Below are 72,089 nucleotides of genomic sequence, written 5' to 3' on the forward strand. Positions count from 1 at the left end.
ATCTGAGAAGGCAAGTGTGCATTGCAATGTGAATTGGCCTGAATTCACCTTAATGAGATGTATGCTTTGAATAAAGAAATTCCTAGTTTTGTAGTTACAGAGTATCAACAGAGCAGAGAAACGAAGAGCTATGACATTGTGCTAATGTAAAGTTAGCCTTGATTGGTGAGTTATTTGCTTTGAGTGTCCTCTTCACTTGTTATTTATTTGTCTGCAGAATACTTGACAAGTTCTTGTCATAATCCTTTATAATCTAACTTCAGAGCCTCACATTTTATTATCTTGGAATCTCCAGCATCTGCAGTTCCCGTTATCTCTCTTCAGAGTTCTTTTTTGTTTCCCTAATTATTTTCCATATCTTTCCTAACATCTTTGTATTCCTAACTCTTCTTAATATTTTTCCTGAATGCATCATCTTTTAGTGATTTTTTTTCCTTTAACTATCTACTATATCCCTTTTATTCCAAGTCGATTTTTGTTCCTTTCTTACTCACCCACATTTCATCATTGTTTAGTGTGTATTTTTATTTTGGCAGAATATGTTTCCTTGAAACTATATTGATCGCCATTCAAACTACTATGTGATGCTGTTTTATCTGTTGTTAACTATTTACTTCCAGTTTATTCTCTTTAGCTCCATTCCTGTTCCCTCAGAATGAAGATTTATTTCGTGCTCTTGCTTTGCTCTTTGTCTTTTTTAGAGTTATTTCAGTCATTAATTTAAAGCTTACTACATTGTGATCACAATTGTCTGCATGGTCTCCATACTTCTACTATCTATTCTGGTATTATTACTGCATCCCACAAGTGATTGTTCAAAATAGAATAGCAACTAACTGGAACATGGAGTCCGACAGGAAAACAATCTTAATAGCAAGAGAACATTTTGGTATAAATAACATTAATATGGAATTTTGTGAGATAGCATCAGAAATAATTACCCCGTTTGTAAATCTCACCTTGTTTGACAATGTCCTTAAAGGAAATAAACATTGATTACTTACTTAAGAGCCTCAGTTGGCAGATGTACAGGTAGACCACCTAGTGGCTTTACTACCAGGAACATAATGGGAGTGGAAATAGGAAAGTATTGGGATTCCCAGCTGTCACCAACCTGAACATGGAGAATGGAACTAAATGCTTCCCATTGATTCTGCTGGAGTTCGCACCATATCAAATAGACTGGACTGAAGTTACTGGGTATATCCATACACCCTTTTTTGAAGGGCATAACACTTACACAACTCCAGTTCATTGGCACACCACTATATCTATGGAGGATTGGAAGATTATGGCCTGTACTGTGCAATTTCCACCCTGACTCCCTTCTGAATGCTTGGTTGCATCTCATGTGATCCTGATGAAACAGTAACCACCCAACAAGTCCTCTTTATCAATTTTAAGCCTATCCAGTGTCCCGACTTCGTCCTCCTGCACTGTGAGTTGAACAGCATATTCTTCCTTGGTTGAACAGGACCACTAAATAATGAGTGCCTTGACAGCATTTCCTGGGACCATTTGGAAATAAAATTAAGTATTCCTATTTTCATGGTCATATTTTGAAGAAAGAAAGTTCTCATCTCAACAATATCAAGTATTTCTAGAACATATCTGGGTGGGTGACCAACTGATGCTTCTAAGTTATGGCACATATCTGGAGCGGGTGAGACTTGAACCTAGACCTTCTGGCCTTGGAGAGGGGATGGGGGTGGGGGGTGACACTACCAGTGCATCATGCGGGGTCTATTATGTTTGCATTTATATCGTTATTAAAAATATAATTTTGTTACTCAACAGAGCAAAATGAAATAGATCAATTGGTGCTTCATGCAATAATTTTAATAAATATATTATGCAGAACATTGCATGATAAGTCATTGAGCAGCGTAAACATATTAATAATTGCACTGAATACTTTTTAGTATAGAAAATATACAAGTATGGTGGTTGCTTGATCTAATACCATTTTATCAGCAAACGTCCTCTTTTTCACTCTTAGAGCTGTGGCTATTGAACATTTACCAACAGTCTTTCCCGTTGGCTGCTCTTTATCATGAAGGCCATCAGTTCTATGAGTGAGGGGGCTACAGACAAAGATGCTGTTCAAATGAGAAAAATCACAGCTCAACAAGAGATTGAAGACTGGAAGATTACTTCCCATTTGGCAAATGAGGTAAAGATCAGTGGCAGGAACTTTAAATGTGGTTTTCATTCCTCATCACTGAAATAAACTTATGCACCATAATCGTTGTTGCACAGAGAGGAGCTAAATTAGCCCAGGCATTCAGGTTAGAACTGCAGACTCCTTCAAGAGAAACACCCTGCGCTGATGGAGGTTCTTATCACGATCACTTGACAGGGCAACTATACATACAACTGTCAAGTATTCAAGATTTATTCCTCTCTTAATAACCAGCACATGTTAGAAAATGACCTCAAATTACTAGTTTCAAGTAAATACAATCCGATTGGAATTTTATTCATTCCATAAAGACCCAATAAATACAAAACTGAAGAAAGATCAGAATGCAAGATTTGCTAAGCACTAAAAGGTAACACTTTACCCATTGCTGGTGGATTGTCATTCTGATTGCGATCCAAATCAGTCCTTAAAATATTGCATTTCATACATAATCAAAACATTGCTGAGCTTAGCTTGGCTTCAGGCTAGTTAAAAATGGATCATTACAAGCAGATTTCACTTCAGTTATTCAGTTTGTTAAACCTTTATTGATATCGGTCCAGGAGCCCTGATCCTTTCCATTGAAACTATTGATGGTTGATGCACAATTTATGGAGGGCATTGTAATGTGATTCCCATCATTGTGATGCAAATGGAGAGCAGGAGACTGTAGCTGTTGACTGAAGCAGAACCAGACACTGGAAAATGAAATGAAATGAAGAAAGTCAACAATATTCCTCTACAGGGATAGTAGGAACTACAGATGCTGGAGAATCTGAGGTAATAAGGAGTAGAGCTGGATGAAGACAGCAGGCTAAGCAGCATCAGAGGAACAGGAAGGCTGATGCTTTGGGCCTAGGCCCTCTTCAAGGGTCTAGGCCCAAAACATCGGCCTTCCCGCTTCTCTGATGCTGCTTGGCCTGCTCTGTTCATCCAGATCCACACCTTGTTATCCCAATATTCCTCGACAGTTCCCTTTAACCTTTTGAGCCAGAGTTGGTTTTAATTTTTATTTACAGTTTCTCCCACAGAATAACTTCATTTAAAAGAGCACTTTTCAATTTTTTTTAAGCAGTACAGCACAGAAACAGACCTTTCAGTCCAATTCATCCATGCCGACCAGATATTCTACATTAATCTACTCCCATGTGCCAGCATTTGGCCCACATCCCTCTCAACCCTTCCTGTTCATATATCCACTCAGATGCCTTTTAAATGTTTGATTTGATTTGATTTTGATTTATTGTAGTCACATGTACCTAAGTACAGTGAAAAGCATTGTTTTGTGAGCAGTACAGGCAGAGCATAACAAACTGTACCTACAGTTCATAGGGTGCTTAGAGCAAGGCCTGCACAGGAGATGTGCAAAATAAGATCAACATTAGCAAGATCCAATGGACTTAGAATTTAGTTTTAAAAGTGCGGAACGATTATCAGAAATGTGAGAATAAGATCTGCTGTCCAGGGCTTGCAAAGAGTTGCCCGGTGTCAGCATCATCTTCATTATCATGTATTATCTTTGCATCCGCCTCCACCACTTCCTCTCTTCTTCCAGTTGCACACTTTAAGCTCTGTTTGTCACTGGCTGCGTATCGTATTATAAGTGCGATTGGAAGTAACTGTGAACCTGTTGTCATGCCTCACTGGGGCAGCTAGGTATACAGCCCAGCTATTCCCGGAGTCATCACAAAAGTTAAAACATTTTAAAAAGTACATAGAATTCCCCAATTTACCTCTCTTTTGGACCCAGATTGACAGAAAGCATGGGCTTGTTTTTTGCACTTCACAATAATTACTATTTATTACAAATGTATAGATTCTAACTCCGGATAAACAATTATAAACCATCGACATGTAGTTGAACTGGTTAAAATTCTAACCATTTATAGAACTCTTTCTTTATACACCGGTGTGAACAGACACTATAAACAACATCAGTGTTCCGAATGGAGGGAAAGACCAGAAACTATTCTTTGGTCCCAGTCCGTAGAGTTTGGCCAAGACGACCCTTTAGCTGATCATAGAAACACAGAAAATGGGAGCAGGAGTAGGCCATTCATTCCTTCGAGACTGCTCCACCATTCAAAACAGTCGTGGCAGATTGTCCAACTTATTATCCTGTTCCCACTTTCATACCATACCTTTTGATCCTTTTAACCCAAAGAACTATACCTAACGCCTTGAAAACATTCAATGTTTTGGCTCGACCGCTTTCTGTGGCAGAGAATTCCACTGGCTTATCTCACTCGGGTGAAGACATTTTCTCCTATTCTCAGTCTGAAGTGGCCAACAGCATATCCTTAGACTGCAACCCCTGACTCTGGACTGCCTGATTGCCAGGAACACCCTTCCTGTGTTTACCCTGTACTGTCCTGTTAGAATTTTACGTTTTTAAGAGGTCTCTCTCATTCTTCTTGACTCCAGTAAATATAGTCCTGACAGATCTGTCTCTGTTCAGACATCAGTCCTGCCAACCCAGTCAGTCAACTCACTCACTTCAAAGCACACTGAAGCATCTCTGCATCTTCCTCATGGTTCACCCTCCCACCCAGCTTTGTGTTGTGTGCAAATCTGTAGATATTGCATTGAGTTTGCTCACCTAAATTATTTGTGTAATGAATAGCTGGAGCCCACGAATTACTGCCTGCCACTCACAAAAAGACCCATGCAAGTCAGCTCTTTGTTTACTATCTCTATCTTTGCCAGCACACTACAACCCAATCCCATGCACTTTAATTTTACACATGCTAATATTTTATGTGGGACTTTATCTGAAGCATTTTGAAAGTCCAAATGGACAACATCCACTGGTTCCCTCTTATCATAGACTGAATATTATAAGGCCTTGCGGATTTAAATGACTGCTTCTTGGTTTTTCTTCTCCAAATATTTTTGCTTGTTTACAAGAAGCACGGAGTGATTTATAAAGCTCTCTGACTTATTGATTGAATGTCACAGCTTCTGACAACTGGAAAGGGGACATAAACTGGTTATTTTAAAGTTTGAGATGCTTTTTACTGCAGTGCAAATACAGATCTGTCACTTCCAGAGATCTGTTGCACACGGCCTGAAAATTCACAGCCCTAACCTGTTAAGCTGCCTGAGAGTCATTAACAAAGTTGTTGGCTGGCAGAAGTCCTTTGTAATTAATAACTGGTCAACATTTCACAGACTAATTAGCAATTTGTTGCCAAGTGAATTCCATTTATATGCAGCCCTCTAACTCCAGCTCATCTGTAACTAGGCTTTTCCCACTCCTTGATGAAGCAATATGTTAGCAGCACTTACGATGGGTGTCAGGTAACTTGCTTTTAAAAAAGTTTATCAATCCTCCAACAGTCCTTGGCTTTTGAACCTCTCCTTTTCCCAATTCAATCCATAATCAAAAATGCAGATAAATAAAAGATATGGTCTCTACACTGTATAGATTAAATACTTTATTAATTTTGATTCTGTATGTTTGAACAAATGTAGAAACCTCACAGTGATGCAGTTTTGTTTTCCAAAATTGCCTGACAGCACCAACCAATCCTGGCTACAATGTTCATGTCAGGGTGCAGAACTAATGGAAAATGCTACTTACATTCCTGTAAGGCAAAGTTCCCAAGCCCAGCTGGTGATATTCCACCTCTGAGGCCAAGTCCCAGACTCATCACCTCAGCCACTAAGTGTGTGTTAACCCAACGCCGCACTATTTCATGATTTTCATTTTCTTTAAGGGAATTCAGGTTAATTCCAAGCAGATCTCGAATGTTCTCGGCGGTGAGTTTCTGAAAATATGAAAAAGCCACAATACAATGACAACATTGTCCTCACTCTTCCTTCCACATTCTTTCTGAAATGATTCAAGAACAATCAGGTGCATAAGCAATGTGGAAACAGAAGGTCTCACCTATTTCCTGTTAATAATGTGAGTAAGTATTTATCCCAAATGTTTTCAGATCCCTTCATCCATCAAACCAATCTAATAATACGTGTTAACAAAGTTTCTTCTTCAACATTGAGTCTTTCCATTCTGTCAACAGATTTAATTTCACTTCTGATATCACTCCCTCCAATCAACTCAAGCTGTGTAACTCTAACCAAGTGGAGCTATAAATTGTCTTTTGAATTTGAAACATCGGAGGTTTATACATGGAATCCCCACAGTGTGCAACATACCTTTGGGCCTAACAAGTCCACTCCGCTCCTCCAAAGTGCATCTCACCCAGACACATCCCCCTATCCTTTCCCTGTAACCCTCCATTTCCCATGTCGAATCCATCTAATTTACACATCTCTAGACACTACTGGCAATTTAGCATGGCCATTCTAGCATTTAAACCTGGTTGAAGTGAGGTAAACTTCATGGTTCCCTTTCCTTCACAGCTGAGATCATGATGTTCAGATGTGGTCTCTGGTCAAGGCAAGGTCTCATAAATACAGCAGTTGTGCAGAAAGGAGGTGACCTATGGTGATTAACATGGGCTGGAGTGTATGAATTCCTGTTTCTGGGCGCTGTATCTAATATCGGGTTTCTGTGTGAGGTGTTTAAGAGCTGGATGTTGGTGCATGCCTCCACTGATACTCACTTCTACTTCCACTGGATTGAGGCGGCTGAATGTCTCAAAGTCCATGTTGATGTCGCCAGCAGCTAAATGCTGTAAATCAGACACTTGTGCACCACCTTTTAGAGATCAGAAAGAACTATCAGCTCACTATTTCTCAACAACAATTCTTCATAAAAATAGAGTGAAATGGAAGATTTAATTCATTCGTTTTACTAATAAACTTGCTTGGTTAAAGATGGTAATGAACTGAAAATTAATTGATGTGCATATTTTTTTTCAAATAATCATCAAAGCAGATTGTAATATAGCTTACCAATATATGGCTTGAGTTTGTTAAAATAGGCTTTAGGATCACCAGCAAGATCCTGGAACGCAACTTTAGCGATCCCAAAAAGAATGTCTTTCTTCGCCTGGGTACATGTGGAAATATTCAGTGGTTTGGCTTTCCTGCAACAGAGTGGTAATGATTTTTTGTTAACATGAACACTTTTAGGACTTTGTTGGTCTGAGTTCTCAGTTGGTCTGAGAATTGTCATTACACTTTGTTTCATGTTATCAGCAATTGTCCATTTACAAAGTGATCCTGGGAATCAGAGGTTTTCTGGGTCACCATTAAGGCTGTTTAACTGGGAGTTTGAATATTTTCCAGGCTCTACTGAAGATAGTGGCGTCAAGTTGTGTACTTTTTCTTTTCAGTACTGTCTTTCAAATACATCTGTGCCGTAGGAACTCAAGGATCAGCTGTTTAATTTACATTGTTTTGATCAGAGCGCACTCTCTGATTTGCTGCTTGTCAGCTCGTGATAATTTCAAACTGTTTCCTTGTTTTCTCCTTCAAGTGCCTGCACTTGGATTTCATGCTGAAGCATTTTGCCAATTTACTGTGGGCAACATTGATTTTTACAGACACCAGTGGGTAAAGCACCCCATATTTATCTGTTACATCAGCTTGAGAGAATCTGACACTCACTTCAGTTCACTGGGAAGGATGGTCCTGAGGTTCTCTTCACGCAGAGTACATAATACTGGACCACCAATGACATCCAATGCAGTGGCATTTAGTGGCCCAGATCTCTGCAGGTAATTTGCAATAATTGCTTTGGTCTAAAAAGAAAAGAACCAGTGAAAGTTGGGTTTATTAACTTTTGCTCCATGCATGGTACAAATTCACAATAGTTTCTAACTACTTATTCATTTTCTCCACTGCTATGTATAAAATCAGGGCAGCTAACTTTTGACACAGGAAAAAATATAACATTTCCTTGTTGGAAACCTGGGACAATAAAGGCTCGATAACCGAATGCATGTTCCTTCAGATGTCAATTGAGTTGCTGTACATGTAGAGAAATCTTTGCTGTCATGGTTACCACAATGGCTTTTGTCAGAATCCATTCCAAAGATCTAATAAAAATCTTCCCTGACTGCCCCTTATTTAGCAAACCAGTGTGTATATTATTTTTTATTCATTCACTAGATGTGAACATCATTGGCCATGCCAACATTTATTGCCCATCCCTAAGTGCCCAGAGGACAGTTAAGAACACTGTGCAAGAGCTGTGTGTCTGGAGTCTAGATGGCAGTTTTCTGCATTAAAAGGATGATAGTGATTCTGACAGGGTTTTCCTGAAAATCAACAGCAGCTTCATGGTCATCATTAGACTCCAAATTCCAGGCTTTGTTACTGAATTCAAATTCCATCATCTGCAACGGTAGGATTTGAACCCAGGTCCCCAGAACATGACCTGGGTCTTGGGATTAAGAGTCTAATGATAATACCAGTAGCCCATCACCTCCTTTTAATCAACCATAATGGCCCAGAGTCTTTCCAGCAACATAAGACTCTGTAAGCCAGGAGCTACCCCTCACACTGTGAAGGGATTCTCCATTGCCTGCTTATCACAGACAGGGACCTGGAGTTGCAGCTGAATGGTGTGGTGGTGAACAGTGCAGTCCCTTTTCCAAACAATCCTCACAGCAGGCCCAGCCACCAGGTCCAACCAGTCCAGAATCAAACTGCAGCCTGGGTCAGTGCTGTGTCAATTTGGAATGGAAAACAAAGGAACAGAGTGTTATTTAAATGGAGAAAAACTGCAGAAAACTGCAACACTAAGGGACTTTGAGGTACTAAAGTATGAAACACAGAAACCTAGCACACAAGGGCAGCGGATAATCAGGAAGGATTATGGAATGTTGGGCCTTATTTCAAGAGGGTTGGAGTATAAGAATAGGGTATCTTATTGCAACTGTACAAGGTGCTGGTGAGATCATATATGGAGCACAGAGAGCAGTTTTGGCCCCCTTTATTTAAGGAAAGATATCATTTCACTGGAGATAGTCCAGGGAAGATTCACTAGGATGATGGTATGGAGGGATTATCTTAAACAAGTTGGGACTCTATTCACTGGAGTTTAGAAGAATGAGAGTTGATCTCACTGAAACATACTGGATTCTTACGGGGCTTGACAGAGTAAATGCTGAGAGGGTTTTCCCTCCTGGGAGAGTCTCGGATCAGAGGGAACAGTCTAAGAACAAAGGGGCACCAATTTAAGATTGAGAGGAGGAAGAGGAATGTCTTCTCTGATGATTAAGAATTCCTTACCGCAGAGTACTGTGGGGACAGAGACCTTGTGTATGTTTAAGGCTGCGATAGATTCTTGATCAGCCGGGAAATGAAGGGTCACAGGAAAATTGGATATGAAGAATGTTGGATCAGCCACAATCTTATTGAATAGCAGAGCAGGCATGAGGGGCCAAATGACACTCTCCTGATTCACTGGGATAAGTGCCACCCTACAAAACATACAAACACACAACCAGAACAAGAGTAAGCCATTCATCCCCTCAATCCTGCTCTAACAATTTAATAAAATCACTGATCCAATTGGAACCTCAAATCCACATTCCCGGCTAACCACGTTCACCACCTTGCTTACCAAGAATCTATCCATCACTCATCCTCCTCTTCTCTACCTGCAGTAGATGACCACTTAGTTTTAGTCAGTGACCCTTAATTTTAGATTCTCCCACAAGAGGAAACATCATTTCCACACTCAATCTGTCAAGCCCCCTCAGGATCTAATGTTTTTACCAAATTGTGCCTTGCAGTCCTAATTTCTAGCAGATACAAGTCTACTGTTGAAAATTATCTCAAAAGACAGCCTGCCCAGTCCACATTTACAGCCTTCCTTATATAGGAGACCAATACTGTACACTGTATCCAGATGTGGTCTTACTAGTGTCCTGTAGAATAGAAACAATAACCTACTTACTCCCCTTGCAATAAACAAAAATATTTTATTAGCTTTCCTAATTACTTCCTGTACCGGCATACAAGCAGTTTGTGATTCATGCATTATCACAACCACATCCATCTGGAATCCCTCATCATTTAGATAATACGATTCTTTCCTTTTTTCCTGCCAAAGTGCATGATTTCACACCATCTCCTCTCACACTAACTTCAACACTGCCCACACATCTCACCAAGGCTCAATGATGACAACATTGTAGCATTGTCTCCACTTCACAGTTCTCATTCACCTCACCCTCCCAAGGCTTTTCCTGCTCTCTGCAGTTTCTATCCGCTAACTCATTCATTGCAGTCACCTTACCACCTCTTCTGCTCTCACATCAAAGCTAACTCCTCTTGCATTCACTTCCAATGTACTCAATCTCTCCCTTTGTCTCACTGCAGGATAGATCTTCCCACCACCCTGTCGGATGTCTCAACGCCACCCTGAATGATCCACTTGTAATTCCTTGATCTGGTTACACTTAACCTTCAGGACTGATTGTGGTCTGATTCTGGGACTGCCAGGACACAGATCTCTCGCCTCCAACAGAACTTGTGTCAATGAATGGATGAGGAAGATGGTAGCTATGGAACCAAGCAGTTACATAGTGGCCACAACAAGCACCTGTTGAGATGTATCCACCAGGCACCCAGTCTGATCAGGAATTTGTGTGTCTAGCTTCTTGGTGGGAGGAGAGGTGCTTTGGAAGTGAAGTATAAATAAGGTGAGTTAGGGTTTTAATAATATACAAGCACTTTGAAATAAAGGTCATTGCTACTCAATGGCAAAATTCTGAAGTCACTATTTAAGCCTAGACAGGAATATCAGGAAACAAATTCCTCAACATCAAGAATCAGCTATTTTTCATTCCAAATGCATTTGCCTTCATTTTTTGCTACTGTTCACACTACACCAGGCAGGGGTCAATCCTACTCAGTACATTTCCTTTCTCTCAGAAAATATTGAATGGAGAATGTTTTATCAAGTCTTCAGAAGCAAAGGTTTCCATTTTATCCCTATCTCTTGTTACAGTCCAAACAAAATTTGAATTCAGGGTTTAAAACATGCTCTTTAAGAAGCCATACAATCAGAAGCTTCGTGCTAATCCATACCGTATTCAGATTTGGGCTATTACTTAGAATAAGAGCAAGGGTATCCACATTCATTATGTTCCATGTGATAATTTCCTCAGGGCTATACACAGTAATAATGAAACCCAGCTGTCGGATCCGTTCTTCTGGCAGTCCGTTTACGTATATCTGTTCCAAAATATCAAAAAAAGTATATTCAATCAGTTTAAAGCACGCAAGTTGTCAAAACTACCAGATGAATTTTACCAGATATTGACTCAGTGTCAAATTTGGCGAGCTTCACAGAAGGAATTTCCCTGTGAGCCCTAGCAAGGCTTCTCACCCAATTCTCCAAAACTCACCAAGTGTCTATGAACCAGGCCTCTACCCTATCTTCCTTCTCACATAAGGCAGAAGTACTCTCCATTGTCAGGATCTTGCAAAACCCCTGGCCCATCTGGCCGTGCTCCCACTGCCAGACAGAAGTTGCTCTGGCTTGGTACGACTGAGGATTACTCTCCTTAGGCTTTGAGACTTTGCCATTTGATTGAAGTACATGCAGTGTGTTTGTTGCATGAGTTGCTGGCAGATGGTGCATTCTGACCTTGCTTTAGAATGGTGCCAATCAGCAATGTGACAGATCGCTACTGGCAACTGTGTCAAGCTGCCTGGCTTTGTGTTTGCACTTGAAAAAAGGGAAGCAAGGCAAGGCAGGGACTCTGTGAGCATCCAAATAGGTGGAAAGCGATGGACACTAAGAGAGTGAGCAAAGAGTTTTGGGAAGCAGCCTGATTGAATCATTGAAGTAGGCACCTGTTCTTGTGCACAATGCCCTGTCAACAGCATTGCAATAAAAGGGCTGTGTGCTCTAGAGTACAGCACTGACACAGAGATCGTATTATATATGGATCAGCGATGTGTCATATGGCTACAGTCTGGCTCATACATGTCCAACATCAATGTTTGTGGCTTGGGGGCATGGGGAGCATGTGCTCACTGCCCCACAGAGCATGCTCCTAGATGTTAGCCTGGTGTCCAAGATGGAGGGCTGTGGGAACAAGCAGCAAGTCATTGCTCCAACTTTCATGTCAGGAATTGCTACTGTCCAGTTTCAATCCACTGGGGTGGAGAATGGGAAATTGAGTATCAATGAAGTGAAATGAGTTCTCATGGAAGAGCAGCAGCCAGCAAATTAATACATTGGCCTCTCACCATTCATTCTCATGTTCGTTCAGAACATGGTTGGAGATGTGGAGAATCTAGTGTTTGGCAATTTTGTTATATTTTACCAACTGACTCACCAATGCTCACATCATTCTAGAGTTGGGAACAGACAAACCTATAGTTTCAACATTACCTAATGCTATGTAACGGCTGGGTCATGAACAAAGGTCAGAATTTTGCAAGACTTTAGATATTTTAACATGTAATTTCAAAAATATTAAGTGGCTCTCTGTTGGGGAGGGGATGTGGGGAAGTGTTTCACAAGGGAGGGTTCCATTCTTATGTTAATTCCTGGCCAACATCTCTGATTCTGCCGACCTGAACACCTTCTTTCAAATCCTTTACCCAACCCTACATCCCTGGCTTTGTCATGTCATTGGCATGCAGCAGAGCCAACCCATTTTTGCCAACTCATGGTCCCCATTAGCAGCTCTTCATTCTGCCTGGTTTACCGTTACTATCCCTTCGGTCTGCCTAACTGTTACCCTCCCTCTCTCTCTCTCTCTCTCTCTGTCTCTCCCTAGGCTCCATTTCTGCCTATCCACTCAATCATTCCCCTCCTCCCCCTATCTTGAGCATATATACCACCTTTTCAGAGCTACCATCAGTTCTGAGGAAGGGTCACTGAACTCAAAATCTTAACTCTACTTTCTGTCACCACAGATGCTGCCAAATCTGTTGGGTTTCTCCAACATTTTCTGTTTTTCGTTTCAGATTTCTGGCATCTGCATTTCTTTGTTTTCCTTGAAATACCCTGGTTGTGGTTAACCAAGTGGTCGCATGAATGATCCACAACCAGGACCTAAATGTATCCTGCCTGGAACTATCCTGCAGCAAAGTAGGGTATCTCAGCCCGGAGCTGTCAATAACGACTGTGAGATTTCTTTCTTTTGGCATCACTACAATAGAACGCAATGTAGATTTTCCCAGTTTGCACACAGGCAAGTGTGGTCTAGCAATTGGCCACTCTTTCAGTGACAATTTTAATGTTGACAATTCCTTGTCTTCTCCATTCACTCTTTCCAAACCTTCTGTTGGTTCTTTCTGGAATATCTCAAGGTCATCAAATCTCATGGGTTAAAGTCAATCCAATCCCCAACACTGCAATATGAAGTGCACCAGGATTTTCAGACAGCTTGGAATCAATCGGTCATTAGGCTTTACAAAATGACTGTCAAAATGAGCAGCAATGGATGGTTCCCTGGTGGTGGGTTGCTTAGAGTACTGTGAAAGCATTTAGCAGGGGCAAAAAACACATTATTAAATGATACATTCTTACCTCTCCCAGTTTCCCTTTTATGGCAAGAAGCTGCTCTCTGCTCAAAGCTATTTTTCCCAGTTGAGTGAGGTTTGCTATCAACACACTATTGTTCAAACAAGCATCTAATTGGCTGGGTGAATAAGATGCCAGGCGCAATGAATTACTGATCATTTCTCCTTTGATGAAGCCCATGGTACAATCTGTAAAAATAAATTTATTTACTGTGTTAGAACCATACAGATGTCAATTTGCAGCACAGTGGCTCAGTGGTTAGCATTGCTACCTCATACACCGGGGACCCAGGTTTGATTCCAGCCTTGGGCAACTGTCTGTGTGGAGTTTGCATATTCCCCCTGTGTCTGCGTGCATTTCCTCCCATAGTTCAAAGATGCGCATATTAGGTGGATTGGCCAGCTTAAACTGTCCATAGTGTCTAGGGTGGGAAATGCAGGGATAGGTTATGGGGTGGGTCTGGATGGGATGATCTTCGGAGGGTCGGTGTGGATTTGATGAGCAAAATGGCCTGATTCTTTGAAAATGTCGAACAGAACTGATGAAACATTCACAGTCGATTCTCAAGTTTTCCATGCACTAACTGCGAGTTATATTATTTGGAAGGTTTTTCACCAAGAAGCACATTGAGTTTTCTCACCATATTTTATTAAACATGCCTCATTAACTATCGATTCCACTCCTACAGTAATCCTCAGATCTGATTCTGTTCTGTTTAACCATGCACTGCTCCCAGAAGAGCTCACCACGACTGGCCAGAATTCACCAGTGCCCTCACCATCTTTAAAAGTCCACTGTCATTTGGGAGCTGCCCCATGCTGTTCCTGTCATTTAGCTCAGAAATGGTGGATGGATGGGGTGAATGAGTGGGGACGTCCTCTTTTGGACAGTTTCTTGGGGACTGGTTGTTGCTGGCACAGGATGCCCTCCATTCCCAGGACTAGCAGCAGAGTCAATGACGCCAAACCTTGCCAACCTAATCTCAGCCATCCAGCAGCATAGTAAGGGGAAGGGCAATGACCTCTGCACTCTGCCAGCGTAAGTGTGACCACCTTCTCTCCAATGCCTCACACTCACTCCATCTCTGCTACAGTAGCCACCTCCCGCTAACTTTCATGCGCTGCTATTGCCTACAGCACTGCTTACTCACTCAGTTGAGACATCTGCAACACTGTTGCGCCCTTTATTGTTCCAGAAGGAAACACAAGGAGGGATGTCTTGCTGCACTAGTGCCAAGCAGTGAGACCACTCTTGGAGTATTACGTACAGTTTTGATCTCCTTATCTGAGGAAGGATGTCCTGGCTGTGGAGGGAGTTCAACAAAGGTTTACCAGACTGATTCCTGGGATGGTAGGACTGGAAAATGAAGAAGAATTGGATTGTTTAGGATTATAGCCACTGGAGATTAGAAGAATGAGGGGGTTTCTCAGAAACATATAAAATTCCAAAAGGACTAGACAGGGTACTTTTTGGAAGGATGTTCCTGGTGATCAGGGAGTGCAGAACCATGGCTCACAGTTTAAGCGTGCGGAGGAGGCCTTTTAGGACAAGGACGAGGAGAAATGTCTTCACCCAGACAGTAGTGAGACTGTGGAATTCCCTGCCACAGAAAGCAGTTGAAGTCAAAACGTTGAATATTTTCAAGGAAGAGGTAGATACAGTTATTAGGATTAGAGAGATTATGAGATGAAAGCAGGAACAGGGTCCTGAATCAAATGATCCACCATGATCATAATGAATGACACAGCAGGCTTGAAGGGCCGAATGGCTTGTACTACTCCTTATTTTCGGTGTTTCTGAGAAAGCAGCTGGACTGAGTCAAGACAGTTCTGGGCTGTCCAAATTTCAGCCCCTGACCCCTGATGAGCAGAAACAACTGACTGACCATGTTCAAATCCTGGACTACTATCAGAGGCTGCTCTTGGCTTACTGCACTGTGAGGCCTTGGCTTTGCTGGGAGCCCCTGGCTGAAAGCTTTCCCCCTCCTATGCTTGACTGAAGTTTATTGACAACCATAGTATGCTGCATTTGTGTAAAGCAGCAAAGAAAGACAGAGTAATATGAGCCTGTTATCTCTGGCTGAGGGGGCAAAGCACATAAATGGAAGGCAGGCATTCTGCGAGCACCAGGCAGGCTCAGAGAGAGTGAGCACTGACAGCGAGCTAAGAGCCTGGAGATACAGTCTGGGCCCAGTCCGCAAGCTTTGTGCCTATCCCTAAGCACAGTGTCATTCCTGCAGCATTACAATGAGAGTTGCTGGTGAAGACCAAGGTGCAGGATTTGAAGAGCACAAGTGCCCTGCAAGTGTCAGCATAAGCTGGCACATGTCAGATGCCAACATCTATGAATGTGGGGTGATGTGTGGCTAGTGCCCATGCAGGTCCCTCTGAGATATTGGTGCCTATGTCCAGCATGCTGATTCTTTACCACCAGTTTCCCTCAACATCCCACATGTCAAAGTTGCTGGAAAAACTCAGCAAGTCTGGCAGCATCTGCGGAGGAGAAAACAGAGTTAACATTTCGGGCCCAGTGACCCTTCCTCAGAACCAGACCCAAAACGTTAACTCTGTTTTCACCTCCACAGATGCTGCCTAACCTGCTGAGCTTTTCCAGCAACTTCTCTTTTTGTTCCTGATTTACAGCATCTGCAGTTCTTTTGGTTTTTATCCTACAGGTCAAGATTTCTCGGTGTCTACCTACTTGGTGTGCTTGGAGGAGATGGGAAGCTGAATACTAATAAGAGAAGTTGGGCCTTTAGTAAGGCATTTATCGAGATATAATCCTCCTTGATTGGTAATTCACAGCTGACTAGTGTGAAACGTCACCCTTGTTCAGCAAAGACAGCAAAGATACAGTGAGATGGTCCCAATACCTAGCCTGATTTCTCATCCAATACTTCCACATAGGCCGTATAACTCAGAGCCCTGGGATCCTGCTGACGTAGCATATCTGAACTTTGAAGAGACTGTAGAAAATGTACAAAATGTTGTTGCATTCACCTGATAATCCGCACTTTCTTCAGAACAAGAAGACTGAGGGAAAACGAAAATGGGAAAGGGTAGTTCAGCTCCTCACTCTATCTGATGTCCAGTTATAATTATTCTGTGATAAGCTGGTTAGCAAAAATGTCACTTTAAGTCTGGAACACATTAATTTTTCACTCAGTTTTACTCCTGCACTATCAGGGAACCAGATAGTTATAGTGCCCCTTTAAGAGCTGGCTCTTCAGTTAATTCTCACTAATTGTTTTTCAGAATTCTATAAACCTTTCCTAAGGCAACTGAAGCAGCTATTCCTAACATCTGGGCCATTTTTGAGGCAGCAATGGTAGCTGTGGAGCTGCGGGTCCAATTTTTGATTTCATTTATTATTGTTATATGTACCACGATACAGCGAAATGTATTGTTTTGCATGCTATCCAGACAAATCATAACTTGCAGAAGTACATCAGCGTAATAAAGCAGAATGCAGGATATAGTCTTGTAGAAGGTGCAGAGCCAACTCTAACATATGAGAGATCTCTTCACAAGTCTAATAGCAGCGAGAAAGAATCTTATGGTACGGGTTTTCAAACTTTTGTATTTTCTGCCCAATGGACAGAGTATAACCGGGGTGGAAAGGGTCTTTGATAATGTTGACTGCTTTCCCAGGAAGCGTCAATTCTGAGTCAGGCTGTCAGCCTGTACAGTTCTGGCAGCTTTTCGGCATGGTTTAATCCAATGAGCTGAGGCTGGACTACAGACACCAACAGACCCTGTAAAACGATAGCTGTTTTGGCTTTTCTGTCCCCGTGTCCCCACTGTTTGAATCTCCAACCCATGAGGAACAAAGCGCTTCCTCCCGAACTCCATCCCGCCTCCGCAATTGCCATTTGATCATTGCGCCACGTGTGGAACATTGAAATGCAGCCACAGCTGAAATATGTTTGAGAAGCATTGATGCAGCAAGAGGGAAGGCCTCTGGTGGCCAGTGATAGTGTCCCTACTTCTGAGCCCAGAGACTTAGGTTCAAGTCCCACCTACTCCAGAGGTGTGTCATGACATCTCTGAGCAGATTGTTTAGGAAAGATATACTCTTAGGGAAAGGAATGCTGTTTGCTACAGCAATATCCCCATTTCTACATTGTGTTACTGAATATTTGCTTGGGTTTATTCTATACTTCAGCTGTAATCAGAAATTAAATTTGAGCAGTTGTTACTGTTGTATGTGGAATAGACAGGACAATGCAGCCAGTGATCCATCACAATACAGATGGAATTCATTTAGTGTTGTTCTCCAACAGGAACTTAATTTATGCATTTCATGTGATTCTATTATGTTTTTATATCAATAATAATGTCACAAACAATAGGGGCACTGAGACTGCCGCACCATCAGTGGATCCTACTCCACTGTCAAGTGTCATGTAAACTTTTTTAAACCTTGCTAAGGAAGAAAGCATTGGCAAACACTTCCTCAGAGCCCTTAGTTACTCAGTATCTTCAATAGCACAGGGAGCGGGGGTGAAGGCTGTCACTATAGTAGGATTATAGAATCATGGCAGAGAGCAGCACCACAGAACTATGAAGCAGTAACCTTGCAATAAAGAGCTAAAGCCTCATGATCTGGCCAAGGGCAGTTAGCAGGATATGTTCGGTTGCCTCAGTCAGATGTATGCATGCTATTGTCTGATACTCACCGGTGGCCCGTCTCATTCTCCTTTTAGATACCATCTGGCTGGAGCTTTGTGACATGTTCTCTCCAACACCCTGCAGATTGCAAAGTAATTACTTAACTTTCAATTTGTTTATGTATTACAGCTTCAATGAACAATGAAGTAACTCACTGTAAACATTGATATCAAGTATATTGCACGCTACTAGGTCAGAAATCACATGACACACTGGTTTATTTGAAAGCACAAGCTTTTGTAGTCCTGCTCCTTCTTCAGGGATTAGTGAGAGAGGTGGCATCAGACACTTTGAAATTTGGTGTGTGATACTACCTCTCTCACCAACACCTGAAGAAGGAGTGGGACTCCAGAAGCTTGTGCTTTCAAATAAACCTGTTGGACTATAACCTGGTGCAGTGTGATTTATGGCCCTGTCCACTTCAGTCAAACACTGGCACCTCCACATCATTACGTGCCACTAATCAGCATGTGGCATAGACTGCCTTCATTGCTATTCAATGGAGTCTGTTGCTTTTACATGCACTGCAGGAAAATAGTTGCATTGAGCCCAATATCAGTTACAGGGATCGTAACATGCAATCTACTTGCCCCTGGTCCCACTGAAGCAAGCAGAACCTGCATTTGGTGCAGCCTTCTTATTGACAGTACATGACACCATCCCTGTGCATTCCTAGCTGAAATAACTCACTACATCCTTCACTTAGCACTATTACTGGTTATATTCGAATTGGATTTTTCGACAGTATTCACTCTAGAAAATGACAATGTTGTTGAGGAGAGTACTGAGATACAGGCTACTAGACTAGGTGGGATTGAGGTTCACAAGGAAGAGGTATTAGAAATCCTACAGAGGGTGAAGATAGATAAGTCCCCTGGGCCGGATGGGATTTATCCTAGGGTCCTCTGGGAAGCCAGGGAGGAGATTGCCAAGCCTTTGACATTGACCTTTAACTCGTCATTGTCTACAGGAATAGTGCCAGAAGACTGGAGGATAGCAAACGTGGTTCCCCTGTTCAAGAAGGGGAGTAGAGACAACCCTGGTAATTATAGACCAGTGAGCCTTACTTCAGTTGTTGGTAAAGTGTTGGAAAAGGTTATAAGAGATAGGATTTATAATTATCTAGAAAAGAATAATTTGATTAGGGATAGTCAGCACGGTTTTGTGAAGGGAAGGTCGTGCCTCGCAAACCTTATTGAGTTCTTTGAGAAGGTGACCAAACAGGTAGATGAGAGTAAACCGGTTGATGTGGTGTATATGGATTTCAGCAAGGCATTCGATAAGGTTCCCTGCAGTAAGCTATTGTATAAAATGCAGATGAATGGGATTGTGGGAGATATAGCAGTTTGGATTGGAAATTGGCTTGCTGAAAGAAGACAGAGGGTGGTAGTTGATGGGAAATGTTCATCCTGGAGACCAGTTACTAGTGGTGTACCACAAGGGTCGGTGTTGGGTCCACTGCTGTTTGTTATTTTTATAAATGACCTGGATGAGGGCGTAGAAGGATGGGTTAGTAAATTTGCAGATGACACCAAGGTCGGTGGAGTTGTGGATAGTGACGCAGGATGTTGTAGGTTACAGAGAGACATAGATAAGCTGCAGAGCTGGGCTGAGAGGTGGCAAATGGAGTTTAATGCAGACAAGTGTGAGGTGTTGCACTTTGGTAGGAGTAACCAGAATGCAGAGTACTGGGCTAATGGTAAGATTCTTAGTAGTGTAGATGAGCAGAGAGATCTCAGTGTCCATGTACACAGATCCTTGAAAGTTGCCACCCAGGTTGACAGGGCTGTTAAGAAGGCATACAGTGTTTTAGCTTTTATTAATAGAGGGGTCGAGTTCCGGAACCATGAGGTTATGCTGCAGCTGTACAAAACTCTGGTGCGGCCGCACTTGGAGTATTGTGTACAGTTCTGGTCACCGCATTATAAGAAGGATGTGGAAGCTTTGGAAAGGGTGCAGAGGAGATTTACAAGGATGTCTCCTGGTATGGAAGGAAGGTCTTATGAGGAAAGGCTGAGGGACTTGAGGCTGTTTTCGTTAGAGAGAAGAAGGTTGAGAGGTGACTTAATTGAGACATATAAAATAATCAGAGGGTCAGATAGGGTGGATAGGGAGAGACTTTTTCCTAGGATGGTGACAGCGAGCACGATGGGGGCATAGCATTAAATTGAGGGGTGAAAGATATAGGACAGATGTCAGAGGTAGTTTCTTTACACAGAGTAGTAAGGGAATGGAACGCTTTGCCTGCAAAGGTAGTAGATTCGCCAACTTTAAGTACATTTAAATCGTCATTGGACAAGCATATGGACGTACATGGAATAGTGTAGGTTAGATGGGCTTCAGATTGGTATGACAGGTCGGGACAACATCAAGGGCCGAAGGGCCTGTACTGTGCTGTAATGTTCTATGTTAATATATTCTATGTTAATATGGATGACACTGACTAGCCTCTGCTAAGTACACACTTCAAAGGCTCATGAGTATCATTTGAAATGTTAACGCTTTCACTGTCACTAGCTCATGTTTATGGTGATAACAGCCCATGAAGAGCACAGGCCTTCCCTTGTCTCTCCGTCTCTCTTCTTTCTCTGTCTGCCTTCTTTCTAACTCTACCTTGCTCTTTTTCTCATTTTCCATACTTTCTCTTTCTTTTCCCATTCTGTCTCCCTTCCTCCACACTATAGCAAAGATTGGGTCTTGATATGAGATGAGCAGGTAAATGAGACCTGTCTCGGTCTGTTAGGTGCTCGGTCTGCAACACAATGTGCTGTTTCAACAAACCCGTTTTTAGTTTGGTTTAAACCAGATCCCAGAACTGACTGGGTGAGAGAAGGTGTGAATTCTCTGCAGTTTTAGGTCAGAATGACCATGCTTCTGTAAAAGAGAGTGACATTAATTCTGTACACAACAGAGATAGTGACAAGATAGTGGCAACTTTGAAAGAATAATTTTCTTGCTTTTGTCTACACCACCAGAAAACCAAATCTAGAATACCTGGAGACATAACTTGCTGACCCTTGCCAAACCTTTTCGGTAAATTATCTCAAGAGTTCCCTAGGATTACTGGATGTTTCAGCAGAGACAGGAATAGCCAGTGGATATGTGGACCTGTCGCAGCTGGGGAGAGACAACAATTCAAAGGGGTAGAAAATGGGATACGCCACAGATCAGGGTGGGAAACAAGATTCAAATGAATCTCATGAAGTTCAATAAGATTACAAGCTCTGTAAAAGAATTCATTGATGCACAGGGCAGGTGATGTCCTTTGAAGATATGTCACTGGTTTCCACCGCTTGCACCGCAGCCAGGTTTTTGGGGGTCAGACTCTGTGAACTAACCTCAGAGAGCACCTGATCCCCATCCCCTTCTTCAGGTCAAATATAGCCAACGCCTTCAGCATCACGTCCGCAAATGCGGGGGGAGCCCTATCTGTGGGTGTCCTGTGGCTCCACTTGCTATGTTATAGCTCCAGGCCCAGCCTTTCAGAGAGGGAATTAGCAGTTTCTGTTGACTGAGGGCAGCTCCTTTTGAAGACGGGAGAGCTGGCCCGGCCAGCTGTGCATCCACACATGTAAGCCGAGACCCTTTGCTGAGAACACTGTCAGGGAGCAGCAGCATGGTCTTCAAAGTCCCCATTTAACATTGCCACATATTACATTGCTTTATTTTAACATCAGTTACATTTAGAGTCATAGAGATATACAGCACGGAAACAGAACCTTCGGGCCCGTGCATCCATGCCGATCAGATATCCTTTATAAGTGTAGTCCCATTTGCATCATTTGGCCCATATCCCTCCAAACCCTTCCTTTTCATATACCCATCCAGATACTTTTTAAATGCTGCAATCATGGTGGAGGCTGGGCTTGGAGCTATAACGTGGCAAATGGACACCCAAAGAGAGGACTCCTACATTGAAGGTATTGGCTATATTTGACCTGAAGAAAGGGACAGGGATCAAGTGCTCTGCGAGGTTAGTTCACAAAGTCTGACCCCAAATCCCTGGCTGTGGTGCAAGTGGTCGATACCAGTGACATATCTTCAAAGGACATCAGCTGACCCACGTATCAATGACTCCTCTCACACTTTGTCATGCACCACCCTTCCAGCACTCAGCAGCAGGAAAAGACTCCAGTTCAGCCCTTAGGCAGTCCAGGCCTCTCTTCCTCGCCTTACAATGTTGCCAGCCTTACAATCACCTCTGACCACCCATCTACAAACCTCCAGGGGAGGCACAAGACAATACAACACACCCATCAAAGTTCCACCCTCCTCTTGCTTGTCAAGATGACCTACAATGAAAACAACATAAAACCACTTAGGGAAGAGATACAATTGCATTCTTGAGCTGTCCTGAAGTCATATTGCTCCACAGCATAAAGCCGGCTATGACTCAGATGCATTTTTAGATTTTGAAGACATCAAGGAACATAGGAGTATAGCATTGAGTTAGAGGATTAGCCATGATCGTGCTGAATGTTCCAGCAGGCTCAAAAGGCTGAATGGCCTATTCCTCTTCTGGTTTCTATTGCACCCAACTTGACCGCAAATGCTGACAATGGCATTATATTCCTGCTTTACGCACCTTTTCAAATCCCTCATCACGCTCATCCTGCAATCTGCCATGAAGTGGAAATCACTGCTGATCGGAACTTGAGCTTTCTTCCCTCCATCCCAGCTCACACGTCCACCCGTCCCACACCTCCCCACCAACGTCAAGACATAGCAGCAGAAGTAGGCTATTCAGCCCATCGAGTCTGCTGTGCCATCCAATGAGATCATAGCTGATCTGATAATCCTCAATGTCACTTTCCTGCTTTTTGCCCAAAACGCACTGGATTTCCTATCGATTAAAAATCTGTCTGTCACAGCCCTGAAAATACTTTAAGAGCCAGCCTCCACAGCTCTCTGTGGTAGAGAATTGCACAGATTCATTACTCTCTGAGGAAAGAAATTTATCCTCAGCTGCCTTAAATAAGCAACTCCTTATTCTGAGATTTTGCACTCTGGTCCTAGACTCTCTACACAAGGGGAAACACCCTTTCTACACCTACCTTATCAAGTCCTCTAAAAATCTTGTATGTGTCAATAAGGTCTCCTCGCAGTCTTCTAAACTGCAATGAGTACAGGCTCAATCTACGCCACCTTTCCCATTAGGACTGTCTCTGCACCGAGAATCATCCTAATGAACCCTCTCTGGACTATCTCCAACACCAGTATATCATTTCTTAGATAGAGGAATCAAATCAGTTCCCAGTATTCCAGCTGTGGTCGGCTGAGAGCATTGTACAGTTTTAGCAAGACCTCTCTGTTTTTATATCTCATTCCCTTCGAAATAAAGACCAACATTCCATTTACCTTCCCTTTTAGCAAGTGAACTTTTGTGATTCCTGAGCAAAGACTCCTAAATCCTTCTGCTCTGTAGCTTTCTGAAGTCTTTCTCCATATAAATAATTTTCAGCTCCTCTCTTCTTCCTTCCAAAGTGCATAACTTTACATGTTCCCCATGCTATATTTTACCTACCAAGATTTTGTCACTCACTTAATCTGTCTGTATCCCCTTGCAGACTCTGTGTCATCCTCACCACTTGCCTTCCCACCTATTTTTGCATCACCCTTGGCTATAGTACATTCATTTTCCCTATCCAATTCATGAATATATATTGTAATTAATTGAGGCCCATGCACTGATCTCTACAGCACACCACTATGGACCTACTGCCATGGGTGACCCTACCGGGAGCAAGCTGCCAATAACATCACTCGAGGGATCATCAGAACACGCAATCCTCTCCATCACAGACAGGCAGCAATCCTTGGAGGGAACATTGCCCTGTGGGCCAGCTGTCCTCTGCTGGAGTGACAGTACTTGTGCCCCTGCCATTGCCACTCCATCAGTGTTTAAACTTTTAGCAAAGATTTGCAGCTCAGGTTGTGGGTGAAGTTGTTGGCTTGCTTGCCAAGCTGGCTTGTTTTTGTTCAGATGTTTCATCACCATGCTCGGTGACATCATCAGTGGACTCTCTGATGAAGCGATGTTATTTCTACTCTGCTCGGAATTTATACTGTCTGGTCCGTTATGGTGAGTAGCATCATTTCTCGTTTTGTTCTATATGGGTTTAGCAATGGGATCCAATTCCATATGTTTGTTGATCGCATTATGGGTTGAGACCATGACTCTAGGAATTCCCATGTGTGTCTAGGTTTGGCTTGGCTACTATATTTATGTTGTCCCAGTTAAACTGATGGCCTTCCTTGTCTGAATGTACTGATATTAAGGAAGGGTTATAGTGTCATTTTGCTGCTAGCTGGTGTTCACATATTCTGACAGTTTCCTTCTTGTCCGTTTGATGTAATGTTTGTGGCAGTTGTTGCATGGTATTTTATAAACTATACCCAAGCCAAACATAGATCTGCACAGGAATACCTAGAGGCATGATTCTCAACGCATAAGGCAATCAACAAACGTATAGAATTGGACCCCACATATAAACCCATATAGAACAAAACTGGAAATGACAGTACTCACCATAACAGACCGGACAGTGTAAATTCCAAGAGGATTAGAGCAACATCGCTTCATTGGAGGGCTCACTGATGATGTTGTACAGCGTGGTGAAGAAATGTCTGAACGAAAACAACCCAGCTTGGCCAACAAGTCATCAACCTCACTCCATCAGTGCCTTTGCTGTTCGGCCATCGATCAGCCAGCACCAGCTCCTACCATTCCTGTCAAGGTGGAGCATTCCGTGACTAAATTACCTTCCTTCAGACCAAGAGCAGCTTCAGCTCAAACTGAAAAGTCATCTGCAGCTTCCCCCAGTAAAGTCTTTGCCAGTTGTGCTGCACTCACTGGTTAGCACTTTATGGAAAACACTGTCTACATGCCAAACAGGGAATGCACATACATTTGGAAATATTTTGTGCAAATGTGCAACAGAACATTTTTCCCCCAACTTACCAGTTGAGCACGCAAAACAGTCAAAAACAAACCTGTAAATGAAATATCAAAACCATATGTTAAAGGAAATCCCCACAAGTTATTTGTTCATCACAATACATAGTTCAAATTCAAGTGCAGCATCTGATTGTTGTGACAAGTCAAAGTTGAAAAAGAATGCAAATAAAACACTGCGGGGGCTTGAAATTTGAAACAAACAGAATGCTAGAGAAACTCAGCAGATTTGGCAACATCTGTGGAGAGAGAAACAGAGTTAACATTTTGAGTCCGAAACAGTCACACCAGGTTCAAAACATTGTTTCCATTTGTCTCTCTCCACAGATGCTGCCAGAGTTGCTGAATTTCTCTAGCATTCTCTACGCTTCAAATAGGAAAAAAAAAGACTGATTCCAGTTGCCTAACACAATACTGAACATCTGCAATTTTATGGAGAAGGTGCAGAATGCACTCTGACCAAGGGAAAGTGATTAAAGTTACATCGACCTGTAATTACACAGTCAGTACTGTTGCAATACTCAGAGTGAATCACTTGAAGATTACGCAAAACTGCAAAATGCTTCAACAGCTTCGAGTGCAATCAAATCAAAAGACACCATTAATTATTTTAAGTAAAAATCGAAAGAACCGTGAGGGTGTAAATCAGAAACAAAAACAGAAATTGCTGGAAAGGCTCAGCAGATCTAAGGTCACTGGACCTGATACATTAACCCTGCTTCCAGATCTGCTGAGCTTTTCCAGCACCTACTGTCTTTGTGCCATTGATTATTTCAGCCTTCATTCCTACCAAATTTTCCATGGAAATTTTTTCTAATCAAAGTGAAAGAATCTTTGAACAGAGAACTCTCAAATCTCTGAAGTGTAGAATTCCACAATTTCAATTGCTTTGATGATAGATTTAATTTGTTTTCTTAATTTTTGTTTGTGGTATTGAGTTATAACTGTAGGATTTCTTTAGTCTGTTGAAAAACCAAGTTTAATACCTGTTGGCTCTAACTGAGTCTGGCCACTGAGAAGACCCTTTTCTATCAGATTTTGAACACAGTTGTTGGTCTGTCAGGCAGTTTTCTTTATGGCATGTAGGGGACTGCGTGTCAAAGCAGAGAAACAAGCCCAATCTAAAATGCATCAATTTATTTCACACCTACTACCTCCTGTAAGTTACAGACAATTTCTGAAGGTTAAACAGCCAAAGAATTGACTTACCAATGACGACAAATGTCATCAACTTCACTGGAAAAGTCCAGTTAAGAACTGGTGTATTCCAACTCATTGCTGGTCAAATCTGACACTTTCCAAAACCAGAAACAACTTCAGACTTTTCTGTAAAAAGGATTAAGAATCTTAACTATCATACAGATGAGTGAAATGCAAAGTCTTAGAATTTCATCACTCATAAAATAATGGCTGGGAGGCCAAGTGAAACCCAACTGCATGCATCATGTTATGTTTGTGTTTCTGTTTCCTGTTATTGTGACTACCTGAAGCAATGTGTATCATCTACTGGATGCACTGCAGCAACTCACCCAGGGTCCTTCAACAACACCATCCTAAAGCAGGTCATCCACCACCTAGAAAGACAAGAGCAGCAGATGCATGTGGGAGCACTGTAACCTGTACGCTCCCCTTCAGGCTTTTTGCCATTCTAGCCTGAAAATATATCATTGGGTCCAAATTCTGAAGGTAATAATACTGAAAATGTTCTTAAACCTCCAAAGACTACAGCAGTTCAAGAGTGCCGCACACCACCACCAATAACTCGAAAGCAGTTAGGGATGGGCCATAAAATGATGCTCTAGCTAGTGATATGCAAAATAGAACACAGAGGCTACACAGTGATGGGAAGAAGTGCTGTCAATCAATTGTTCCTCACACCACTTTCAGCTTTTTGAAAATCATTGAAAAATTCTGGGTTTCTTTACAGAATAATCTTAGATTAAGATCCTTTTCTTAGTTAATAATTGTATTACAATCAATTGGCTGTAACTTCCTGTGTCACCACTGGATTTTTTGGATTCACAAGGTCAGGTTAATTTGATACTGAGCCAGTTCTGTCACTGTATACCAAGTTCCCTTTCAATATGAGATGTTCATGACAATTTAGCTGAAAATAATAACTGGAGCTGAAGAAAGAAAATGACCCAGATAGACCAGCCTATTGTCCACACAAAGAGAATAAAACCCTTGTGAATCTGAGATTAAATCATCATGCACTTACACAACAGAACTGTCACTCACAATGAGAAAGGGCAAGCTAGCATTTTAGGCCGGATTTCAAATCTGGTAAGTGGGAGAGGTTTGAATAAATAACAAGAAAATTGCTTTCCATCTAATCTCAAAGATTTTACATCCTAAAAGGAGTTGTTTCTCTTTATTTCTGGGATTATCATTTAATTAAGGTAGAGAAAATATATCAAAGACAGTTATTAAAAGTGAACACTGAAACCATTACACAGTCCAAGTTGTTTAAAAGAAAAAGATTTTCGACAGTGCGATACTGATAAACAGGTTGAAGCTACACTAAGCTCCTTAGCAGAGATTTGTTTAACACTTACACATTAAGTATCCCACCATGCGCAGTTCCTTCCGTTATAATAAATTGAGATAAAATTCAGACAGTTTTATAAAATGCATACAAACGTCCCCCATCACGCTTTTGATTCTGTGCTCAGTTTATGCCCAAAGATTATACCCTTATGAAGGTAAAAGTTGACATAGCCTTACCAGACCATAGGACTGCTTTCTCATTAAAGAGAGATAACTTGTGGTGGTTTAGCCTGAGGATCACAACATCTCAGGCAAGTAGAGAGGTTAAGGAGAGTCCTTTGTTGTACCTCAGACCCTGCAGAAATTGAACCCACACTGTTGTCATTATTCTGCATCAAAGGCCATATATCAAACAATAGACCGTGCCGCCAGGCACTATAGGATAATTGAAGCCCTGATTTAAACAGGTAACCCATACCATAATATTTTCCATTAGTCATGTTGAACATGTTTTACTGAGTGCATAAAAAATTGTAAAGGTTCCTTCGGAGGATTAGTTTCCTACAAATTACAATCTTTTGGAGAAGTGCAGCCTGACAAGTGAAGATTATGTCTACAATGTTGGAGAAGGTGGTAGATATATATTAATACACTGAGATGTTTCTCAGCTGTCTGAAAGTTCAGCTCCACAGAATATATCAAAAGCAAGCTTAAAAGTGGAATTATGCTGTAGCTGACAGCAGTACTGTGTGAAAATATTCCCATTAATCCCAAAAGAAAATTCCACACTTGCCATTTTAATATAAGATTGTCAATTTTAAGTAAATAGAAGGAAAACTAAATCTTGACAACTAACCTCTTGTCTTGAGGGCAGCCGGCTGAGCTCTGCAGAGAGTGAGAGTGAAGAGAAGGCTGAAGACTTGTTGCTGTAGCTAACTTGTTACAAATTCTCTTTATACTGAATTTCAGGTGTGGTTTATACTTCTTCGTGGATGTAATCTACACTTCAGAGCACTCAGAGATAACAGTGCAACACACCTTCACGTCTGAAGGGCTGGTCCACACTCCCAGGATATTCGTTATTTTTGGCATTCAGATAATTACAGGCCTAACAATTTTCCTTCAAAGTAATTAAATGTCACATTTTATTGTTTGTAGTCTGTATTTTATTACTTTCCCTCACTTCCAGTTTCCATGATAACAAACATGATCAGCACCAAGGACACAGCTGATGGCTGTTCTTACAAAACTTCTGAACACACTCTTCAGTTTTTCTCATATCCATTATCTCACTGATTACATCAAATACTGAGGCATAGAAACTGGCCATTCAGCACTCCACCCACCACCAATGCTCAGTAGCTGCAGTGTGTACTTTCTAGAAGATGCACTGCAAAAACTCAACAAAAATCTCAGACAACACCTTCCAAACCCATGATCACTTCCATCTAGAAGGCCAAGGGCAACAGGTATATGGTAACACCATCACGTCCAAGTTCCCCTCCAAGCCACTGATCATCTTGACTTGGAAATATATCACCATTCCTTCACTGTCACTGGGTCAAAATCCTGGAATTCCCTCCCTAATAGCATTCTCGGTGAACCCACAGCTGGAGGACTGCAGCAGTTCAAGAAGGCAGCTCAGCACCACCTTCTCAAGGGCATCTAGGGATGGGCAAGGAATGCTGGATGCCCAAACCCACAAATGAAAGAAAAGCCCAAATGGTCTACATCAGCGATTATGCTCCATACTCCGTGGACACAATCTTAGAAAGGCCTGAAGGACATGGAGAGAATTTAGTGAGACCTATCACGACTTCAGGAACAATTCGCTGCTTCTGTTAACTTAATTCCAAACATGGAAGACAGAATCTCACCAGGCAGTAGCAAGTTGCCTCTCAACAGGGGCTATTGCTTGTTAACAACCTTATTACCTGCACATTAATGTGCAGCTTTCTATGCTGCCGACAGCAAACTAGACACTGGGAATTCTCGACATGAGCATCAGGGAGGGTTCCTGGTGCCTTCAGCTCGCCACTTCTTCAGTGGGTCTCCATGTTGCACAGCATCAAGCAGCATCGCAGGGTGCAGTCAACAGTCACCAGCTGTACACACACCCACCTCAACTACAAATCCGGTAATTGTCAATCATGATCCTCATGGCACCTCTCCAATCCACTTGCAGGACAATTAGGAAGTTGCATTTCAGGGTGCACCAGCAACTCACATTGATTGGCTGCTGCAAGGATGGTCCACCAGCTCTTGGATTTTCATAGAATCGTCAAATCCCTACAGTGCGGAAGCAGGCCATTCAACCCATGAGTCCAGACCATCCCTCTGAAGAGCATCCCACCCAGATCCACTCCCCCACCTCCTCTCGCTGTAATTCTGCGCTTCCCATAGCTAACCCACCCTGGCCTGCACACCCCTGGACACTACGGGCAGCTTAGCATGGCCAATCCACCTAACCTGCATATCTTTGGACTGCGGGAGTGAACCAGAGCACCCCGAGGAAACATTCCCCCAGGGAGAAGTGCAGACTCTATAAAGATGATTATCTGAGGGTGGAATTGAACCTGGGTCCCTGGCACTGTGAAGTGGCAGTGCTAACCACTGACCCACACTGCCACCGGGATTTTGCCAGGTTGTAGCTCAGGCCTGTTGGCTTGCTGTTTGCTGCACCTACCCACACTCTCACAGCAACTCTGCCTAGCCATTCCTTGCAGTCATGCAGTCAAGTTCTCTACATTGGGGAAACCAAGCGGAGGCTTGGGGACCGCTTTGCAGAACACCTCCGCTCAGTTCGCAACAAACAACTGCACCTCCCAGTCGCAAACCATTTCCACTCCCCCTCCCATTCTCTTGATGACATGTCCATCATGGGCCTCCTGCACTGCCACAATGATGCCACCCGAAGGTTGCAGGAACAGCAACTCATATTCCGCCTGGGAACCCTGCAGCCATATGGTGTCAATGTGGACTTCACCAGTTTCAAAATCTCCCCTTCCCCCACTGCATCCCTAAACCAGCCCAGTTCATCCCCTCCCCCCACTGCACCACACAACCAGCCCAGCTCTTCCCCCCCACCCACTGCATCCCAAAACCAGTCCAACCTGTCTCTGCCTCCCTAACCGGTTCTTCCTCTCACCCATCCCTTCCTCCCACCCCAAGCCGCACCCCCAGCTACCTACTAACCTCATCTCACCTCCTTGACCTGTCCGTCTTCCCTGGACTGACCTATCCCCTCCCTACCTCCCCACCTACACCCTCTCCACCTATCTTCTTTGCTCTCCATCTTCGGTCCGCCTCCCCCTCTCTCCCTATTTATTCCAGTTCCCTCCCCCCATCCCCCTCTCTGATGAAGGGTCTAGGCCCGAAACGTCAGCTTTTGTGCTCCTGAGATGCTGCTTGGCCTGCTGTGTGCATCCAGCCTCACATTTTATTATCTAAGAAGCTGGCTTTGCTGGTCAGCAATCTCCACCATATGGCAGTGTGCTCTTTCAATCCCATACCAGCATCAAGCACCAGTTGCTTCCCCAGCAAGCACAGTGCACATGCGGCAAAACCAGTCAATCATGCCTCAAAGTTTTTAGAGGAGTAGTGCTCATTGAAGCCAATAGAAGCAGCCATTCATGAGGGGTCGTGGCCCAGTGCATCAAGAGCAGCATCCCTGAACCAGTCCAAGGGATCAGCTATGTTTCAACAGCTGGGCAGGGAGGTCTTAGTTAAGAGGTCTGTGCATTTGCAATCCAGGGCATGGGGCACCGTCAGTCTAGTGGCTCCATAGTTCCTGTCGTTGGGTACGGGTTTAGGGGCTTATGCAGTCAGGGAGATGGAGAGACAACTGTCAGGATTCTGGGCCAATCTCGCCCAGGGTTTTCTGTAGTTTTAATCAAACAGTTTGGAGATGTTAGGACACACACCACCCCACCCCAGAGCAGATGGAAATTGAACCCAGGCTGCCTGGTGCAGAGGTAGGGATGCTACTAGTCTACCACAACAGCCCAAGCCCAGGACTGTCCTGCTCTGAAGAAGAATTATACTGGACTCAAAACTCAGCTTCTCTCTCCACAGGTGCTGCCACTCCTGCTGAATTTCTACAGCATGCTCTGTTTCTGCAGTGATTTGCTTCAATACGATAAAAATGGATGGAGTAGAGAAATGCAGGAGAGGAATCATCCATAGTCAGGAGCTCCTTGGCTATTGGTGGGGGGGGGGGCGGCATGCTTGGCAGTACATGACCACACTTAGATTGGATACACCAGGGTCTGGGTGGGGGTAAGGTGGGTAGGTGAGGACTCACAGAGATGGTTTGGGTGGACACCTGTGGCGATGCAGAAGGGGCTACCAGGAGGCTGAGGGTCTCATCAGCATGTAGAAGCAGAGGCTAAAACCAAGCCCCCTCCCATAATGAACTCTCAGTCATCTTCCATCATTCCAAAAATTAAAACTACACAACAGCAAGGAAACCAGCTGCGACCCCACCTGGAGCAGGTGGGCTATGTGACTCGACCTGTGAAGGAGGGTATCTGCAATTCCAACCAATTTGAGGACCTTGTAGAGGCAAGAACATTTTATACAGTCCCTTGCATCGTATAGTGCACAAATCTTTAGGCTTCCAAATCTCCGGCAACCTTATCACTCTCTGGGTGCTGTACACCTCACTGTCCCAGACATTACTGACTGAAATAATTCCACAGAGACCAGTGTTCTGTCACCAAAGCACCCGTTATTTACACATGGAGAGCCCTAGATACTGATCCAACTCCATCAGAACCAGCTGTCACAGTGAACAGGCTGTCCAACACTCCTGTTCGTATCTGTCAGCCTGGGATCCCTGATTGGACCAGATTAACAGCCCCTATCAGGGAAATCATAATTTATGAGGTCTTTCTGGTTGACCTTGTAACAATCACCACAGCCGTCTCTCTCTGGGACCAAGGTCATCGGCCGGTTCTGTTTTTTGTAGCTCCTTGGACATATTAGCATCCGATTAGGTTCCTCAAACTCTGCTTCTGATGCAGGCAGCCTGGATCACACATTAGCTCAACTCTTGCACCAGGAGCATCTCGGAATAAAGTCATTCTCCCATTCAGGCAGCAGAGGCATGGTGGTGACACCTGCCATGGCCATCTCAGATCCCAAGGTCTCTTCAACATTTAACGGAGTGGGACAACCTATGGGTTCCATCAAAGTTACCAACTGTTCTGAGCAGCTGGACACATTTTGCTCCGGCACTATTTGCAAGTTTGCAGCTTTCATATGGTCCACATGCGTATTCAGGACAATCTCTCCTGCGCGAACTTTATATGCCACGGGACCTGACCTCACACCAACCATGCCTCTAACCCATGTAGGGCCATTCCTGTGGTTCCTACACCAAACCTTTTCTGCTGAAGTAATTTACCCAGCCTTTCCCACAGGGGCTCTGCGGGTGGTAATTTTTGCCCCTGTTCGCACACTGAGCACTGCCCCAACAACATGGCTATGTCTGCATCTAGTCCTGGCCATGAGGCATAACTTCTTGCCAACATCTTCATTTTGGAAACCCCTGGATGACCCTGTTGGAGTTCAGCCAGTATCTGGTAGCAACATTTGCTCAGGACAATCATTCTTGTTTCCCATAATAAAATGCCATCCTCTACTGTGATCTGGTCTCTCCAGGTCCAAAAAAAAGTCCCATTTCTGGTCGTGACAGGCCTTTAGTTTCCCCCATCACCAGCAGCTGTTTCAGTTTTGTCAGGACCGGATCTTTCTGCATCCAAAGTCTGATATTGTCAGCTGTGACTGGAAGTGTCCAGAAAATTTAAAACCATGACAGACTCATTCAGTGGCAGTACTACTGGTGGTGTACCTGTCAGAGGGAGGCAGCTCAATCCATCCAACCTGGCCACTTGGCTTCCTGGATGATATTCGAGTTCACTGCTGAAGTTGGCCTTAAGCTATGGGCAGCACTGCCTTGCCTTCTTTAAGGACACCTAGCAGGGGTTTGTGGTACATTATTATTACAAAATTAAGCCTGTAAAGATGAGGGTGGAACTTCCTGACTCCAAATATGGCCACCAAACCTTCCTTCTCTATCTGGGCATATTTATGCTCTGCACTAGCCAAAGTCCTGAATACATACTATATTGGGCACTCCGCTCCATTGGGCCACCATATGAGCTAATACTCATAGTGCCTTACGGGGAGGTATCAAATGTTAATACCAGATCTCATTTGGGATCATAGTGGGACATCACTTTACAGGATGATACCTGTTTCTTCATTTCCCTGAGAGCTATGCTTGGCTAAGCAACCATTTCCAAGGGTGACCCTTTTTTATGAGTTGATGCAAGAGTGCCAGGATGGAGGCCAGGTTAAATATGAACTTACCACAATAATTCACCAGCCCAAGGAAAGACCTCAGCTCTGGCACAGAGATGGGAGCCAGGCACCTTTTCTTGGCCTTACTTTATCTTCCAACAGGTATAACTTGGACTTATCGACTATATAAACCACGTAGACCTGAAACACAATTATTCCTTTCTGACGCGCATGCCCGTCTGGGACAAACATCTAAGGACTATGTCAAAAATAATCATTCACTGAGCATCCACAGTGCTCCAGGATGGAGAATTCCAGTCGTCTGAGTGAAGCAAGTTGTCCTGATCTCCCCTGAAATGTCTGATCCCATATCTAGAGGCTACGACCTGTGTTCTAGACTCTCCAATCATAGGAAACAGGCATTGAAACTCTGTCAAGTTCTCTAAGAAGTGCATATATTTCAATTATATCACCTTTCATTCCTCTGAACTTTTAAGAATCTAGGCCCATTCTACTCATTCTGCCCTCATTGCTTCCTGAGATATGAGACAATGAAGGTGACCCTTCATTGCATCTCATTTAGGCCAAGCTTAGATAAGTTCACCGCACACCAGCTCTATATAGTTCTATCACCAATTCCTTTCACTTATTTTCCACATCATTTTGCCTTATTAATTCATTACACACCTTTGCACTTTGCAATTCATATTCAAAAGGGCCCCCCAAGCCATCTGAATGCAACCATTTCTGAAAACATCTGCATCTATTAACACTGCACATGTTAGAAATCTGAAACAAGCACAGAAAGTGCTGGAGAAACTTAATTAGCGCCTTGAGACTCTTCTTTGGAATCTTGGTCAATGTTACTTTGCAGTCTCTTAGCATTCTCCTCACCTGCCCACCCGACTTTGTGTCAGCTGCATTGTGGGATAAATTACACTCAGTGCCCTCATCTAAGCCATTGGTGTAGATTGGTAGTATGGATTCTTGCAATATCCCAAACCAGTCTCACAGCATGCCATCCTGCCAATGCCCTGTTATCCTAACTTTCTTGTCTGTTTGTTAACCTATCCTCTGCGCCGGTTAATACATTACCCCATCCGATTAATGCTAATCCAGTGCATTGACTTTGTGTGCAGCACTTTATTGAATATCTGCTGAAAGTCGGTGTCCAATAGCTGTCAGTGCCAGACTAGCAGTGGTGAGGGCATTCATGCTGACATTAGCAGAGAGGATGGCCAGGCTTGTGCCTCATTGGCATTCCCCGAGCTCCGTCGGAATGCCCTGCACCTCATATACTCTACTTGCTGCATTTTCCGTGACAAAGCCATTGTACTATCTGTTTGAAGTCCAACTGGGCTTCAGCTAGTAGGTACTTTTGCATAGTTACACCATTACTCCCACATACTAAATAACCTCTCAAGGCTTCATTAAGGGTTAAACCAAAATCACATGCTTCTGTCAATCATTTTAACTGTCAAAGATCCCAATCAGATTTCTCTGGATGTTGAACTGCCGAGTAAAGCCAATAGTGTCTCAGCATTAAAAGACACTTGGGGTCATAATATTCCTTAACTAAATCTGTCAACTCTTGCAAGGTTTTCAAATCTGGAGCGTCAGGGAAAGTTAGGCTCCTAATAACTAAAAAAGCTGTGGGCCCACAAGCTGTCAGTAGAATTACTTGTTACCTTTCATCTGCTACAATGTAATTTATCAAGAAGAAATATTGCATTCTTTCCACAAACTGGGCCCAGTCTTCGAAAGGCAGGATCAAACGGGGCAAGCATCCCAAATAATGGCATGATGCTAGAATTGTTTACCTCAATTCAAAGATGACTATTGTCAGTGAATTTCTTCAGGAATGTGCTTTTCTCTCATTACCAGTGAAATAACTCCACAGTAACCAAGTCACCCTTGATTTACACATGGAGAGTCCTTGATATTGATCCAGCTCTGTCAGAGCCTGCTCTCAGAGTGAATTGAACCTCTGACACTCCTGGCATTCTCCTCACCAGCTAGGGCTCACTGATTGGACCAGATTAACAGCCCCAGTGGGGGTATCCATATTCTATACAGGCCACCTGGCTGACTTTGTTACAATCATTACACTGACTTCTCCATTTAACACTAAAACCTTTGCATGTGGAGGCCAGGGAAACAATATAGTTAATGAGAACTGTCGATTCTGGAGTCTGAGATAACACAGTTTGGATCCGGGAGAACACAACTGGCCAGGCAGCATCAGAGGAGCAGGAAAGCTGATGTTTCAGGTCGGGATCCTTCTTCAGAAAAATAACAGGGATGTTTGTCCAAAGGTTGATGCCAGCAGAGCCCTCTGTTTCTATTGCTTCCATGTTTTGCAACTGGCTCTCAACACAGATATCACTCCATGGCACCTGTGTGGACATGTTATTAGAAATGTGGCATAATTGTCTTCAGAACTAGGCAGAGTCACAAACTAACAGAGGTAGTGCAAAACCATTAATACTTATGAATATCAATAGTTCAATCGCACCTGACTGCAACTTGCTGTCACATGTTTATATTTTCTCTGTCCGTCGACTCTGATGGGGCAGCTCGTGGAAAAAGCTGATGGATATGCATGCATGGGTGCTTGGCACATTGACAGGTCTGCCAGGGAACCTGTTGCAATTGTCAAGATGCACTGCAATGTTGGAGCCAACCAATTAGAAGGCTTTCTGAGGCATTCCCTAGGGGAATAGTGATGGTTGCAACGATGCACGAGCCCTGTCATCCTCTTTGCTAATCACAGCATGAATAACCTCGCCACTGCAGGACCTCCATGTCGATACTGGACACCGACCTTCAGCAGATATTCAATAAGGTGCTGCACATCAGGTGGATGCACTGGATTAAATTGGATGGGGTAATATCTTAACAGGCACAGAGGATAATTTAACAAACAGACAAGAGAGTTGGAATAACAAGGCATTTGCAGGATGGCACGGTGTGAGGCTGGTTTGGGATATTGCAAGAATGCATATTTCCAATCTATGCCAATGGTTTAGATGAGGGCACTGAGTGTAATATATCCAACAGCTGACACAAAGTCGGGTGGGCAGGCAAGGAGAATGCTAAGAGACTGCAAAGTAACATTGACCAGGATTTCAAAGAAGAGTCATGCCAGTTACAAAACATTAACCTTGAACATAGAACACAGAACATAGAACTGTACAGCACAGTACAGACCCTTCAGCCCGTAATGTTGTGCCGAACTTTTACCCCAAACCTGAGGTCGATCTAACCTCCACCCCTACCTTATAATATCATCCATATGCCTATCTAATAGCCACTTAAATGCCCCTACTGAGGCCAACTTCACTGCCCTCTCTAGCAATGCATTCCATGCTCCTACCACTCTCTGAGTAAAGAACCTACCTCTGATGTCTCCCCTATATCTACCTCCACTCACTATAAAACTATGCCCCCTTGTAATAGCTACCTCCACCCCAGACAGTCTCTGGCTGTCCACTCTATCTATACTTCTGATCATTTTGTCCACCTCTATCAAGTCCCCTCTCATCCTTCGTCATTCTGAAGAAAAAAGCCCCCGCTCTCTTAACCTTTCAGTGTTTCTTTCTCTACAGATGCTGCCAGACCTGAGTTTCTCCAGCACTTTCTGTGTTAATAGGTGGAGATGTTTTCAAAAATGGTTGCATTCTGATGGTTTGGGGGCCCTTTTGTACGAATTGCAAAGTGCAAAGGTGCACAAAGAATTAATAAGACAAAAGGATGTGGAAAATAAGTGAAAGGAACTATTGATGGAGCTATATGGAGCTGGCGTATTGTGAACTTACCTACGCTTGCCCTGAATGAGATGCAACAAAAGTTCATCTGACTAGATATCTGTCTCTTATCTCAGGAACCAATGAGGACAGAATAAGTAGAATGGGCCTAGATTTTTAAAATATAATACATTATGATATAATTACAATGTATAAAATTCTTAGACAACTTGATAGAGTTTCAAAACTTGTTTTCCATGATTGGAGAGTCCAGAACTCAGGTCATAGCCTCAAGATATGGGATCAGACATTTCATAGGAGACCAGGAGAACTTGCTTCACTCAGAGGACTGGAATTTTCCATCCTGGAACACTGGATGCTCAGTCAATGATTATGCCTATAAATAAACAGAATGGCCCTCCCCAGTATAACAAAGTGTGGAGCTAGATGAACACAGCAGGCCAAGCAGCATCTTAGGAGCTCAAAAGCTGACATTTCGGGCCTAGGGTCTAGGCCTGAAACATCTGCTTTTGTGCTCCTGAGATGCTGCTTGGCCTGCTGTGTTCATCCAGCTCCACACTTTGTTACCTTGGATTCTCCAGCATCCGCAGCTCCCATTATCTCTGGCCCTCCCCAGTATTCATCCTAAAGTCATACATAAAAGCCTAAAGTCGTGTTGAGGTTATGATAGTGGAATTATTTCCCAGGGTTCAGGAGATCAAGCTGTAAAACTGAGTTCAATAAATCTGTAAATGTGTGAGATGGTGCTTTGAAAAATGGCTAATAATGAAAAATCTTCTCAATTAATGTGGAAATTTAGGAAATATTGGAACAGGAGGAGGCCATTCAGCACCTTGTGTCTGTCCTGGCATTCTATGAATTCATGGCTGATCTGTGGCCTACCCCCACATAACTGCCTTTGGTCCATGAAATAACTGCACAGACCTTGGTATCCCATCACCAAGCCACGGTTTATTTACACATGCACAGTACACTGAACATAGAACATAGAACATTACCGCACAGTACAGGCCCTTCGGCCCTCGATGCTGTGATCAGCCAACTCACTGTCAGTCCCTGAAGTCAGGAGACTCTGAATCCACTGTTTAGATCTCTGAACAAGGGATCCCTGATTGGCCCTAGTTAACAGCACCAACAAAGGATCTCATACTCAACAAGATCCACCAGGTTCTAATCACTACAATCTGTACCCATTAAAACCTGTGTCTAACAAAAATACACATCCCAGATTTAAAATTAACAGTTGATCCAGCATTCTCTATGGAGGAACCTTAAGGCCCTTTTAGACTCTAAACTGCAATGTCTCTGAGTTTAACCTAACGAGGATGTCTAGTAAAGTTCTGGAGTGTGGATCAGAGTAAAATAGTGACCAGTTCCAGATCATCCACCTGTACAACAGGATTGGCCAAACCCCATGAACAATTCAATTGCTTTTTTTATTGAAAATATACATAAAAGTTATTTATCAAATATATTAAGACAAAAAGAACAAATGTGTATCACATACATTCTGGGTAAAACAGCAAACCATATAAATATGTATGGTTAAAGACAATAACTATTGTTTAACATAGAAGACAAACAAATCATATGGCAATTTCAAACACACTCTTTTCCAATTTGATGACCTGTATTCTTGCTGACTCAGCATTAAATGCAACACAGACAGCAATGTCTGCCAGCGTTTTTCTCTGCTCGCCATTTTTTGTCATGAATGTTATCAGTTCCATGACGCAGGGCTGGCGGAGGGGGTGGGGGAGGGGCTGAAAGTGGGGGTGGGGGTAGGGTGGAGGAGGTGGTCGGGGAGGCACTCGAGACCAGAGGCAGAATCTGAGAAAGTAAGGCCCTGAGCTGATTGAAGTCAGTGTCAGCTCTGCACATGTCCGGGTTCCAATGAAGGTGTCAACTAGTGGATTAGAGAATTGGGAGAGAATGGCAACTTGAGCCTGAGAGCTTTCATGTTCCGTTCTCATCCAAGAAAAGGCACTGAAATCGTATGAGTGATAATGGGAACTGCAGATGCTGGAGAATCCAAGATAACAAAGTGTGGAGCTGGATGAACACAGCAGGCCAAGTAGCATCTCAGGAGCACAAATCGTACGCCTCACCTCTGCCCATTCCTGAGCCCTACTGGCTTTTACACTCATAATGTGAGTCTTGCTCAGCTACTGGTTACATTACAATCAAGCCAACCAATAGAGGAACTTTGTTATAAAAACATTCACTAAGAAAAGCCTTTTGAACTTTAAGTAGTGTCTTCATTAGGAACATAGGGCTATTGATACAGGAGTAACCTTTTGGAGTCTGGTCAGCTGTTGAATGAGGTTATAGTTAATCTGCAACATAATTCAAAATTCCCACCTTTGTCCCTTAACTCTTAACATCGTTGCTGAGCAAAAACGTATCTAGAATGAACTATTCATCTGGCATTTAATGCTGTTTGCCGAAGAGAATTCCAAATTTCTGCCACCTTTCACTCTACAAGGAATCCATGATAAGAAAATTCATTAATATTTCCGTGAGATTTGGTGGGCAGTAATTAGATATATCTTTATTGACTGCTTTTGGATTACTGTCATTTCAGCAACAGTCAGGGTGTTGCCCTAAATTATTTTGTTTTACAATTCAACAGCACCATGTCTAGAAAGCTAGTTTAAAGTCATTTCAAAATTATAAATAGAGTTCAATCTGTGCTGTGCTTGTCAACCTTCTTCAATTTCCTTCATGTGATGCTGGGATACATAGTTCCTTCCATTTCATACAGTAGGCAGCACAATCACAGTTTATGAATGATATTGCAAAGCAATTCCGAACACAGTGATGCATGTGGAGAGCAGGAGACTGTAGCTGCTGACTGAAGCAGAACCAGGCACTGGAAAATAAAATGAAATGATTAGAAATAGACCAATAATAATTATCCTCCAAAGTATTCTTTGACTTTCATGAATGGGCATCTTTCACAAACATTACGTCATGCAAGTGCAGTTTTCAAACTTGCATTTTCTTTAACACGACATTGTTACACTCTTCCAGTTAGACTCAGTGATATATGATGTTAACTGGTTTTGGGGCACCATGATGGAATTCATAGTGACTCTGTGTAGATTAAATGCTTAAGCATACATCAGTATTTTCAAGGACAGCACAGCTTGCAAATAAAATATTTCAGTGCATTAATAACTATAAAATACCACTTACATGGCGAAATGGAAAGATTCCCAAGCCCAGCTGGTGATATCCCACCTCTGAGGCCAATTCCCAGACTCATCACCTCGGCCACTGAGTGTGTGTTAACCCAACGCCGCACTATTTCATGATTTTCATTTTCTTTAAGGGAATTCAGGTTAATTCCGAGCAGATCTCGAATGTTCTCGGCGGTGAGTTTCTGTAAGATATGGAAAAGCCACAATACAATGACAACATTGTCCTCACTCTTCCTTCCACATTCTTTCTGAAATGATTCAAGAACAATCAGGTACAAAAGCAATGTGGAAACAGAATGTAATAACACGAGCAAATATTTATCCCAAATGTTTCCAGAACCCTTCATCCAACAAACCAATCTAATAATACGTGTTAACAAGGTGTCTTCTTCAACATTGAGTCCTTCCATTCTGTCAATGGATTTAATGCCACTTCTGATATCACTCCCTCCAATCAACTCAAGCTGTGTAGCTCTAACCGAACAGAGCCATAAATTGTCTTTTTAATTTGAAGCATCAGACGTTTATATATGGAGCACCTACAGTGTGGAACATACCTTTGGGCCTAACAAGTCCACACTACTCCTCCAAACAGCATCCCAACCAGACACATCCCCCTGTCCTTTCACTGTAACCCTGCATTTCTCATGTCGAATCCACCTAATGTACCTATCCCTGAACACTATGGGCAATTTAGCATGGCCATTTTAGCATGGCCAACCCACCTAACCTGCACATCTTTGGACTGTAAAAGGAAACTGGAGCACACAATGGAAACCCACGCAGACACGGAGAGAATGTGCAAACTCCACACAGTTGCCTGAGGCTGGAATCAAGCCCATGTGCCTGATGTTGTGAGGCAGCAGTGCTAACCACTGAGCCACCATGCTCTTCGAAACTAACACAACGGGGTGGTAGTGAACCAGCTGTCTGTACTTGACCCTGCAACATTTCAGTTCCATTACACACATGGAAATGAATGACAACTAAAATGCTTATTATGGCATTTTTCATTTATTAGCAGTCAACCAGACCAAGTGCACCCCAGTCCCAGAGCACCTCAGTCTCACTTTAAGCCTGGATGAAGTGAGGTGAACTTCATGGTTCCCTTTCCTTCACAGCTGAGATCATGATGTTCAGATGTGGTCTCTGGTCTAGGCAAGGTCTCATAAATACAGCAGTTGTGCAGAAAGGAGGTGACCTGTGGTGATTAACACGGACTGGAGTGTATGAATTCCTGTTTCTGGGCGCCGTATCTAATATCGGGTTTCTGTGTGAGGTGTTAAAGAGCTGGATGTTGGTGCAGGCCTCCACTGATACTCACTTCTACTTCCACTGGATTGAGGCGGCTGAATGTCTCAAAGTCCATGTTGATGTTGCCAACAGCTAAACTCTGTAAATCAGACACTTGTGCACCACCTTTTAGAGATTGGAAAGAACTATCAGCTCACTATTTCTCGACAACAATTCTTCATAAAAATAGAGTGAAATGGCAGATTTAATTCATTTCGTATTAATAATAAACTTGCTTGGTTAAAGATGGTAATGAACTGAAAATTAATTGATGTGCATATTTTTTCAAATAATCATCAAAGCAGATTGTAATATAGCTTACCAATATATGGCTTGAGTTTGTTAAAATAGGCTTTAGGATCACCAGCAAGATCCTGGAACGCAACTTTAGCGATCCCAAAAAGAATGTCTTTCTTCGCCTGGGTACATGTGGAAATATTCAGTGGTTTGGCTTTCCTGCAACAGAGTGGTAACGCTTTTTGTTAACATTTACACTTAGATGATGCAGGTAGTCTGTGCTCAATGACAAGGTCATCTTTTAATTTTCCCTCAATTAAGCAAATGTCCCTGTTCACAAAATATTCCTTTGCAGGTTTGTAATGTCACAACTATGTCAAATAGAGAGTAGGAGAGTAGAGTCGCAGGATAACTTTAGAGAATCTGACACTCACTTCAGTTCACCGGGAAAGATGGTCCTGAGGTTCTCTTCACGCAGAGTACACAGTAATGGACCGCCAATGGCATCCAATGCAGTGGCATTTAGTGGCCCAGATCTTTGCAGATAATTTGCAATAATTGCTTTGGTCTAAAATGAAAGAGAAAAGTTCCGATTACTATTTTTTGCCCCATATATACTATAAATTCGGAATGTTGTCTGATTATGTATCCATTCTTTTCACTTTTTTGCTTGGTAAAACATGTGCGAGCTTAACTACTTATGCAGGAGAAAATACAAGATAAGTTTACTAGGAATCCATATCAGTATCAACAGCATGGGTGCAGAGGCACCGGAAAGATTTATGAGAATGGCCACAGCAATGAGGAATTTCAGTTCTGATGGGTAGGTTGCTGAAGCCAAAACAAGTCCTCTCAAAAAAGATTGAGAGGCGATCAGACAGAGATGTTCAAAGACTGCATAGAATAAACGGGGAGAAACCACTTCCTTTGGTGCAATGGTCAAGAACCAATGGATACCAACTTAAACTAAAGGACCAAGAAAACCCAAAGGTAACACAAGGAAAAATAACCTACAAAATAAGCGAATCAAGAATTCAAAAACATAAATTGCCGGCAAAACAGTTTTGATGAAGAGTCACCAGGTTTGAATTGTTAACTCGTTGCTTTCTTTCCACAAGTACTGCTAGACCTGCTGAATTTCACCAGCAATTTTTGTTTTCGTTTCAGATTTCTAGCATCCGCAGTTCTTTGTTTTATTTACAGCTTGAGAATTCATTGTCGGAGAATACAGTGGAAACAGAAACAATTAAAGCTTTCAAAACAAAATGGCTGTGTCATCTAAAGAGAATTTGCATCGATATGATGATGGTGATGAGTGGGAATAGCTGAGCTGCTCCTGCAGAAGCTCAGCACTGACACAGTGGGTCTCTTTCTGCACTGAGATAATTCTCTTACTCTATGATTCTCACTGAAATGTAACAGAAAGTAACAACTGAAGTGCCTTTAGGTTCTGATTGAGTTGCTCTATGTTTGCTTCACTCAGTAATGTTACTACCATCAAAGTTCTTCTTGTCAGAATCATATCTTTGTCGAAGGGATTCTCTCCATATACTCTTCATTTAATGACCTTGCTATGACTGATTTCCATCTGCAATGTCACATGGATGAATACTGTGTTTCTTTTAGTTCAAAGAGCATTTTTAAACTGTCTGATGACAAATGCATTGCCACATCACAGGTAGCAATAAGGTTCCATTTTATCCCTAGTATTTCTTATCATCCATCACAACCCAAACAATATTTGAATTCAGGGTACAACACATGCTCTTTGATGGGATCACACAATCACAAGCTTGCTGCTAATCCATACCGTGTTCAAATTTGGGCTATTCCTTAGAACAAGTGCAAGGGTATCGGCATTCGTTATGTTCCACATGCTGATCTCTTCAGGACCGTACACAGTAATAATGAATCCCAGCTGTTGTATCCGTTCTTCAGGCAGTCCACTTGTGTATAGCTGTTCCAAAACATCAAAAAATATATATTCAGTCAGATTAAAGTGCACAGGATGTCAAAACTATGTTTATAAACTGTGGATCTCCTAGAGACTGTGTAACGGCTATGGGTATCTCCCTATAGCTACACAGCAATGGAAGGCTAATGGTGGGACTGTGCACCACCAGTTGGGCCCTTGCTGTGGGTCATGCTCATCAGGACAATTTTATATTGGAGACCCCATCATGTCTTGTCCAATTGCTCAGTTCACACCCTTCATCTCCTGTCATACATGTTTCTCTGAAGGTTGGGAATCTTACAGGTTAAATTCACTTGAAATTTGGCCACCTGCCTCTGCAGCCTAGGGGTGTAATTGACTCAAGCAATTCAAACGTCTCAAAAACTACAATCTAATCTTTCATGACGTGCACCAAGATTTGAAAGGCTGCATTTATTCAACATCCTTAGACTTAACAAAATGAGCTACATGTTGAAGCAAGTAATATGTCGAGAATCTAGACAAAAGTGTATGGTAGAAGAGATTAGAGGGTGGCAATGACAAATTTAGACGAGGAAAAATGTGAGGAAGGCTTGAATGGAGCATAAACATCACCATGGACTGATGGGGCTGAATGGCCTGAATCTGTGTAGTTTCTGTGCTATCCTATACATAGATGACTCTTTGCCATCAGTTATATTGTATACTAGAAGTATTCATCCTAGGAAGAATATATCTCCAAATGAATCAACCTTACCCCATCCAATTTCCTTTTTAGAACAAGAAGCTGATCTCTGCTGAAAGCTATATGTCCCAGTTCAGTAAGGTTTGCAAGCAGCACACTGTTGTTCAAACAGGCATCTAACTGTTCAGTCGGATAAATTGCGGGTAACAATGTATTGTCGGTCATATCCTTTGTAATGAAGCCTTCGGTACAATCTGCAAGCACACAAACACATTTGCATTAGACACATGCAGATGCCGATTTGTAGAATGAAATTGTTACAACGCGGAACATACTGCCGAACTTTGCTGGGAATGGAACACTGAGCCTGAGGCGTAGGACACAACATGTTGCAGGTTCGCAAGATAATCTGACAACGTGCCACATGAGGTGACATTTAAAAATGACGACCAAAGGTTTGGTCATTAATGTGGGATGCAAAGACTGCCATAAAGGAAGACAGAAGGGCATGCAGGCCGAGAAGTTTAAAGAGGCAATTCCAGATTTTAGAGTCTTAATAATATTGCTGCCCACAGTCAAGCAATTAAAATTGGGATTGCTCAAGACGTCAGTGTTGGACACACACAGATAACCTTGTGGTCTAGAAGTAGCTACAATGATAGGGAGGTGTAAGAACACAGAGAAATGTTTAAAGAAACAAAAGGAGGCAGTATCCATCCGAAAATCTACGTATGGCCAGTGAGAACCATGTCGATGCATAAACAGGACTTGTTACTAATTTGGATACGAGCAGCATAGCTTTGGATGGACAGAAAAGCATGGTGAGTGGAAGATGGGAAGCTGACCAGAAAGGCATTGCAGAAGAGAAGCCAGGAGAAAATTGTGGCATGGATGAGGGTTACAACAGTCAATGAGCAGGAACGGGTCAGAGTCAGATGATGTTACACAGATCTACATCACTAAAGAGTTTGCCTCATTGCTTATTACTCACCAGTGGCACGTTTCACTCGTCTTCTTAATAATATCTGCCTGAGTCCTTGGGATCCTTTCTCACCAAGAGCCTGTGGAGGGCCAAACAAGATATTCACTCCTACATTTATTTATATCATACGTTTTAAACATGTAATTAACTCAATAGCCATATAGCTTGATTTAAAGGCTGGCTGACAGTGACTCAGTGGTTAGCTCAGTACTGCCTCATAGCACCAAGGAACCAGGTTTGGTTCCACCCACAGCTGACTGTTTGCTTGGAGTCTGCACATACCCCCCCACCATGTCTGCAAAGATTTCTTCTGGTGCTCTGGTTTCCTCTTACAGTCCAAAGATGTGCAGGTTAGGGCGGATCATCCCAGCTAAATTGTCCCATATTGTCCAGGGGTTTGCAGTTAGATGGGTTCGCCATGGGAAATGCGGAGATACAGGGGTGGGGTTGGGTCCGGGTGGGGTGCTCCTCAGAGGGTCGGTTTGGACTTGATGGGCCGAATGACCTGCCTCCACTCTCTAGGAACTCTATAATTATTTTACACAAAATGAGGAATGTGTGATGTGAACGGCCTCTGCAATTATTCATTGGTTACTGCTGTTTTTTAAACATTAATAAAACAAAACACAGGTCAATTTCTCACAATCTCACTGTTCTTATCAAATTTGCCCTTCTGAAACTTTGCCTTAATAATTATACAATACTTTAAACCAGACTGATCTAGGAATGATTGTGACCTCTAGTTTATCACTGAATTGTATTTTCAACAATGTGCAAGAGAAGATATAAAATTCAACTTACCGGCTCAGCATTCAAAATAGTCAGAAAGTAACCTAAAAGGAAATATCAGAATAATCTGTTAAAGGAAAGTTCTACAGATCATTTGTTCATCAAAACGTACACACTTCATATCTCAGTACAACGTCTTATAGCTCATAAACAAACAAGTCAAAGAAGAAGAGAAACTGTTTCAGATCCCTGAACCCAAAACATGAGCAGCTGAATGTTGATTATCACAGAAGTCATTGTGTGAATCAAACTCCAACTGAAGTAGAGTATTGATGTAAGGAGTTCAGATGAATGAGGGGACAGTCTCATAGAGACTCATAAAATTCTAACAGGACTAGGCAGGGTAGATGCAGGGAGGAAGTTCATGATGGTGGGTGTGTCCAGAACCAGGGTCACAGTATGAGGACTTGGGATAGACAATTTAGGATAGAGGTAAAGGGACAATTCTTCACCCAAACAATGGTGAGCCTATGGAATTCATTATCACAGGAAGTAATTGATACCAAAACATTGAGTGTGTTCAAGAGGTGACTAGACATAGCACTTGGGGCAAATGGGATCAAAGTTTATGGAGAGAAAGCAGGATTAGGCTATCAAGTTGAATGATCAGCCATGATCATGAAGAATGGCGGAGCAGACTCAAAGGGCTGAATGGCCTCCACCTGCTCCTATTTTCTATGTTTTTATGTATGATTTGTTTGATTATGGTTCGAAACAATTCTTATCAGGTTACACATGACAATAAATCATATCAAAATATACCTGCCACTGTATGGAGCAGTCCCATTGCAATACCCACAGTGAATCATTACAGTATGAAGCTATTAAAAAGCAACAGAATGCTTCAACAATATGCTATACAATTAGATGAATAGTGCTACTTCTTATTTAACACATTCTTCCTCAGAAATCTTCTATTGTGAGACATTAAGAGATTAGTGAGAGAATCCTGCACCAATTAGCACTCCAATATATACAGAAGATCTATGAAATAGAATTCCAGAAGTTAAATTGCTCAGAAGATAGACCTGAATTCTGATTAGAGGTTTTTGTTAGCAGTACTGAATTCAAAGTGCAAGACTTCTTCAGCCAGCTGAATACAAAATATAATTCAAACACATTGAGTAACAGGCCATTTCATCTGCAGCTGACTACACAGTTAAGGACATCTGCTCTGTGAAGCCAACGTAGTCCAAAAATGCATTGATTTTATTTCCCTGGCTTTTCACACTTGTGACCTGACTTAGGCCACAGATAGGTTCTGGAGTTGAACAATAGCAATTAACAGCATTAACCTACCAATGACAATGAGCGTTACAAACTTCATTGGAGGGGTGCAATTGGACACTGCCATCATATCTGGTCAACTGTGAAACTTTTTAAGACCAGAAACAAGTTGGACTTTCCTGTAAAAAGGGAATAAAGGTCACGATTAGCATATGTATGGTGATGTAGCAACGTCCACATTTTCCACAGGCAGAGATAAAGCATGGCCGAAGAGAAACTAGTGGACCCCAAGCTTGAATGTTTGCTATACTATCTGTTTCCTTTAAGTACAGTTGTTGAGTTATCACATGGCATTGAGGAAAGGTGCTGTCAGTGCTGAGCTCCCACACTGTATTGGAAAAAGGTACAGTTGGTAGTGCAATCACACATTACTTCCAGTTTTGTTGATATTACCTATAATTTGCAATTTGAAATGTTTTTCAGCCTCTGGTCGCATACTGGATGTGGATTTTTTTCTAATTTGGAAGACCTTTACAAGTTGAATTTGTTTGCAAATCTTATAACGTTCAATTGCAGTAATCATGTTTAGAAAATATTATAAATAAGGTATGTTTTTGGAAAAAGATACCTTGCCTCCTTATTGAATAATTTTTATACACAAACTGAGTCGGAAGCCTCTGAATTCTCTGACTTAAAAGGAGGTTTCTCAATCGGATCCAGAAGCAAGGGAATTAGACAGCGTAAGTTCCAATTTCCTGGTAAAATCCCACAGAGTCAACTGCATTGGGAATTCTGTGTGGTTCCACCCTGCAAGTCCAGCCTATATTGCTGCAAGTTTTCTAATCGTTGGAGGTTTGTGGGCCTTAATGATCAATTAAGGGGAAGTCATAGCATAGTGGTATAATCACTAAACTCTTAGGTCAGGTATTGTTTCAGGGACCTAGGTTTGAAACCTGCAGTGGCAGATTGTGAAATTTGAATTCAAATTTGGGAAGAACAAAAAAATCTGGTGTTCAAAGTCTATGCTGACCACAAAACCATTGTGGGAAAACCCACCCAGTTCCAGAGAAGGACACAACCTCCCTTAGTTGGTCTGACCTATACGTGCCTCCAGTCTCACAGCAATGTGGATGACTCTTAACTGCCCTCTGGGCAATTAGGGATGGGCAACAAATGCTGGCATGGCCAGTGACGCCCATATCCAATGAATAATCAAAAGAATTTTTCTACTTCCATCACACTCATGAGGTTAAGCTAATTTTAAACAACTGAACCAATCAGTTGGCCTTTAATTCAACATTGTTGTTTGACAAGAAGAAACCTGCAAATGCAAGATGAAAATTTAAAATACTACATGAACTGCAGAATAAAGCAGTTGATATTCGTTCAGAGGTGATCTTAAAATGACTTTTTTTGATTGAAGTTCTGATGCTGAAAGAAGGACAAACTACCTGAAGTAAACTCAGAGCCTTCTGGTACAGCATGTTCTGAGTCCATAAGTTGTACTGCCTGAAGGAGGTAGAAAGGCAACAAGCTGTGGGCAAACTCCACCACTTGCAAATTCCCTTCCAAGTCACACACTCTCCTGCCTTGCAGTTCAACTGCTCTGCCTTCAATGGATCAAACTCCTGCAATTCCTTCCTGACCAGTGCACCTATATTACAAGGATTGTGGCAGTTCAAGAAGGTGATGAGTCATCACCTCCTCCACAGTAATTCGAGACGGGCAAACCCACAAAGAACAAAAACATCCCATACCAAGGAAATAGCTTTAATATCACAGTGAGGTTAATCCTCTGGGGACAATGGGATCAAATCCCATCATGGCAGCTGGTGGAATTTAAATGGAGTTAATAAATCTGGAATTTAAATTTGGTTTCCATAATGGTGACCAGAACAGCTTATCATCAAAAACTGGTAAAAACACCATGATCTTGAGGGAAGAAAACCTACCACCTTCATCCAATCTAGTCTGAATGCGTCTCCAGACACATATCAATTTTGTTGACTGTCAGCTGCTCTAGGAAATGGCCCATGAATCCACTCAGACCCAGGGCAGTCAGGGATGTGCCCCAATGTCCCATCACAGAGAATAAATGAGATAAAGGTGTCTTTCCCGCTTTATACATTCAGCTCTGGCTGAAATAAGTGCAGGAAAAAAAGGCTGATATCCAGCTCCTGAGCAGATTGTTCTCTCTGTACTCTGCCAAATAAAATACTGCATGTCCATCCCATACAACAGTCACACTGTAGTCAGACAAGATCAAACTAGGCTAGCTAAAAGATTTCAATGTATGAAATTGGTCCACACCAACGTAACAAAATAGACTTGAAATGAATCAAAAATTGATTTTTCACCTTTTTTCACTGGAAAATTCACAAAACAATCATTCAAATTCTTTTTGGAGACTCATATCCTCATCTTGTCATTGGTTTAACATAGTTTAAATTTAAAAATCCTTGGCCGTACTTTCCAAGTCAATGGGAAATAAAAACTGTTGCATCAATATCTTAGGCATTGATTCTTTACAAATCGATCAGATTCTGTTGGCGCAGACCAATCTCACTCACCCACAGTCTAGATCCGCAGTCATAGTAAAGCTTGCATTAAACTGAAATAATATTACACAGCAACAATCAATGTAAAATAAAAACCTTTCAAGTTATCTTGAAACATTTTCTCCAAGTAAATTCTTATCCTTCACATCCAAGATTATCCATCTTAAATAAAAGCTATACCTTGAAAATGTGTCTTCTGTCTTTTGTGAAAACTGCTGAGCACTGCACTGAATGAATGAACAAGCCTCTGGGATTTTATAGCTGCAGCCATCCTCTTAAGGCTATTCTTCTCATGAAAAGTCTGGGTGTGGTTCTTACGTCTTTTAAGAACATTACCTGCTTTCAAAAGTGTTCATGTACATAAATGATGCAAACAACACCATCTGAAAGGGTGGTTTTAGCATCCACAGAACAACAGCTCTAATAACTTAATTCAGTTAACGTAAACTGACATTCTCCACATTCAGTTCTCTGCCGTCATTATTTTGTTACTGCTCTCCCCTCCAGTTCCCATGACAAAAAGCACATACCTCATGCCCAGGTGTCATGTTAAGATGCAGCTGGCCTTCAACCAGAACATACCAGAAAATACTCACCATTTACTCAAACTTTTCCAAGAACATAGAGTTATATCGCGTCAACAACACAGAAATGGTGCAGAGATAATGGGAACTGCAGATGCTGGAGAATCCGAGATAACAAAGTGTGGAGCTGGATGAACACAGCAGGCCAAGCAGCGTCTCAGGAGCACAAAAGCTGACGTTTCTGGCCTTAACTTAAATTACTTTCACAGTTTTGGGGTTCGGTGATAATAATTCTCCCCCAATCTGAGACAAAGAGATTTCACTAAATCTGTAGTCTTCCACTTCAAGTGTTAGGAAAATATTACTTTAAAAATTTATGGAAGAGCAACACAAATATTTTACTATAACAATATTGGGATTTAAGAATTTATTTCTCTATTGGAAAAAGATTGTGTGTTCTATACTCTGAGATCTATTAATGTTGCAATTGATTGCACCAGCAACTGCAAATAGCATGTTCAGTCTTTAATGAGCTTCCCTATTCATTAGAACTTACATTATCTCAATCTTCTGTACTGCGAAGACACAAACAGATCTCTGAGTGCTCAATGGAGGGAGGTACATTACTGAGAAGAAATTCTCAAACCATAGTAATAAGAAAGTTTTTGTAATCTGTCTGAAGCTCATTGAAAAGACTACCTCCAGGAGATAAGGTGTAGAGCTGGATGAACACATCAGGCCAAGCAGCATCGGAGGAGCAGGAAAGCAGCTTTCCTGCTCCTCTGATGCTGCTGGGCCTGCTGAGTTCATCCAGCTCTATACCTTGTTATCTCAGATTCCACAGCATCAGCAGTTCCTACAGCCTAGAGGAGAGTAATTTTTGCAGCTTGCCCCATTCGTCTGGGGAGAGATAGATGAGACCTTTAGATTCACTCAGTTTCTTCAGGATCTGTCTTTCTTAAGGTTAAATTGAGACCGATCATCTACAATGTGCACCTGATTATTAGGATGATTCCAAAAAGGGCTGAGACTGTAATCCATCACATGTATTTGAAAGCACTCTGACACATCAGTGATGCTTATATGTCATCTAAAGGGCTGGTTCATGTTTTGAAGCTGTTTCTTATATTCAATGTCCAACATAGGGACACATCAAATCAATTCAAAGAATGTAAACATACATTCTCCACATTCTCTAGTCACCCTTACTTTTATAACCACTCTCCTCTTTATGCATCAGGTTAAACAGCTGATTCTCTAACAGATAAACAAGAACATGTAAGAAAACATTCATCAGTTCCTCAACTGATTTACTTTACTTCTATCAAATTGAGTCACACTGAATGAACAGCACAGAAACATGCCATTCTGAATAAAATCCTAAAGATCTGCAGATGTTTGTGGTCAAAAAGGAAAACAGAAATTACTGCAAATGCTCAGCAGGTCTGGCAGCTTCTGTGGAGAGAGTTAACGTTTCAGATTTAATGACTGTACTTCAGTTCTAAGGAAGGGTCACTGGACCCAAAGCGTGAACTCTGATTTCTCTCCAAAAATGCTACCAGGCCTGCTGAGTCTTTTCAGCAATTTCTGTTTTTGTAACATGCCACTCTGACAAGATATCATGCCAACATTTGTGTTCTACATACTCCTTGGCCCACAATGATGTCAATGGAATCCCTTCTGTTGTCTTGGAAACCCCTACAGAGTTCCACCCAAAATATTTATTTTCTAAAGGCTAGGATCGCAGAATTTTCCGTCATTGAGCTAGGAACTTAATTAATTTACGTCAAAACATAATATAATTATGCTGATCTGCACTACTTCAATTTTAGGATTCTTGCTGGGGACATTAAGGCTAAAACTCATATGCTAGATTTTATTGGGACTTTATTTAGTAAATCCAACGCGAGGATAACTTTCTTGGAATTTTAATTCAAAACCTTCAACATGAGAGATTACAGTGCTCTTTGTGCTCTAGAAGCTATCCCAATGCAGCAATGCTTATTGTGTGGATGAATGTATCAGGTCATGAACTGACTAACATTAGCCCCTATCACTCAGCCATCTTGGTAATTGTGAATGATAATCTTAAGGCACGTTTTTATATGTTCTTTTGCCCCCACAGATCCTACAAATGAATCTTGGACACTGAGTTGCTCTATGCACTCAATGTACAAAACAACATGAGACAACTTTCAATAAAGAAGATCTATATCATGTTTATGGCAATTAAGCATTGAAACAGCTCAAACTTGTAGCATCTAGCCTGAGAAGATGATTTTGATTTAGACCTTTGTTATGAAAGGTTAGTGCCTAATTCACTCTGGTATTTCCTTCCAGTACAGTATGTCTGACATTTATGCTCCATACCTGAATGTAAACAATTTCCATGAACAAGGAGAGGTCTTTTGTAATAGGGAATTTGGAAATATTTCATGTAATGAGGGAAATAGAGGAGTTAAGTTAATAGAGTTAAATGTCTTGGTGCCATTCCTACAGCATAATACCTATGAATCTCAATGGCCAGTAAGTGATTGCAGAAGCTTCAATTTATTTGTATGGAAAATTATGTGGAATACCCTGCACAGAAACAGATCATCCAGTTTAATTTGGTTCCTGCCATTATGAATGTTCCGCCATCTTTCAGCTCTTTCTTGTCTAACTGTATCGGAACAACATCCAATCCCCAACTCTGTATAACGATTATCCAGCATTCCCTCAAATCCATCTACACAATTCACCTCATCCTCTCCGCAGAAGTGAATTTCACATTCTCCCCACTTTTGTTTCAAATGTGCTGCTTGCTTTATCTGATCTTGATGATCCCTGGTTTTGCTCTTCCCCAAAAAATCTCCTTGGACCTGTTTTGAACTTTATGCAGCTGGGTTTTGGCCACATTAAAATCTTGGAATTTATCTCTGAACTATTAAAAGCTTTAACAATTTTAAATAGGTCATCTCACAGCCTTCTCTTTTCAAGAGAGAAAATCCAACCAATTCTTCCTCTCCAGGTAGACACAGCCTTACACTTTTGGTATCATCTTTTACATCAATTTACATCCTCTCCATCGCCTCTATTTTGTTTTTATAATATGGTGACTGTACATACTACTCCAAGTTTGGTCTAAAGTGGGATGTATGTTAATGATTCTATCCCTCTAGAAATAAATCCTAGTTCTTGGAATGTTTTCTGTAATGACCTTATTCAGTCATGCAGTCAGTGACTCATGTATTTGCACTTCCTGCATCTACTGTTACACCACTTCAGTTTAGAATCTTATTTACTAAGAGTTATGTGCCAGTTTTATTTTACTTAAAATTTAACACTTCACACTTGGCTAATTAATTTATCAATAATATGCATATTTCTCAAGTTGATTGGAAACTAACTTTATCACTGCAAGAAACATCTTCCTCTCCCGTTCAAAGTTCACTGCAAAATCATATTGAAGGCTATTGTCATTTAAAGTTTATGGTTCTGAAATTGTAGCACAGGATTCAATGCTAAAACGCAAGTTGAACAAAAGAATTTAATAAATCAATTAATTTGTATGTTGTGATCAGAAAAAAATAACTGTGGCTATATAAAACCCTTTAGTTTGTCAAACTCCTTTAAAAATGGAGACTTATCATCCTTACACTGACTGTGAGACTATCAAAATGCACAATTTCCCCTGGTGTGGTCAGATATATGAATAATTTTTATTTAAAAGTTAACATCTCCTCAAATAATAAACATAATCTGGACATACTACTTACATCCTGAAAGAAATGCATTTCTCAGAAATGCGAGTTATTCTTGTTTATCATAGTCATATAACAGAGAACAGAATTTAGCATTCTCATCTCAAAGCTAACTTGGTCCACATTGCATATCTCCTATCGTCAGGCTAAATAAACTCATCTACAATTCATTTGCACTTTTTATTGAAAATATAAATATAATTTTTGCAACACAATAAGGCAAACAGAACAAGATCAACCAATAGATACATCTTAAAATAAATACATTCAGAAGCTTGAAACTAGTATACTAAATTATGTAACCATCTAATAACAGCAGCACTGAGTACTGTTTAACATTGAGAATATGCAAGTAATCTGAATGCTTAAATTTAATATACACTGTTGCATCATCACTTCGGTTCCACTGAGATGAGAAAAATTAGCATGGACATTCAAGTCAGTACTGCTAACCGCTTCAAGATCCAAGACCCTAGAGACATCAACGACACTGGAAAAAGCACAAAATTATGAGGAGGATCCTCATATGTTTATTGTAAGTAAGATTCTTACTTAAAAAAAGACGTAAGCATCATCTCTACAAAACAGTGACAACTGGTGGATCGGAAATGGGGAAAAAAACTGACAAGTCCGGGCTGTGATTTTCAAAATATCCAGTGCGCAATTCTTACCCAAAAACGCTTTTAGCTCATGCATGTGAATTTTACTCAGTCAATGGCTGCATCCAAAAATCAATCTCATTACCAGCTCCCTGTTAAAACAGCAGTTTAAGTCACTAACAGTGCTCATTGAAAGGAAATTAGACTTTATTCACATCTTCATTCTGCAGAAAGTTGGTGATATAAAAATTAAGAAAAGTTGTGGAGCAAAAACAAAATCATTTACTGACAGCTATTGGACGGCAACATTCAGAGGACAATGCAATGTTGACTCTAAATTATGATGTTCAACATTTCGTCAGCATAAAGTCAATCCAAAGTGGTTTGTTGTAAGTTGATTTCAGTCTGCACATGCTAAACTTGTTACAGATATAACACAGTATGGAGCTGGAGGAGCACAGCGGGCCAGGCAACATCAGAGGAACAGGAAAGCTGACATTTTGGATCGGACCCTTCTTCTAAAATTGGGGAGGGGGAAGAGAGCTCTGAAATAGATAGAAATGGTCAATCTTAAAGAAGGTGTAACAAGTTCAGAAATAGTAAGAACTGCCGATGCTGGAGTCAGAGGTAATGCAGTGTGGAGCTGGAGGAGCACAGCAAGCCAGGCAGCATCAGAGGAGCAGGGAAGCTGATGTTTCGAGTCAGAGGGGAAGGGTGCTGTGAAATAAATAGAGGCGTGGGGCTGAAGAAGGTAGGTGGGATGGTAAAAGTTGAGTGCACGTAGGCAGTGGTGGGGATTGGTCAGTGAGATGGGAGGAACAGATAGGTGGGACAGAAGATGGACAGGTTGCGTCAGGTCAAGGAGGCGGGGATGACAGAGAGGGTTGGTCAAGGGATGAGGCCAGGTGTGGGGAGATTTTGAAGCTAGTAAAGTCCACATTGAGACCACTGGGATGTAGACTCCCAAGGCAGTTAATTCCACCCTGGGAGCCTACAACCCAATGGTCTCAATATGATACCTCCTTGGGAGCCTATAACCCAATGGTTGTACCCCTCCAGTTTCAAAATCTCCCCACCCCACCTGCACTCACCTATCACCATTCCACCTACTTCCCTAGCCCCAACCCTCCTCTCTCTATTTATTTCACAGCACCCTTCCCCTCTGACTCGAAACATCAGCTTTCTTACTCTCTGATGCTGCCTGGCCTGCTGTGCTCTTCCAGCTCCAGACTGCATGACCTCTGACTCCAGCATCGGCAGTTCTTACTATTTCTGAACTTGTTACACCTTCTTTAAAGATTGACCACTTCTTCTTAACACCAGAACCTCTGACTCATACTACACTTTATAGCAGAAGGCACAGACGGGCTGAATCCTAACTAATAAGGAATATTGCAGTGTGATTCCGATCACACTGATACCAAGGGAAAGCAGGTGACTGTAGCTATTGGGCAAAGCAGAACCAGTCATCATTGGAAAATAACATGAAATAAACTTGTTGTGAACGATTATTCTCTACACCATTCTTTCTACAACACTTCTTCTGGAATTATATTGTGTAAAATTGTACCAATCACAAATATCATTTCATATTAAAGAATAGGATGTTCACTTTAAAAGTTTATTAAATACTTCTAATTGCGCACAATGACTTATGTGGCTAGTTCTATAAAGTATTTTTATAAATGAAGTGATAGTGACTTTGTGTAGATTTTAACTTCCTTGTTAGTTTTGAATCTATATAAACAAACACCTGTATCCTCAAGAACAGCACAACCTCCTAATTTGCTTCCGTGACGACATTAATCAATCCTATGCTATAGTGAAAGCACTTGTCAGTGCTGAGAATAACAATACCAAATGGCAGTTACATTCCCGGAAGGAAAAGTTCCCAAGTCTAGCAGGTGATATTCCACCTTTAAGGCCAATTCCCAGACTCATAACCCCAGCCACTGTGTGTGAGTTAACCCAGTACTGCACTTTTTTATGATCTCCATTTACTTTAAGGAATTCACGTTTGTTCCAAGCAGGTCTCGAATGTTCTGGGCAGTGAGTTTCTGAAAGATAAGTTGGTTGTAATGTTACAACAGAATATTCTCATGTCTGTTTTATAATGTCAGAAGGAGGAAGGCACCACTGAAAGAATAATGTACATTGAAAGACACATACAAATAATACAGAAACAAGGTGATTAATAGGAGAAGTAACGGTATAGTGGTATTATTGCTGGACGGTTAACCCAGGGACCTAGCTAAGTGTTGGGGACCTGGGTTCAATTCCCACCATGTAGATTTTGAATTTGAATTCAGTAAAAATCTGGAATTCAGAGTCTGGTGATGACAATGAGTCAATTGTCAGAAAAACCCATCTAATGTCCTTGAGGGGAAGGAAATCTGCTGTCCTTACCAAGTCTGGCCTACATGTGATCCCCAACCCACAGCTATGTGACTGTTGCTGTAGGCAGTTATGGATAGACAACAAGTGCTGGCCTAGACATCCTGTGAAAGAAGAAACCCACTTGCTCATGTTATTATTTGCAATCTATGTAAGTAAAAAAATCTTAATTGCATATGTACCATAACCTTCACCTACCCCCCATCCCATCTGATACTCAACGTAGCATAGTTGCTGTCGTAACCTTTTCATTCTTTCATACTAGCAATCATACTGTTCTGATGAATTTAATTCCAATCCTGATGTGAGGCCCTCCAATCAACCTGAAGTATGTCGCTCTAACCAAGTGGTGCTGTGAATAATCTCTTTAATTTGAGGGAGCTGGGTTAGAAATGCTCTTCAAAGGTAGCAGAACTGGCCAGTTGTGAACCAGCTGTCTGTGCTTGACCCTGCACCATTTCACTTCCATTACACACAAGGAAATGAACGACAACTGAAATGTTTATTATGGCATTATTTGCTTAATAACGGTCATACAGTCGAGTGCACCCCAGTCCCACTTTAAACCTGGTCGAAACGTGATAAACTTCATGGTTCCCTTTCCTTCACAGCTGAGATCATGACATTCAGATGTGGTCTCTAGTCTAGGCAAGGTCTCGTAAATATAGCAGGTGTGCAGCAAAGAGGTGACCTGTGGTGATTAACATGGGCTGGATTGTATGAATTCCTGTTTCTGGGCACTGTATCTAATATCGGGTTTCTGTGTGAGGTGTTAAAGAGCTGGATGTTGGTGCAGGCCTCCACTGATACTCAGTTCTATTTCCACTGGATTGAGGTGGCTGAATGTCTCAAAGCCCAAGTGGATGTTGCCAGCAGCTAAACTCTGTAAATCAGATAAAACCCTAAAAGAACTGCGGATGCTGTAAATCAGGAACAAAAACAAAGTTGCTGGAACATCTCAGCAGGACTGTCAGCATCTGTGAAGGAGAAAACAGTTAACATTTCGGGTCAAGTGACCCTTCCTCAGAATTCTGTAAATCAGATGCTCGTGCACCACCTTCTAGAGAACAGAGAGAACTATCAACGCACTATTTCTAAACAACAATTCTTCATAAAAATTGAGTGAAATGGAGGATTTGTATTTAATTGGTAAACTTTTAGATGTAGAAATTGCAATGAACTTCAAATTAATTGTACAATTCTTCAAATTATCATCAATGCAGATTGTAATATAGCTTAGCAATATGTGGCTTGAGTTCATTAAAATAGGCTTTGAGTTCACCAGCAAGATCCTGGAATGCAACTTTAGCGCCACCAAAAAGCATGCCTTTCTTCACCTGGGTACATGTGGAAATATTAAGTGGTTAGGGCGTCCTGCAATAAAATGGTAATGCTGTCACAGCTTGGATAACATGAACACTTTAAGGAATTTAGAGGTCTGTGTTCAATAAGAAGCTCATCTTTTCACTTTCCGAAAAGTAGAAGACTACAATGTTGGAAATATGAAATAAAAACAGAAAATACTAGACTGCAGATCTGACTGCATCTATGGAGTAAAAACACAGAATAAACACTCCAATCCGATGACTGTCAAGCTGAAAAGATGACTCAGTTCTCTCTCCACATCTAGTGCCATATCTGCTGCGTAATTAAACAATTTTGTTCTTATTTTACCATTTAACTTTGCTTCATTTAAACAGAAAATAAAATGTTCCTGGGGATTTTTACAGGTTCACTGCTGAGAAACAGCAACTTCTGCGAATCTGACACTCACTTCAGTTCACTGAGAAGGATAGTCCTGAGGTTGGCTTCACTCAGGGTACACAATAATTGAGCACCAATCGGATCCAATGCAGTGGCATTTAGCGGCCCAGACCTCTGCACGTACTTTTCAACAACTACTTTGGTCTTAAATGGAAAGAAAGAGTGAAATTCATTTCATTTGTTTATTCTTTGCACAATATAAACACAGAACTTTTATCCAATTGCTATTTCTTCCATTCAAATCCTTGCAATACTAACGAAAATATAGGCCTAGCTGCTTAAATTACAACATGACGAAGTGAGCTTGCTAAAAATAATGTCTATAAAGAAGCATAACTGAATGTAAGTTCCTTCAGGCATTGATTGAGCTGCTCTGTATTCTCCCTTGTCATTACCAGCAAAATATTTTTTGTCAGAGTCAGGTCTTTTATGGACTTGGATCTCAAATAAGTAAGAACTTTCCATCGTCTCAGCCCTGGGACCACTTACTTAGTAATCTTGCTGTGACAGCATTCAAAGATGTTAAAGTATTTGATGACGAATATTTTACCAAGTACTTTGGATGTAAAAGAATTCCATACACTCTTCTTTGTTGACATAAGCCAATATAGCATAAATAACACTTAAAATGAGGAATTCAGTCAAACTGTTTAGAGGGTCATACAATCAGAAACTCGCTGCTAATCTATATCATTTCCAGATTTAGGCTACACCTTAGAACAAGTGCAAGGATATCTGCACTAGTTATGTTCCACATGCTGATCTCTTTGGGGCCAACACAATAATTGTGAATCCCAGCTATTGTATCTGTTCTTCTGGCAGTCCATTTGTGTATATCAGTTCCAAAATATTAAAAATTGTATGTTCAGTCAGATTAAGAAGCACACAAGTTGCCAAAACTATATATTCAACAATTTATTGCAATTTCGGGTCCTCTTACATGGCTGAGGGATTTCTCTTTCTTATCCAGAAGAGAAGTTAACTGTGGAACTGCTCAAGGTTGCATACTACCAAAGGGAGCCTTACAAATGATGACTTATTTGCTCCATTCACTCGATTCAAACCCTTCATTGCTTCTCACTGATTCTTTTTTGAATGCCTGAAGGCAGAGCATCTGGCAGGTGCCACCATGTCTACCAATGAAAAGACAAAAAAAAATCAGCTTGTTGTGAAATTGAATGCAGCAGTTAAGACACTACTCAAGCTGCAATCTAATTTTCTCAAAATGCACCAAGATTTTCAAGACAGTTTTTATTTTGCTATAATTAGGCTTTACAAAATGAGCTGTCAGTAATGTATGGTGGTCTCCTAGTTATGTGCTGCATTAGGGTACTGTAAGCACTCAGCAATATTAGCTTATAAAATCTTGAAGACTTACCTCTCCAAATTTCCTTTTCGGAATAAGCAGCTGATCACTGTTAAAAGATTTATGTCCCAGTTCAGAGTGGTTTGATATCAGCATGCTATTATTTAAACGGGCATCTAACTTTGCAGCTGTATAACCTACAGGCAATAATGTATTTTTGTTTTTTTTAATGAATTCTCTGTCACAATCTGTGACGATAAAAGATATTTGCTTTGTAAGAATCTTTACAGACCTTTTTTTTGAGAAAGTAGAAGGAAACTGGTGTAACACAGAGGAGATCTGAACTTTTAGAATTGTCTAGTGGACAGCTCAAGAGATGGTTTATGATATTCAAGCAGTTGAAAGAACTTAACGTACACAATCAGACTGGTCCATAAAACAACTTGTATTTATGTAGCACTTCTTTGTAGCAATTCACCCCAAGGCATTTCAACAGAGCATTCAGAAACAAAATTTGTCACTGAACAACATAAAAGAACAGGAGGCAGATAATCAAAAGTTTTGAGAGAGATGTCGGAACAAAATGATGTCAAAGCAGAAAAGACAGGTAGAGAGACAGAGATATTTAGGGAGGGAATTCCAGGGTTGAGTGTCTCAGTAGTTAAAGGCATGATTGCTAAGTGTGCAGTGATATAAACTGGGGACCAACAAGAGATCAGAATTAGAGAGGTGCAGGTATCTATGAAGACTGTAGTCTAGACGTGACTACAGATACAGTGAGGAACATGCCTTGCAGAGACTGGAAAACAAAGTTGAGTATTGTTAAATTGAGGTATTATGAAACCAAGAGCCAATGTACATCAGTGAAGAAGAAGCTGATGGCTGAACAGGTGGTACACATTAGGATATGTACAACCTGGATGTGGATAACTTTGTGGAAGATGGAAGTGTGAATCTGGTCGAGACTACACTGGCATAGTCAAGTCTAGAGGTTTTGTCAGGAGATGAACTGAGGCACGCGTGGAATCAGACAATGCACAAAGGTGAAATTCTGAATCAGTACATACTTTGCTTCACTGCTCTTTACTTACTAGTGGAACGTGTCAATCGTCTTCCAAAGAGGCACTTGAGGACTTGGGGATTTTTGTCACCAAGAACCTGCAGAGTGGAATATAGTATTTGAATTGTTACAATTGTTTATGTGATACAGTTTAAATGAGCAACTAATTCAGTACTGATTTTTTTCATCAAATTGACATTCTGAAATAAGTAATACACAGCCTACGTAAAGCATAAAATGCAGCTCAGGATATTAAATTGGTTTTGTTGTTTTTATAAGCACTGTGTCACTATGTATACACACACCAGAACACAGAGGCCAAAATCATCACATTCTTTCTCTGCCTTTCACTGTACTTATTAAATTTTCCATTCATTATTGCGCAGTAAATTGAACTGGCCTGATTTTGAAATTATTGTAAATGTTCCGGTTCAACAATTCAGTCCAAGACATGGAAGAGAGGATGTTAAATTTCCCTTGCCAGCTGAGCATTCCAAATGGTCAGAGGAAACCTGAATAGGAAATTTCAGAAGTGCTGAAAGGTAAATTCTACAAATTAACAGCTGACCAAAATATATACAATTCATATTTGGCACTTTAGCATGTATCTCCACAGCTGATACAAAGCACTGTTATAAGGGATATTGAGAGATCTTTCCATGAGGTAACACAGGTGATTACACCAATACATGGATATTTCAAAATTGATCATCAACAATGGAGGAGGTCACCATATGGACACATCTTCTAGAGCAGAGATTTGCTCTCTATATCACGCCACACACTACAGTTGCATAAGTCTGGCTGAAGCACTTGGAGCTAAAAAAATACCATGAAACGAAAACAGAGAGTGGAGGAGAAACTTACGGGGTCTGGCAGCGTCTCTGGAGAGAGAAACTGCTAACGTGTCCAGTCCTGGGGCCCTTGCAGACCTGCTGAGTTTCTCTAGCGAGGTCTGCTTTTGTTTCAGAGCTTCAACATCAGGAGGTCCTTTGTTTTCTATTCTTTTAGTTTACAATACCATGCAAATATTTCAACAATCTCAAGAGGAAGATATTGGAAAGAGTTACTCCACAAATTTCATGTTTTTTTTAGTTAGACATGAGTGAAACAAGTGGAACAGAGAACAACAAATACTAAAACCTTTATATGGCATTCAATCCCACAAATTCTGATATAGTTTTCAATGTGGATACAGTTAGTTACGCTAGAATTACCGATTTCTAAGCACAGGATTTGCTCACCCATCTGAAAGGCAAATATGCAGTCAAGTTCAGCTAATGAAAAGAGCAGAGTGAATGTTTTGATTCTATCATGACTCTTCTTCGGAAGCCTCACTGAAACTCGCCCGAAGGTCAATCATACTGGGGATTTTTGTCACCAAAAGCCTGCAGAGTGGAATATAGTATTTGAATTGTTACAACTGTTTATGTGAAACAGTTTAAATGAGCAACTAATTCAGTACTGATTTTTTTCATCAAATTGACATTCTGAAATAGGTAATACACAGCCTACATAAAGCATAAAATGCAGCTCAGGATATTAAATTGGTTTTGTTGTTTTTATAAGCACTGTGTCACTATGTATACACACACCAGAACACAGAGGCCAACATCATCACATTCTTTCTCTGCCTTTCACTGTACTTATTAAATTTTCCATTCATTATTGCGCAGTAAATTGAACTGGCCTGATTTTGAAATTATTGTAAATGTTCCAATTCAACAATTCAGTCCAAGACATGGAAGAGAGGATGTTAAATTTCCCTTACCAGCTGAGCATTCCAAATGGTCAGTGGAAACTTGAAAAGGAAATTTTTACAGTATGTGCCTCTCCTAGGATGCCTGACCTGTTGGATTCCTAAATTCCTCCTTTTTTTCAATTTCAGTGCTACAGCATCCACAGTTAGATTTCGCCTATTTAGTTTGAATGCTGAGGAGACTCTCTTTTATCAGCTTTAGAACATGGCTGCTAGTCTGCCTGGCAGCTGTCTATTTGCTCTGGAGGTCATTGCAGAATGACCAGCCATTACCACGCACTTTCTTAAGAACTCTGGTGTGGTGCAGTGGTAATATCCCTACCCCATGTCTGGGTTCAAGCCCCAGAGGTGTGTAAGGACATCTCAGAACAGGTCAATTAGGAAAAATTGCTTAATTTAAGAAAAACACAAACATCCCATGACTGTGAGCTTCCTTGGGTTACAAGTGCTTTCTGAAGCTGATTAAAATGGTTGACTTTCCAAAGATGAGAAAAGTAGTGAACTTCATTGAAGAAGTGTAACTGGGTGCAGCTTTATTGGGCAAAAGCAGAACCAGAAACAACGTTCATGAATCTGCAAAAAGGGAACAACGATCCATCTTATCACAGAGATGAGGGACATGCAATGCCCGCGATAGCCAGAGACCAGGAAAACAACACTCGAGTCATGAACAGATAGTGAGAACTGCCAATGCTGGAGTTAGAGATAACACAATGTGGAGTTGGAGGAACACAGCAGGCCGGGCGGCATCAGAGGAGCAGGAAAGCTGACATTTCGGGTCGGGACCCCCTTCTTCAGGAATGGGGCTTTCTGGAGAAGGGTCCCGACACGAAATGTCAACCTTCCTGCTCCTCTGATGCTGCCCAGCCTGCTGTGTTCCTCCAGCTCCTCACTGAGTCATTGACTCACCTTTTTCTTGCCACCCCTACCCTTATAGAATCAACTTCCCGCTTTCTTGGTCTATCTAACCACTCATGCTTCAGCGGCTATTTCTTTCTCCCATTATTGAATCATTTTCCTACACAAAGATAAATTGACAGACCTCAAAAACATTGATCGCTTATCCTTTCCCTCACTAGAGGGTCAGACTAGCTTTCTCAAAGTAAATTCCGCACTTGTCATTTTAAATAAATAGAAGAGAAACTGAATTTTAACAAGCTTCTGTCCTACGGGCAGACTGCTGAGCTCTGCACAGAGTGAAAGTGAAGAAGATACTGAAGACTTGTCACGATAACAAACCCTGTACAATTTTGCTGCACTGAAATCCAGGTGTAGCTTATACCTCTTCATGCATGCAATCTACACTACCATTAACTTGTATCAAATAATTGTCACGATCAGAGAACTGTCTCTCTACCGGAAGAGCAAGACCATTTCCAAAAACATCCACTTCAGTTCCTCACAGAACTGAACCGAAAACATATTATATTTTATGTGAGACTTTCTGAAAGTCCAAATAAACCACATTCACTAGTTCCCTCTGGTCAACTCTACTCCTTACATCCTCAAAGAATTCCTGCAGATTTGTGAATTATAATTTCTCTTTTGCATAGCTCTGTTATGCCTGATTCTACCAGTGTTTTCTCAGCACTCTGCTATAAAATCTTGATAATGGACTCCTGTATCTTGCCCGCCACCAATGTCAGACTCACTAATCTATAACTCACTGTTTTCTCTCTACCTCCCTTCTTAAATAGTTAGGTTACATCAACTCTCCTCCAATAATGCAGGAACTGTTTCAGAGTCTAAAGAATCTTGGAAGATGGCCATCAACGGATTCTCTATTTCTAGAACCACTTCTTTAACTACTCTGGGATGTAGATTATCAAGTCCTGGCAATTTATCAGCTTTCAATCCCATCAACTTCTCTACTCATATAGACTTGCTTCAGTTCCCCACTCTCACCCATAATTTCCGCTACAGTTTTTGCGTCTTCCTTTGTGAAGTTAGACTGAAGTATGAATTTAGTTCAACAGCCATTTCTTTGTTCCTTATTACAAATTAATCTGCTTTTGACTGTAAGGGACCAACATTCGTTTTCACCAATCTTTTCCTGTTTACATTTAAAGCAGCTGCTGTTTTCATTTCAGGTGCTCCCTTTGCTTTTCTTATTTCGCTTTTCACTTCCCTTCTGGACTTTCTTTATTCAGCTGGATTATGACTTCCGATACACTTCAATTTTTTGTTCCACTTCCTAATTCGTTCATCATCCAACTGCTCGTACTTTGGTTGCCCTTTTTCCTCCTTCATGAACATCTTGAACTGTATCTAATCAAATCCGCTTTAAAAGCAAACCATTATTTTATCTCTGCCTGTCAATTATTCATTCCAATTTACCCGGTCCTGAACTGCTCTGAAGCAGAGTCATTGGACTCAAAATGTTAACTCTGCTTCTGTCAAGTTGCTCCAGCAATTTGTTTTCACTTGTTCCAGGACACCAAGTGCTTCATTAATCACTCAACCTGTCCTGCCACCTTCAATGACTTATGCACATGTACACACTTGTCCCTCTTCTCGTGTACCCCTTTTAGCAATGTACTCTTTATTTTATATTGTGGCTCCAGGCTCTTCCTACAAAAATTAATCACTTCACATTTACCCACATTGAACTTCATCTGCCACTTGCCCACTCATTCAACAAACTTGTCTACATCCTTGTGAACATCTACATTATCTTACATTTTGACAGTTCATAATGCTTCCAAGTTTCATATTATCTGAAATTTTCCAATTATACACTGTACACCAAGGTTTAGGTTCTTAGTTTATGTCAGAAGGGGCAAGGGTCCTAATACTGACTGCAGGGAAACTCCATTACTAACATTCCTCCAGTTTGAAAAGCATCCATTCACCACCATTCTCTGTTTCCAGCTACTCAGCCAATTTTGTACCTAGGGTGCTTCTGGCTCTTTTATTGCATCATCTGTAAATTTACCCACAAGTCTCTGTTAAACATTGTATCAGATGCTTTTTGGAAGTCATTGCTCATTATGGATTTCAGCAGTCAGTCATGTGGCATTTACAAGAGTATTAATGCAGTGTATCGCAGTAACAGGAATGCTGTACCATCATAAATGGGAATAGCAAGTTCTTCTCCCATGATGTCAAGGCCCTCTCCTGGATATGCAACACTTCAACATTCCTGCGGTTCTGCATGAGAACAGCGTTGAAGAGTAGTGTGAACTCATGAGACTCCAGAAGCCCATGTCAACGCCAGCACCCCAGAGGTATGATAGCAGCCATCTCTAGAAAGATAGCAGTCCTGCAAATCGCCATGGAAGTTGTCAGTGGATAGGTGACAGTGATTTTCAAGGTGAATGTCCATACATTCAAAATGCTTTCACTCTTTAGATATTATTGCCTGACCTTCTGCGCACATTTTCTATTTCTGCTTTTATGTTATTCTTTAACATCTTCAGATTTCTAGATTCGGTCGTACATTACTTTTGTTTCATTGCAAAAGGTGGTTTTGGGAAATGTGAATTAGTATCTGAAAAAGATAATAAGTTCATGTCGGTTGCTTAAGTAGCATGGCGTGCAGGTGATTTGTATAACATCAACAGTCACACCCTTCTTTCTTGTATATGATTGACAAGATGTTTCTTTCAGAAACCTTACCACAGGCTTAAAAGAACACTGATGATTAGCAGTAGACTGCAGAGACTGAGGACGGTGGAGTTGGTAGGGTGGTCAGCATATTGACTCCTCCTTTATTAGCTCAAGGCTGAACAAAAAGGTGAGTAAATTATGATAGTTAGTGGCCTTTCCAAAGTGAATGTTCTCCTGGAGAAACTTTGAATGTTTGAAAAGAAGCCTCTCCAACAGGCAGACATGGAGAGCAGGTGAAGGTTCTACCTAGTGCATCATTGCAGGCAGAGACAGCATGTGGAGCCATTTCCTCATGAAGTCTACCTTGCCCATACTCCATGAAGGAAGGAACCTAATGTTCTAGGACGTTCATGGTGCAACAACTTGAAGTCATATTGGCATTTATCAGGTTGGTACACTTTATACCTGTACAGGAGCCAATCATGTATTAACTAAGGCCATTTGATACTTAAGAAGGACATGTATTCCATAGGTAGTGTGACTTAAAACCTGTTTTGTATTTGCAGTGTGAGAAAAGGTGAATATTGTGAGTTAATCCTTGTGCAACTTGCAAATCCTTACGTAGACTGTTGGTAGTTGATTTCATTGTTGCGTGCAGAATAATATGAACAAGCTGGTGGACCATTGTAGCATTTGCATTCTCTCACATGGGTCCAAGGCAACCTCAGGAGACAGGGCCTGCAGATGCCACACATATCCACACTGAGCCTGAGGAATTGGCGGACCTGCAGGAGTAATAAGAAGCTGTATACCCAACAGGCAGGGAACTGGTAGGGGCAGAGTGATCAGTCATGTCACTAGCATTCCTGTCCCCAGGCACCAGCATGCCAGTGCAAAAATAGTAGGGACGAGGGGAATTTGCCTAATCCATGCCGAGCCATCTACCCTCAAACTCTGCAAAGTCATCTCCACCGGCCGTCTCACAGGCAGCCACAAATTTGTCACTGCAGAGCCTGTAAGAGGGCAGTCACTCTGAGTCTGATGTGTTATTGAGATGTGACAGCACTTAGTGGTAATGATTTCCAATCCCATCCCTTGTAAGACAGGGTATGTGTTGGATCTATTGTGAGCATGATTAGAGCCCTCAAGTCCTTAGAAAAGAATAAAACTCCTGGAGGTGACAGCTTACTGGCTGAGTTGTATTTATCTCTATGGGACATGATTGGACAGGATTTGCTGGAGGTGCATGACAATATGCTTTTTTATGTAAAATGTGTGAATCCATAAGGAAAGGTATCATTACCCTCATCTGCAAGTAGAAGGGGGAAGAGGGAGGAAATTAGAAATTGGAGACGAATTTCACTGCTGAATGCAGACAACAAAATCCTGTTTAAGGTCATAGCTAACTGAGTCAGGTCTGCTCTGGGATTGGTGATTCACTCTGACCATATCTGTGTTGTACTGGGCAGGATGATCTGAGGACTTCGCACTCCACAGGAATACAATTGTCTAAACGCAGGGCAATGGCTGGATGCCTGCCTCATCAGCCTGAGCCAGGAAATGGCCTTCGACAGGATATCGTACACGAACATGTGGGACGTGTTCTCCAAAATAGGATTTGGGAAGAGAATCCGCAATTGGATCCGACTGCTATATACACCAACATCAGTTGTGCAGTCTCAGTCAATGTGCTAGAATCAGAAAGCTTCAATCATATGCGGTGTAAGCAGGGCTGCCCACTCCCTCCTGCCTAGTTTGTGTGTTGTAGAGTCTTTTGCTGAGTCTGAGAGGGGTGACAGTTCCAGGCAGAGGAGGCCTGCCGATTCAAAGCCTCCCAATATATCAATGACTTTGCCACTTTCATGACTATGTTTGTATGTCAAGATTTTTATGTGTAAAGTATATTTTTGAAATAAAAAAGTCCAGCGTGAGAAATAATTGGGAGGAACAGTGCCATTTACACTAAATCTGCAATTCTGTTAACGTCTTCCCATATTTTGTCACCACCTTCATCAATATATCTCCCAATGTGGTGTCACCTGAGCAACAGATTAATGCATCACCACCACTTGTGTTGTGAAACTGAAACAATTGAAAAAAAAATGAATTCTTGCAAATCTTCTTCTCAAAGAAAAGGATGCGGTTTTGTAATGATATTTCAAACAACTACATCGACCAATCCTAGCCTCTGGTGTCAACGTAATGTTAGTCTACCTTTATTTTACAAATGTCAACAGAAATGCCATGCATTTCAAACGTCTATTTTGAGTGAGCAAGTTTTTCAGTACTCAAAACATAATATTATTTGCATTACTTGAAATTAATTATTGGTTTTACGAAAATGGAAGACAGAAAATTGTCACGTTAATGCAATTATTATTCATTGGTTCGTATCATTAACCATGATATCAAAATACTTTCACCTTCTTTTAAGTTTCCTTTAAACAATAAATGCCCTGATCTTTCAGAATTGAAGTAATATAACCCAGCACATCAAGTTGAAGGAGCAAAAAACTTGGGTGTGAGTGCCAAAGATTTCATGCAACAAAGAGATGATTCACCAGTGAACCTGGTTTTTTTTTAATAAAAAAGGTCTCCAGAAATATTGAAAATATCCTTCTGTGAATTCAATGAAAACCAGATTGGGTGTGACACAAAATCAGCCTCTCTACGGGCGGAATCTTCCCTGGTCCTGAACGAAATGGGCTATGGTGAGAAATTCAGGAGAATTCGTGACAAGTTGCGTGTGGCCATTTTCGATGAGGAGTGCAATTTTCCAACTAATTTCTGGATGTCAAGATGAGAGGCATGCTAAGAACTTAACACTCATCACCACATCATTATTACTTAATCTTGTCTCTTTAATGGGCACTCTCCTATACTACCACCTGCAGGAAAGAAACTAAATGTTGAGAAATCCTGACATGAAATTCAGAGCTGTTGCTTGCCAACACCAACTTACCACATGCTCCTGCAGAACCTCCTTCTTGGATACCCAGCACCAACACCTCTGAACACATTTCATGGGAAGCAATTACACACCTGAAATCCACAAATGCCGGCATCTGACCCATGCCATTTTCTCTGCATCATGGCACATCTTATCCACTTACAGTATGTTTTTGCACTGCCGTGTTGTATCTTGAGTGCACGGGCACTAATCATGGTAATACTGTTCTAAGAATATAGGGATAGGCACTCATCTTACAGATTTTACAGGTAACATCTCAGGGCTGCTATCTTAATGCTCATTGTCGTAGCACCTACCTGAATGCTCACAGCATCTCCCTGCATTGCTTTGCATTTCCTTTCAGTGCTTTTCCCTTCTCAGCTGAACTTTAAAGGCTCACAACTGCCTTACAGTTTCATGCAGACCAAAAACAAGGCAGTTTGTTCTGCTGGTCCACAGTCATCAGGCAAGGTGGTGGACATGTTTCTGTGCAGCACAGTGCTACATCAATGTCTCACCAGCACCATGTACCAGCTACACAGGCGGTAAACACATTCCACGTGTTGCACGCAAACAGCCATGTTTCAGGGGAATACTCCCCAGTCAAGTCTAGGGACACACAGTTTAGTTGGGGGAGGGGGGTGCGCAGCAGAGTATATTAAGGACAGCGTCTAATATCAGCTCAGGGGCTGGTGCACAGTCGGCCAATTAGGACTATACATCGGGGGTCCATACCGTTGTAATCCAGGGAGCAGTTTCCGGTCAGCCCTGTCGGTCCAGTGCAACCCGTCTGGAGATTTGTCAGCAATCTGGTTACCCATTGTTCAACTGTCAAAGCTATGTATTGGTCACAATCAGTCTTGAGGAGTTTGTCCACTAAAAAATCAAATGTATTTACCATGATCTACTGCTGCAGGAGGGAAGCTGGGAAAGTTAATCATAGTGATTGGAGTCAAAATGCTGGGATGCAGAGGGGATACATTATTTGGGGTCAGCAAAATTTGATACACAGGAGGGAATAGGTCATACAGGCCAGTGTATTGTCAACTGTAAGTAGCACTGTGGCCAACATGGGAGACAATGCACTGCTCAGCATGGCATGTTTTACTTGACATGCCCAGGGCTGGGAGGGTAATGTGGGCAGGTGAGGGTTTAGATGGGCTGTGTGGGGTCTCAGGAATTGCAAAGCCTATGAGGTGGCAGGGAGGACTACCTAGAAGTGATGATAATGGTTGAGGGGTCAGCAAATTGGAGAGGCTGTGCCTGCAATTCATTGCTCAAGAACCTGTAAAGAAGTAAGAAATGAGGATGAAAACTATCTGCAACCACACCTTGAGTGGGTAGTGTTCATGTTTTACCTCGACCAGAGTCTACTTTCTAAACAATCAGCACAATTACTTTTTGTTTACTTTGATATTTCTTGCAAATTGTCCTGATGAGTGAAAGATGAAATATGTGTTTTTCAGCAATACTAATACCTCCAGTTATGTAGCTCAAGATCCCAGTTTTTAAACCACTCTCTCAATTCATCCTGATGCCTTATCTGTGTATTTAAAACCCCAGATGCCTCTGGCTCTGCAGGCTTTAAAAGCTGTACCATAGAGGATATATTGACTGATCTTATCCTTCTACGAAAATGCATCATTTAGTGCAAAAAACACCACTTTATACTTCTCTGTATTAAATTCCTTTGGCCATTTGTCTTCCTACCGTATCAGAGATAATAGGAACTGCAGATGCTGGAGAATCCGAGA

At 41.7% G+C, this 72,089-nt stretch overlaps 2 protein-coding genes across 3 annotated transcripts; both read right to left on the reverse strand.

The window, feature by feature from the left end:
- Window positions 1–1,821: 1,821 nt before the first annotated feature.
- On the reverse strand, window positions 1,822–28,709 carry LOC125462373 (mesothelin-like protein). The gene is made up of 12 exons (XM_048552372.2): window positions 28,564–28,709; window positions 27,945–28,062; window positions 26,427–26,543; window positions 25,224–25,255; window positions 18,271–18,340; window positions 13,599–13,780; window positions 11,138–11,284; window positions 7,703–7,836; window positions 7,046–7,179; window positions 6,754–6,848; window positions 5,766–5,952; window positions 1,822–2,880 (listed from the first exon to the last, which is right to left on the reverse strand). Exons 3-12 carry the CDS (start codon window positions 26,491–26,493, stop codon window positions 2,792–2,794), a joined length of 1,137 nt encoding a protein of 378 aa, XP_048408329.1. The 5' UTR covers window positions 26,494–26,543; window positions 27,945–28,062; window positions 28,564–28,709; the 3' UTR covers window positions 1,822–2,791.
- Window positions 28,710–39,545: 10,836 nt separating this feature from the next.
- Window positions 39,546–50,925, reverse strand: LOC125462519 (mesothelin-like protein). Of its 2 annotated transcripts, none has more exons than XM_048552633.2 (11): window positions 50,868–50,925; window positions 48,202–48,308; window positions 46,915–46,946; window positions 46,123–46,192; window positions 45,204–45,385; window positions 44,324–44,470; window positions 42,948–43,081; window positions 42,599–42,732; window positions 42,308–42,402; window positions 40,979–41,165; window positions 39,546–40,652 (listed from the first exon to the last, which is right to left on the reverse strand). In XM_048552633.2, exons 2-11 carry the CDS (start codon window positions 48,257–48,259, stop codon window positions 40,564–40,566), a joined length of 1,128 nt encoding a protein of 375 aa, XP_048408590.1. In that variant the 5' UTR covers window positions 48,260–48,308; window positions 50,868–50,925; the 3' UTR covers window positions 39,546–40,563. The 2 variants fall into 2 exon arrangements, with proteins under 2 accessions (XP_048408590.1, XP_048408591.1); XM_048552634.2 differs by lacking the exon at window positions 50,868–50,925 and adding an exon at window positions 49,581–49,686.
- Window positions 50,926–72,089: the final 21,164 nt, after the last annotated feature.

Source organism: Stegostoma tigrinum, chromosome 23 (assembly GCF_030684315.1).
Source record: "Stegostoma tigrinum isolate sSteTig4 chromosome 23, sSteTig4.hap1, whole genome shotgun sequence".
NCBI classification, from domain to species: Eukaryota; Metazoa; Chordata; class Chondrichthyes; order Orectolobiformes; family Stegostomatidae; genus Stegostoma; species Stegostoma tigrinum.

Coding starts and splice junctions, on each gene's coding strand:
- LOC125462519 (XM_048552633.2), bottom strand. CDS start 48,259: ATGATGGCAGTGTCCAATTGCACCCCTCCAATGAAGTTTGTAACGCTC. Junction 46,947..48,201: donor TGTAACGCTCATTGTCATTG/GTAGGTTAATGC, acceptor ATTTCCTTTTAG/GTTACTTTCTGACTATTTTG. Junction 45,386..46,122: donor ACGAGTGAAACGTGCCACTG/GTGAGTAATAAG, acceptor GTGTGCTTGCAG/ATTGTACCGAAGGCTTCATT.
- LOC125462373 (XM_048552372.2), bottom strand. CDS start 26,493: ATGAGTTGGAATACACCAGTTCTTAACTGGACTTTTCCAGTGAAGTTG. Junction 25,256..26,426: donor GATGACATTTGTCGTCATTG/GTAAGTCAATTC, acceptor TTTCATTTACAG/GTTTGTTTTTGACTGTTTTG. Junction 6,849..7,045: donor CAAACTCAAGCCATATATTG/GTAAGCTATATT, acceptor GATCTCTAAAAG/GTGGTGCACAAGTGTCTGAT.